The following is a 72,089-nucleotide window of genomic DNA, read 5'->3' as shown; positions in this document are numbered from 1 at the left end:
GTTTCCAAGGTTCAACTAACAGACAAACTCTCATCTCAGGATGTAGGCATAGACTTTCCTGGTGGAGACTGAGGAGTGTGATCCCCTCTAGTTTGAGCACACCCTCTGATCCCCCTTCTTGAAGATGAAAAGCACCACCCTTGTCTGCCAGTTGAAAGTTTCCCCTCCTTAATTTTTTCCTTGTTTTTTGTCAGGAAAAAGTGAAGAAATAAGGGAACACATAAAATGAGCATCTTGCTGCATTTCATTGGTATTAGAGACTGCACAGCTAAATGCAGAATTTATAAAATTAGGAACTGGCTAAAGTGATACTTGTTTTGATTTCCTGCAATTGTGAAGAACAAAAAGTTATAATTAGAATTTATAGTTAGGATTTATAAATCTTAACTCATTTGATCTGCTCCTACAAACAAGCACAAGCAGAAATTCTGGACTTTTAACTGTAAGTTACTTCAAGTTTTGCAGCTTTTCCTATCAATAAAAACACCCATTATGGTCATTCGTGCTACACAAAGCAAATGGGCAATAAACTGTTAGTCTCTTTAATCCCAATGCTCCCGGTGGCTGGGTTGAAATGGAAAACATCTGGGTTAAAGAGATGTGCTGCCAGATCTGTTATTTAAATATAGAGACAGAAATGTCAAAATCTCAACTAAGCTCACAAAACCATTTAAACATCCACCAAACAGCTGAAACAGCAAATGATTAAAGAGCAGGTAAACAGATTCTGCAAAAAGATGTAACACAAAGTGTGGATAGTTCACCCGAGGACACGTATACTGACATGCCATTGGGTGCTGTCTGGCAGACATCTCACAGATCCTGAAACTGTGGGTATCATCACTCACCATCCAACATTCATTGAACCAGCAGCAAAAGAAGACCATACCTCTGCTTCACGTTTGAAAAACATTGTAATTAATTCTCTCTTTGGCTGTTTCGCTTTCACCAGAAAACTGGGCACCAGTTTTGGACAATGTTGTTGGCCGCTGTTCAATACCGCACAAATCTCAACTTTCACCAAATATTCCAACCTTCTGTAAATTACTTTCTTATCATTGTGGAGGGGTTTGTATGTTCTGTGGGGTTTCTGTGTTTCAGGGGACTTTGTTGGTGGGGTCTCCCATGGAAAATTGTTCTTGGGTGAGGAACCAGACAAAGACAAGCGGACGACCACAAAGCTGCCATTTCTTTTAAATTAGAACTGACAAACTTCCCCACAGATCACAAAGCACACATGATCACATGGCATGAACACTTTTATTAGCCTGAGTAGAAAACACTGTGGTAAGAAGTGTCACCTGCTTCAGATTAGGTGGAGTGAACAACAGGAAGGAGCTGCTGTGGTTTCACATGCAGAACTTCAGAAGAGTCAGAATGATATTTGATACTAGAAGACATTTGCTTTTTTTAGTCTGTCTCATATCAACAAATAAATCTCAATCATCCTGCTGATAACTTGTGTGGGGAGATGAGCCACATTTGGACATTGAGCTGGTTTATTGTTCTGAAATTGCACCTGACAACTCCTTCAACACCGCAAGAATGAACACTATGTTTTTGACCACATGACAGGGTTAGTCATTAGTCGTCCAATAACTATTAATTATGTTTCAGTAAAAAATATTTTTCATAATTTTTTCTTTTCAGTTAGAGGCAAGTTTAGAAATAAACACCATCTAATACATCTAAGTCTTTGCAAGCTCCTTTGACCATCTAATACACAGTGTTTTTAAACCATGAATTTGAAGCAGTGATAATTATCATGAATTATCTTTTTATGTTCACTGAAACAAAGGAATTTACAGTAATGTTGCCTTTATTAAATTCATGAAAACAACTGAGGACAGATTCCACAACTGTGACTGTATTTTGTAGTGATGAATCATTGATGTTATTAAAAAAAGGACAGAGGTTCCCAACACATTTAAATGACATTCAACAGTCATTTTGTGCGAGATTTGCTAACATGAGTAATAGTGAGGAAGTCTCATGTGAGAACAAGCTGAACTACATCAATATCAAACTGACTCTGAACTGCTCTCCGTTTAAAGTCTTGATACACGCTCAGTCCTCCAGGTGGGGAAAGTTTCTGTGATCTCAATTTTAACCTCCTAGGACCTGGCGTCCACATATGTGGACATCACATTTTGGGTTATTTAGACCAAAATACTCAATTTTGCTCTACAAGGGTCTGATATCCACTTACAAGGACATTATACTACTACTGTTCTATCGAAATTTTAAACTAATATCCTCATATGTGCCTCTCATTTTTCTTAGAAACAAAAATTAGGTAAAAAAAAAAATCTGGTAATTCTTTGTTTTTACATTCACCAGGTCCCAATATTCCCAAATATCAAATATAAATTAAAATGCATGCCATGGAAGAGTTCGGGTCTTAGGAGGTTAAGGTTGCTAGTCTTTATCCAGCAACCCTGTAATACACTGAGCTCCTCCAGTGGATTGCCATGGGTACACTGTTTGTGAGATCAGTTTTTGCAGACACACACTGAAGCCATACTTCCTTGGACCAACACAAACTATTCTGCTAACAAAGAAATGAAAAATATCGCCGTCTTTACATCCCTAGCTGCAAAAACATTTCTCACCCTCAGGTACTCGGTTGTGACACGTGTTACAACCAAACCCAGGACAATTGACATAAACACCCCCAACTGACCTCTTGATAAATATTATAATGTAGCTACATAAGAGCTGCTATGTAATCTAGCTCTATGTCTTTAGCTTGCTAGTGAGAAACTGATTCAAGTGCCCATTCAAGTTTATCTGTAACAATGTGACAACCCACCGTGGTCCACCCAAATCAATAATCACTATAAAATAAATTGGACAAATCATAGTGAGAAACCCTCCTATCATCCTCAGGGTCAGTTTGACCCTGCTGAATTAGAACTGATATTTCATATGTGGTGGGAATGAATGAATGAATTTCCTGCAAGGACGTTGACAGCTTGTACAAAATTAGGGAGTAGCAAACTTATAAAAGCATAAAAGCTTCCATGACATCCCTCTATCTAAATTACTACTCTACTACTACTGAAACAAAAGGCTTGACATCAAAGTTTATGTGGAAGTTTTACAAACATGTAAAACAGCTTTAAGTGAAGCTGAAATGTTCAACCTTTCAATGTGTGTAAATGTTAACATTTCCATAGAAACCAAACACAATTTAAAATGAATGAATGAATTTTAAAATCCAGAAGTCTGAGTCTCACCTTCAGGTTTCCTGTGAACACATCGTCTCACCAGCAGAACCAGTAACACCAGTGAAACCACAAAACAGACTGATCCAACAGATGACAACACAGGAATGAGAGGGGAACCAGGAGGAGGTGTGGATGTAGGTGGAGGTGTGAATGTAGGTGGAGGTGTGGTGGTGTGTTCCCCTAAAATAAAGCAAACACAGTCATTAAGTTGTCGTCACATTGTGATGTTGAAAGCTGCAGAAACACAGACAGGTGAGTGTGTCACCTGTGACAGTGATCCAGCTGGATGGAGACTCTCCATGACCGCTGATGTCACACTTGTAGAGGCCTTCATCAGACCTGGATACATGCTGGATGGTCATGTGACCTGTAGGCTGCTTCCTGATGAGGGAGCCATCTTTATAGAAAGCAGCCGGGAGGTTGGAGGGAGTGGTCTTTGTTTTACAGAGCAGAGTGACGTCATCTCCCTCCATCACAGGGAGGACAGGACTCTGCAGGATCACTGATCCACCTCAACACAGAGACAAACTACAGCATTTCATCCATTTACACACAGCTTCATCAACACTAACTCCACACACTCAGCTTACCAGTGACTGTCAGGTTAACCATGTTACTGATGGGACCCTCTCTGGACTCACACCAGTAAACTCCAGTGTCCAATGGGTACATGTACCTGATTTTACAGGAAGAACCAGCTGGTTTTCCCCACCCATCTCCACACTGGGTGATGTTTGGTTTGCTTGTGTTTCTCCTCAGAGTCCATCCAGCAGAGCTGTCGTCCTCCTCACAGCTCAGAGACATAAAGTCTCCTTGAAAGAACTGAGAGCTGCTGGGACTCACAGTCAGACGAGCTGTGAGGGTTAAAATGAAAAACTGATGATCTGTTAGACTTTACATTGTGAAACATGAACCCAATCAGGTCATATCATTGAGCATTTCTCAGGTTTAAACTGTGACAGAAGAAGGTTACTGACCTTGGTTTGTTGTGCAGCTCAGCAGTGAGATCAGAACTAAAGAGAAATGACACTCAGGTTGATTTGAGGTCAGTGTTGGGGAGTAACAGAGTACATGTACCAACGTTATGTATTTAAAATTTTAAATATGAGTAACTGTATTCTGTTACAGTTACTGTTCAAAAAGATGGTGTTCAGAATACAGTTACTTTGATGAAATAAAGGGATTACACAACTTTCATGTTTCATATATAAGGCTATGCCCTCTCTATTTTTTACACTGGTGGAAACCCAAACAAAACACGCATTAAGAGGCTCTAAAGGTATGAGATCGTACCTAATGTCCACCCTACTGTTACTCATTTTATATTAAGATTTAAAAATCTAGTTGATATGGTATGGCGAGTAACCTTCAGTAACAGTAATAAATCACACAACAATAGTACATTCATGTAGTTGTAAAAACCATGATAATATGTTAAGTAATCCAAAGTATTCAGAATACGTTACAAATACATTTTGGGGCATGTAATCTGTAATCTGTAGTGGAATACATTTTAAAAGTAACTTTCCCAACACGGTTTGAGGTGAACATAAAGAACAACTCCACACAAACAGCTGACAAACACACAAACTCGTCTCTCTCTGATGAATCTGCTGATTTTCTATTTAACACCAGCAACATGTTTAAAATATATATAAGTAACAGATTAATAATTAAATCAAAGAAATGTTCCCACTGTTCACTGCCTACTAAAGAAAAACAAAAAAATGTCATCAATCAACAAAAGTCTTATATCAGTACAGAACAGTGTGGGCAGTGAGTTGAATCTGAGCTTCTATAATTTTACACATTTGTTGTGTAGAAAACTGAGATTTGCTCATTTTCAGTTGGAAAAAAAAAACTGGTAGAAGAGTGAGAGTAAGTCTCCAAACACGTTTTATCCTAAAAGCAGCACTTAATGTGCACTAACTACACTGTGATCATGTATAAAATATACACTACATTTAAATAACCCAGTACAGTCATGTGTCCACTGTGCAGCTGTGTTGATATACTGAGTGAATGATTTGATCTTTTCACTGCCTGCTGTGTTTCCTCGACTCCTGAGCAAAGATAAAGAGTCAGTTCAGACCTGCAGTTGGTCCTCGTGGTGTTTTGAACTTGAATTCAGCCTGATTTGTTTTTCATGTCTTCTCCTCCATCATCAGTTATCAGGAGAGCAGACAGTCAAAGTACAAGAATTCAAACAAACACAGAGATTCTACTTACAGAGCAGACACAGCACAGATGTTTCCTTCATCGTCCTTCTCACTCATTTCAGCTTTTTTTCATTTCTCTCACTGACACCAAGTAAAGCCCGCCCTCTTCCTCTGAAGATGTCCTCTTCCTTTGTTAGTACAGAGACAGTCGGTACAACTACGCTACCAGAGATGGTGATGCATGAATCTCATTAACAAAACTATTCTGAAATATACAGACAGTCACATTGCAATGCCCGTGTATTTAAAAAACATTAAATGTTTTATGTGAGGATAAATAAATCACATCATACTCAGTGAAACTTCTGAGTTTATTCACAAACTTTAAAGAGAATAAAGTCTCCTCTGTTCTCAGTGATCTGTAGTTTGGTTGATGAACAAATCCATGTCCATGTAGTTACGTCCCCCTCAGTGAGAGAGGCAGATATGAGCTGAAACACAGGAATCAAACCAGGGACGCTGCTGTTATGGACCTGAACTGAGGGATCTGGTATTCACACCCACATCCTGGGAGAGGTCGTACCTTCTCTTATTGTTTCATGATAGGATAAACGTGTCTATATCTGTTTTAGTCTAAGTGCCTTTTGTTTAGATGAACTTATGGACTTCCAGACCAGCAGGTTTAGGGAAGTCGTTTATGGGGTCACCCTCTGACCCCCCCCCCCCCACACACACACACACACACACACACACACACACACACAGGCAAGGTACACTTTATTTGTATGTAGACCTCATATGTTAATGAACCTATGTATATTCATGTGACCTTAATAAAAGAGCAGTGTTACGGGGGAGCGGACGAGAGCAACTGGGGTCAAGTGAAGGAACGGCGTTGGCCCAGATGACAGAATTCAGTTGAATACAATCTGTTGACTTTAAGCATTGTGTAAAGATAAGTAGGAAGACCACGCTATAATGGACAGTTTAAGGAAAAGGTCAAATTTACAAGAAACCTTTTTTTTTGTTTTCTAACAGAAAGATGAGTATTTTGATGTCTTTGAAGTCTGAGCTCTGGGTTTGAGTCATGATGTGATTTGATTAGCTTAGCTTAGCATGATGTCTGTAAACAGGGTGAGCAGCTAGCTTGTCTCTGTCCACAGTCACAGATAAAGAGCAGCTGTACCTGGGCCTCCTTGTTCTGATGGTTGTTTGTCCATAACTGACGTCTTCAGTTCTCACTGCTGAGTAGACCACAGCTGAATCAGTTTCTGTGCAATAAACACAGTAAAATTATTGCAACAGTGCTGTGATATTATTACACTACAGTCATGGAGACATTTCATTCTGTTCTTTTAAGCTTATTAAAAGTATTAAATGGTGTCTTTTTATAAACAGCAGCAACTTTTCACAGTTTTTAATCTTAACATCTCTGCTGTGAAACAGACTGAGCACAAAGAATTCAGGATGTTACTGAGAAAAGGAAGAAGGGCGGCCACAAAGCTGATGCACTTTTACCACAGAGCAAACATGCATGACCACTGTTATCAGCCAAACCCAAACACACTGCAGCAAGAAGCTCCATCAGTGTCAGACTAACTCGAGTCAAAAAGAAGCTGCTGTGTTTTACATGCAGATCAAGTTTAAAAGAATAAAAAGTCACTGATGGATATAAAGGACATTTTATCTGTTCAGTCTCTTCATGTGTCTCATGTTCACATGTTCCATATCTTAACTGTGTGTGTACAGACAAACACGCATGTGTGGGCCTCATCTGAGCTCTGACATTTATGGCTCAGTCACAGCACTGCTGAATGTGATGTCATCCAACAACAAACACCTGCTGTAGAGCTGCAACAAAGTCCTTCTAGAAGCAAATCCACCCACTCTGTCTACACGGCTGTGGACACAATTTAAACACTGAGGCTTCAAAATGCAGCATCTACAATACTGTCACTCTGATTGCATACCTCTTATTTAGATTTGATGCAACAGTCTCCATGGTGACGAGTACAATTTACTGCATCTTTACTGTGATAAGAAGCTGAAACTGTTTCAGAGCTGCTAATTGAGCCAATTGGCCCAAAGAGCCAATTGGCTCTTTGGGCCATTTACCTTCAGGTCATGGGCGAATCACTAAAGTTGCTCAGTGAGAGAAATGAGCACTGATCAAGCAAACAAACTGAAACATTTCAAAAGGAAGAAACTGAACTGTTTCCTAATTCATGTGACTCTGACCTTTGACCTGTATATTTATTATCTTTAGCCAAATAATTGGAGCAGGGCTTGAAATCTTTGGCTTCCATAAGCTGTAAAAACTTTAGATTTGAAGATGTAAACTCTTCAACTCGATGTCGTTTCTTGAATCATTTTTAAGGTCAGCTTTGTTCTTGGTGCTAACAGTGAAGCTGAAGGTCAGATGCTTCGAGAACACTGATTTCCTCCAAGGCTTTAATGTTGTTGCAAAAGTTTAGGATGATCCATAAAAAACAGGTAATATAATGGTTTTGACTGATTTTCACATTTGGTGTGACCTTCTCATGATTTTGTTCTTGGTATCTTCCATCACACTCAACATGAAGATGATATGTTAAAGCCTGCGTGTCAGACTGCAGACAGACAAACTGAACCGATTACTCTTAAACACAGGAAAAGGAAAAAATACAAACCTCCATCTCTGATTGTTGGACTGGAGGTTGTTGATGCTTTCACAACAATGTGTGTGATGCTACTGATGATATCATCTTCTCCATCTACTGAAATGAGTTAAAGTAAACACTTTTATGACTTAAGAATCTAAATGGACCAAATTATGACCACAGAAAGTAAACAAAATACCACAATGAATAAAAATGAATATGTACAAACCTTCAAGTTTCCTGTAAACACATCGTCTCACCAGCAGAACCAGTAACACCAGTAGAACCAAAACATAGACTGATCCAACAGGCAACAGCACAGAGAGAGGAGGAGTAGAGAGTGATGGAGGAAGAGTGATGGAGGTGGAACCAGGAGGAGGTGTGGATGTAGGTGGAGGTGTGGTTGTGTGTTTGTCTAAAATAAAGCAAACACAGTCATTAAGTTGTCGTCACATTGTGATGTTGAAACCTGCAGAAACACAGACAGGTGAGTGTGTCACCTGTGACAGTGATCCAGCTGTTAGTGAGGGGAGGGGCTGTGTGTCTGTGAGGGTGTGTCTCAGCTGGAGCACCCACAAAGACAACAGCTGGAGAAACATCTGTCTACCTCTGACATCCACCAGCTCATCCATACAACAAACAAACATCAACAACCAGGAAGCAGCTTCACCTCTGATCACACACACACTCAACTCTACTCACTCACCTGGAGGATCAACAACACTAAGATAGATGATGCTGAGATCCCATAAGCGTGTTTCTCTCACATCAACTCGACACTCGTATGTTCCTTCATCATTAATCTTCACATGCTTCAGAATCAAAGACACGTCTCCATCCTTCATCTGTCTGTTGTGCAGATCCACCCGGTTCTTAAAAGATGGATGCTGGTCGTCTGGAACAAAATGACCATCAAGGTACAAAAGAACATATTCTGGTAACAGGTCAGCTCTGATCCACTCTACAGCTGTGATGATGATGTTGTTTGGAGCTCGACATGTCAGAGTGACATCCTGTCCAGACTCAGCTGTGATGAATTTATGGTCTGAAAGAGGAAACAACACAGAGCAGAGAGGTTAAAGGTCAAAGTACAATTATGATCAGAATGATTGACTTTAAATATTTTTGTTTATTTCCTTTGACATTTGAGTTTTTAGTCATGTTGGATTTAATGAACCTCTGAACATCCAGCAGGTCACCAGTGACCCACTGAGGGGGAATTTTAGCCTCATGCTAAACATGCAAAGTGTCAGAAACTACAAGATGTTAGCTTCCACACAACAGCATGTGCTGACAATAAGTGAACATAATGTGAGAGAAAGCAAGTGTTCACCCAGCCTCGTGTCTCCTTCACACACACAGACAAACTGAATCCAGATGAAAATAATCCTCCTGAACTTCTTATTATCTCAGAGAGAAACTCAGTTTAGTTCAATCTCACCTGCAGAGACGAAGACAAGGACAAACAGCAAAGTGCAGCAGAGCAGCGCAGTGCCAGCAGCCATCTCTGTGTCAGTATTTGTGCTGATCCGACTCTTAGTTTGTTCTAAATGTCTGAGTCTGTCGCTGTTTTCAGCCAATAACAGAGCCTGACTTTAAATACTGACTACATCAGATTACATTTAAGTTTGAAATAAAGCTGAAAGTCTGCTTTGAAGAACAGATCTTACTTTCAGGGGCACACTCGGACTCTGCGGGTTTTTGGTGCATTCAAGAACCTCGGAAGTCCGACCAGCGGCTGACGTCATACCCGGGTTCAGCGCGATCCAGCAGCAAAGCTCAAAACAGGAGATTATGTTCACTGTTACCAGGGTAACTGATTTTTCGGTTAACTACTTGGATCTGGTTACACGTCCTGCAGAACGACTCCTCATATTTCAGCTTTCATTGTAATTTCAATTATCAATCGACAATGTTTTTTTCACTTTGTTCTCACTGTTTGCCTTTTTAGATGATGTCACATCGTCTATGTGACTGTCGTTACGACAGTGCAGTTCAGTTTCCAAATAAGGAACAGAACATGTACCTGATATCAATACTCAATTGAGTATGTTCAGAGATTTGACTGACATTATTACTAATCATATTGTAGCGGCAATCTTCGGCCCCTTTTTGTCGCGTCTTCTCAATCTTCAGCCAGGCGGCTGAAGATGTGTTTGAAGACACAGCAGAAGAGGTTCGGCTGCTTCGACGTCCCTTACTGTGTCCGGATGACATCACTGAGGCACTGTCTGCAGGTTCAACTTCAGCATCAATTATTCTTGCCTCATCTATTTGTCTTTCCCCTCTTTTCAACCATCTCTCGACTTTCTCCACAAAACTCCTCAAATAGCCTTTGGCTCACACCACTGTGTCTGATCATGAAGAAGTTCTGACTCAGTCATGAAATTTTTAACTGCATCGTTGTTTTCACAAAACTCGATATACACTTTGAGAAGTCAGTGGCCAATTTAACAGACACTTCCTCAAAATTGCCATAATCTTCCATAAGCTCCTCAATCTCTTTAATCTTTCTAGTAAGATAACCCCACTTAGTTTTCCTTCTCACTTTAAGCTGCTGAAGCTTTTCCTCTTGTGCTTTAAATGTTGGAATTCGCTTTTCCAGCTGCTCCATATTAATTGCGCTGCCAGAAACCTTTCAATGCAATTAATCCTTTACGCAAGTCACGTACCTCTTAACCAGGGCTGGACTGGGACAAAAAATCGGCCCGGGCATTTTGACTGGAGACCGGCCCACCAGGATAGAGCTAGAAAATGTGACGTCATTCAGGGGTAAAACCGCAAAGGATTCTGGGAACTTGAGGCAAGAGGTACTAGCGCACGCAGGCTTTCAATTGAACTCAGTTACACAGCGATAAAAAGAAACACTGTGGAGGTAAGCATCAACGACACAGTGCTCTCAGTTCTCACTCCTTCTTTATTCGTCTCCAACATCAACTGAACATATCGCGCCACAAAACAGAGGAACACACTTCCTCAACACTGGGTGTGAGTGGAGCCCTCTAGTGGTCCACCACACATGCCCCCCCCAACACCCAGCAGAACTAGTCCAGGACCCGGGGCTTAAGCAAACGGCCGGAACGGCTGAACCGGGGGGGTGGGGAACTGACTGAGGGCAACCCAGCCCGGAAGCGAGGCTGGCACTGGCGGTCAGAAAAAGCTGCAGGCGACTCGGACTCCGTTGATTGCGCGTCGCTCCTGGGGGAAAAAACAGAATCCATCAGCCCGGTGGCAGGTGGGCGGCCGCGGCGAGGGGCCTGGGCCGGGACCACCTGATCCTCTTGCATAACATGTGCAGGCTTAAGTCTGTCAACAGAGACAACCTCCTGCCGACCGCCAAAGTCCAAAATGAAATGTTTGCTGCCTGGTTTAAGAACCCTGTATGGCCCGTCATATGGTGGACGCAGCGGAGTCCTATGGGCATCGTGCCTGACGAAAACGAAACGAGCAGAGTCCAACGAACTCGGAACAAAAGTGTCAGGCAGGCAGTGGTGCACAGGACCGGGAACAGGAAATGAGTCTCTCGGGGGGCGAAAAGGCAACAAAGAGGCATCAAAACATGGGGGAGGGCTCTCAGGCAAGAATTCCCCGGGGACCCGGAGGGGCTGGCCGAGGACCAGTTCAGCCGGGGAAACCCCGAGGTCTTCTTTAACCGTGCTACGCAATCCCAGCAAAACCCACGGAAGACGGTCGACCCAGTCGCCACCTGTTAAGGAAGCCCGGAGCGTGGCCTTAAGAGACCGGTGAAACCGTTCGCACATCCCGTTAGCTTGCGGGTGGTATGCTGTGGTGCGGTGGACCTTGACCCCCAGGCCGTCAGCCATAGCAGACCAAAGCTCAGAAACAAACTGGGGGCCCCTGTCTGAGGTAATGTCAGCAGGGGGACCGAAACGGGAAACCCACGTCGACAAAAATGCTCTGGCCACCGTCGCCGCTGTCGTGGACGCCAGGGGTACCGCCTCCGGCCACCTGGTCGTGCGGTCCACCACAGTCAAAAGGTGCGTGAAACCCTGTGACTGCGGCAAGGGACCAACCAGGTCCACATGAATGTGATCGAAACGCCTACCGGGGATACGGAAAGGTTCGAGGGGTGCCTGCGTGTGCCGGTGGATTTTCGAGCGTTGGCATGGGATACAAACCGCCGCCCATTCTTTCACAGTCTTGCGAAGGCCCGGCCAAACGAACCTGGCGCTGACCAGCTTGACCGAGGCCCGGACGCCGGGATGAGAGAGGGCATGCACCGAGTCAAAAACACGACGACGCCACGAAAGGGGAACCACCGGGCGGGGGCGGCCGGTGGAAACGTCGCAAAGAAGGCGCGGACCGCCGTCCCACACCGGGGTGTCCTCCAGCACGAGGCCCGTTTTCGTTGACTGAAGGGCCAGGATGTCCGGGTCAGCACGTTGCTCGGCGGCCATAGCAGCGTAGTCGACGCCGACATACACCGGAGAAACCAACACCCGTGACAGACAGTCAGCGACGTGATTGGACTTACCAGCCACGTGCTGAATGTCTGTGGTAAACTCCGAAATGGCCGCCAACTGGCGCTGCTGGCGTGCGCTCCATGGGTCAGAGACCTTGGACATCGCAAACGTTAAAGGTTTGTGGTCAACATATGCAGTAAAGTCAAATCAAATCAAATCAAATCAAATCACTTTTATTGTCACATCACATGTGCAGGTACACTGGTACAGTACATGTGAGTGAAATTCTTGTGTGCGAGCTTCACAAGCAACAGAGTTGTGCAAAATACAATAATGTAAAACAAGCAAAATATAAAAATGGCTAATCTAAAAAGTAATAAATATATGTACAATATGTAAAGGTATATACATTACTGAATGTGTATACTAAATATGTTTTTCTACGTGTGTGTGTTTGAGTGTGTATATAGTATGTATATACATGTTTTACAAATGAAATAAAGTAAACAATAAAATAAGATATATAAAATATACAGAGTTGCGACCCTTGAGGAAAAAACGAAAATGTCGTGTCGCGAGGTGCAGGGCCAGCAACTCCCTGTCAAAAACACTGTACTTGCGTTCGGCATCCCGTAGCGTACGACTGAAAAAGGCGAGCGGTTGCCAGAGACCTGAAACCCGCTGTTCCAACACCCCACCCACTGCCACGTCGGACGCGTCGGTGGTCAACGCGATCTCCGCCGACGGAAGCGGGTGTGCCAGCAGGGCGGCGTCAGCCAGCACAGACTTGGCTGCGGAAAACGCATGGAGGCGTTCTGGCAGCCAGTCAACCGGATCTTTGGCTGTCTTACCTTTTAAGGCAGCATAGAGTGGCTGTAACAGGTGGGCAGCTCTGGGGAGAAAGCGGTTCTAAAAATTTATCATCCCCAAGAACTCCTGCAACGCTTTAACCGACGTGGGGCGCGGAAAAGCTGAAACGGCCTGGACCCTGTCGGGCAACGGAACCACACCTTCAGCGGAAATGCGGTGCCCGAGGAAATCCAGAACAGGCAACCCAAACTGGCACTTGGAAGGGTTGATGATCAGGCCGTGCGCTGCCAAACGCTGGAAAACCTGGCGCAGATGGGACTCGTGCTGGCTCGCCGAGCAGCTGGCCACCAATATATCGTCCAGATAAACAAAAACGAACGGCAGCCCACGCAAAACTGAGTCCATCAGCCGCTGAAAGGTCTGGGCGGCACCTTTCAGGCCAAACGGCATGCGCAAAAACTCGAACAAGCCAAACGGGGTAATGACAGCGGTCTTAGGAACGTCTTCGGCGCGCACGGGAACTTGGTGATACCCCCGCACCAAGTCAATTTTAGAAAAAATCGACGTTCCGGCGAGATTGGCAGAAAAATCCTGAATGTGGGGGATGGGGTAACGGTCATTCTCCGTGGCATTATTTAAACGGCGGAAATCTCCGCACGGCCGCCACCGACCGTCCGATTTGGGCACCATGTGAAGCGGAGAGGCCCATGCACTGTTCGAACGCTGTACAATGCCAAGGCGCTCCATGGCAGCAAACTCTTCCCGAGCGACGGACAGTTTCGCAGGGTCGAGGCGACGCGCGCGCGCGAACACCGGGGGCCCGACCGTGGGAATATAATGCTCAACCCCATGCTTCGTTACCGTGCCAGAGAAATCAGGGACAGACAGCGATGGAAACTCTGAAAGCAAACGCTGAAAAGCATCCCCGGAGGTCACTACATTAGCCCGAATTACGGGTTCGGCGGCCCGAGTAAAACACAGTAGGGAAGAAAACGAGAGAGCATCAATTAAACATCTGTTAGCAACATCGACAAGCAGTCCATGAGCGCACAGAAAATCAGCACCTAAAATAGGTACAGAGCTAGCGGCAACAACAAAGTTCCACTGGAAATCCCGGCCGTGAAAACAAACAGTCACCAACCTTTCCCCAAACGTTTTGATGGGAGAGCCATTAGCTGCCATGAGCTGCGGCCCACAGTTCGCTGCTAGTCCGTCGGCAGCGGTAGGGGGAAGGAGGCTCTTCTGGGAGCCGGAGTCCACGAGAAAACGTCTCCCGGAGCGCGAGTCCTCTATGAAGAGCAGCCTTTCTGTGTCGCCAGCGGTCGCGGCTGCTACGGCGCGCTGGCGGGTCCGTTTCCCTGGGCCGTGAAAGCGCAAGGCGGCAGGCAGCGACGCGCTCTGTTGCCAAAACGCTGATGGTAGAAACAGATGTTCTTTCCGCGGTGCCGGCGTGTAGCAATCCCTGCCGTCAGCAAGGGGGCGGATGCTCCGGGGGAGGCAGGTGGAGCAGTGGAAGGCGCCGCCGGCGAGTCCGTAGCCAGGGTGTGAACGTTGAAAGTGCGGCTAGCCAGGAGAATGCGATCCGCTTCTTCAGCCAGGGAGCGATAATCCTTTGCAGGCAGAAGCGGGGAGTTTGCGAGGACAGCTCTCACGGCGGCCGGTAGCTGGCGGAGGAAGAGGTGGGCGAAGAGGAATCCCCCGTCATCCGGCCCGAGCAACGATAGCATGTTCTCCATGAGCTCGAGCGCGGTACTGCCACCCAAGCCTGACAAGTTGAGGAGCTTTTCGGCTCGTTCAGCGTCGGAGAGGGCATAGCGCCGAAGAAGCAGCTCTTTAAGGGCGGCGTATTTCCCTTGGGCGGGTGGGTCCCGGAGGAGCGCCATCGCGCGACGGGTGGCCAGCGGGTCGAGCGAGGCCACCACATGGTGATACTTCGTGTCGTCAGCCGAGATGCCGCGAAGGGCGAACTGAGCCTCCACGTGTACGAACCATGACGGGGGGTCATGGAGCCAAAAGTCCGGCAGTTTCAGCGCCACAGCGAACGTAGCTGCAACAGGAGGCGGAGGTCCGGCGGCCGCTGATGCCTCCATAGCGGAGTCTGCGTTATCTGCGGCCCGTTGCATGCTCGAGTCAGGGGTCACCAATGTGGAGGTAAGCATCAACGACACAGTGCTCTCAGTTCTCACTCCTTCTTTATTCGTCTCCAACATCAACTGAACATATTGCGCCACAAAACAGAGGAACACACTTCCTCAACACTGGGTGTGAGTGGAGCCCTCTAGTGGTCCACCACAACACAAAAAATGGCAAGAAGCTGTTGTATTATTAACTGCAATAGCCGGTCGTATGACAGCCACGGGAAGCAGACGGGTAAAGAGATCGTTTTTTTTTTATCGGATTACATCATTGAAGAGAAAAATTTTTAAGCCATGTTTCCGAAGTAAGAGCCGATGGATAGTCTGGATATACCAAATATAATGTCTCAGAACACTCCAGCTCACATGTTAGTCTGCTCCAAGCATTCCCACAAAGGTCAGTGTTTTGTAGTAGTTAATACGTCATTTTTCATAACATAATTGGTGATATAGGTTACAAGCAAGTCTGGCGCTGAACAGAAATTGTGGCGCTATGCTCCTTTATTTATTGTGCATAAATAGTGAATTGTCCTGACAGAATACTGCGTTTCGCTTCTGATATTACCACGGTACATTGACAAAAACATATACTTTTATTCACAGGATAAAACAGTTGTTTTGTATCACTAATTGCCCAGTGCGATTACAACATACAATATTATTGTCACTGCTACATTTCTGTAATGGTACCAGAAATTATTTCCACTACTAGTTAATTACCGTTGAGCTCAAAGGTTATATTAATAAACGGTTAACGAATGTGCATTTATGATGACGATTTGTGAGGTAAACTTACTGTTAGCAGAGCTGCTCTGTGCAGTGTTATGGCATAATACTTTTGAGGGAGAATAAAAAGTCAACACACATATCTTATTTCTGACGGAGGACTCTTCCACTACACTTCTCCAGTCCATTCACAAAGTCGTTGCATGGTGAGACATGGATAGAAAGTGGGCGGAGCCTTTTACCGTCATTTTATTGTGACGCAAAGTACAAACACCTGTGGACACACAATCCAACACCCCTACTTGTACACAGGTTGGGGAAAAACAGTCCTCCGAAAAAACATCTTACATTCCAAACACAAATACAGAGAATTTGTCTAACTTAGACTTTGAAACTGGTTTCGTCATCATATCTGCTACCATTGACTCAGTTGGACAGTAATCAATGAGCACTTTCCTTTCATGTACAGCTGACCTTATAAAATGATATTTCACATCAATGTGTTTACATCTTTGTCTGTTCACTGGATTTTTTGACAAAGCGATTGTTCCCTGATTGTCCTCCAATATCATAGGTATTTCATACTCAAACTCATCAAGATCTTGAATCAAATAAGTCAAATACATACATTCCTGAATTGTTGCTGCTAATGCCATGTATTCGGCTTCACAAGTTGATAGTGCTGTAGTTGTCTGCTTTTTGGTTTTCCATGATATCAAAGGACCATTTTCATTTAGGCTTACACAATAACCTGTCATACTGCGTCTATCAGAAACATCGGATGCCCAGTCTGCATCACTGTATGCTTGTAGACCTAGTTTTCCACTTGAACATTTCCTAAAGCACAGTTCTTTTCCTTGACTACCTTTTAGATACCTCAGAACATGTTTCACTGCTGTCCAATCATCAACAGTTGGCGCATTGAAGTGTTGTGACAGTTTGCTGACAACATAGCTTAAATCAGGTCGCGTACAATAGCTCAGATAAATAAGACATCCTACCGCTTCACGATATCTCCTCACATCTGGTAATGTCTCGAATTTATCAGAATGAGTCCATTTCTGTTCACAGGGTGTTAACCTTGGCTTACAGTTTTGCATGTTAAATCTTTTTAAAATGTTCTCAATATATATTTTCTGTGACATTTTGACACATTCTTTTTCTTGAAGAAAATCTATTCCTAGAAAATGGTTAAGTTTCCCCAGATCTTTCATTTGGAATTTAGAAGAGAGCATTTCTTTCACGCCTGAAAGCACATTTTCATTGTTAGCTGCAATGAGTAAATCATCCACCCACACTATGATGATTACTTTTTCACTTTCAGTTTCTTTTGAATACACACAATGATCAGCAACATTTTGTCTAAAGCCACAACTGCTTAAATAGTCATGTAAGGTTTGGTTCCAGTTACGACCCGATTGCTTCAGCCCATAAAGTGATTTCTTTAGTCTGTACACCAGTTTATTAGTCTCACTTGATTCTTTCTCAAAACCTTCTGGTTGTTGTATATATATTTCTTCATTTATTGGTGCGTGTAGATAGGCGGTTTTCACATCCATCTGGTGAACCAACATATCATCCTGAACCACTTTCTGCATCAAAACTCTCACACTCGATAAATTATAAGTCGGTGAAAAAGTCTCCTCATAATCAACTCCTTTTGTTTGACTAAAACCTTTAGCCACAAATCGAGCTTTATATCTGTCTGATCCGTCAGAGTTCTTTTTAACGGCATAAACCCATTTACCCCCCACTGCTTTCTTACCCTCTGGTAAGATGGTTAAAGTAAATGTGTCATTCTCCTTAAGGGATTGAATTTCTTCATTCATCGCTTTTTCCCATTCTTTTGACTCACTTGACACAATAGCTAAATGATGTGGGTATTTCACACAACAATCTATAGCAATAATCAACACTGGTTTGCATCTGTTCATTTTCACACTCTTTCACATCAGTGATATAATCACTCAAATAATCAGGTCTCTTTCTGATTCTGGATGGATAACGTGTAGCTCCAGCATCTACTTTATCCTCAGTTTTAACCTCGGACTCAGTTTGACTGCTTTCACTACCATCTGGAGTGTCCTCATCCTTCGACTGTTTGGGTTCACCATCTTTTCTGGATTCATAAACTTCATCTTCATACATCTGATCACTCTGTGTTTGTTGATCCATTGTCGCGGGATTTAGTATTTTTATCAATCTGTGCTTTTCAACCTTCCCGGTTTTTGGGAAATAGATCAAATATGCTGGACTATTTTTGTCATATCCCAAGAAAACACCTTTGTCGCATCTTGGATCCAGCTTTCCCCTATTTTGTTTATAAGCATAGCACAATGATCCGAATTTTTTCATTCTAGAAAGATCAGGTCTTTTTCCAGTTAACATCTTATACGCTGTCTGACCTGTGCGTTTGTTAAAACATCGGTTCCTAATCACTCCCGCGGTTTGTACTGCATATGGCCATAAAGACTTTGGCAATTCGCTCTCAACTAACATGCATCTCGCCATGTCAAAAAGTGTACGCCAGTTCCTCTCTGCTGTTCCGTTTTGATGAGGCGAATATGGCGCCGAAGTTTCCTGCCTAATGCCGTGTCTACTTAATAAATCTCTGAACTGTCTGCTTGTAAATTCAGTTCCATTATCAGAACGAATGCACTTGATTTTCCCATATGACGCCACATCTGCAATAAATCTTTCAGTTGCTTGAGTTGTATCACTTTTGTGTTTCAGATTATATACAAATGTTGCACCTGAATAATCATCAACAAACGACAAAACAAACTTAAACCCTTCTTTAGAGTTTGGCGTAATCGGACCAGCTAAATCCGTATGTACCAACTCTAATGCTGCCCTGGCCTTTTCATCTGGTTCTCGGTTCCTAGTTTGAGTAAACTTCCCTTGTATACAGGCTTCACATTGCATATTTTTGTTGATTTTACCCTTAATTTCCATTCCATCAACGACATTTTGCAGATTTTGAACATCCTCATAATTACAGTGTCCTAGAATTTCATGCCACGTTTGCATATCAAAACATCCATTACATTTATCTTCAAACTCTTGCACAGTGTTTATAAAGAACAGTCTCTCGTGTTCATATATAGGGAATTTTGTTCCATCAACATGTTTAAGAAAACTGTCCCCGTGTTTGAAAACCACAGTGGCTCCGTTACTAGTAGCTGCTTTTACTGACAAAATGTCCTGTGGGAACGATGGAATGTAGAGTGCTTGTTTCAATGTTACCTTGTGGCTGCGTCCTTTACTGTCGATCATACTTATCTCAGCATCTCCTCGCCGCTTTGCAGCTCCTCTGCTCCTCTGCTCCGCCTTCCGTCAGCCAACTCCAAACAATGAGCCTCGGGTCGAAATGTGTCATCAAAAGTCTTAAAACTCTCGATCTTCGTGAAGATATGTGACGTCGCTCCCGTATCCACCAGTAGCTGGTTATTCAGCATCCCTTGGCCGCCGTCCGGGACCCTCTGGGGTTTGGAGCCCGTCTTGAACGCGTAGTCCTTCTCCACGACCCCTCTCGCTTCATCCCGTCTTAGCTTCCTTCTACAGGTCGCATCTTTGTGTGTACTACTCCGGCAAAAACTGCACCATGCTCTGGATCGGCACATTCTTGCAGTGTGTCCCTTTAGTCCACATTTAAAACACACAATCTCATTATTCTTTGATCTTCGGTCATCTGCTCGCCATGAAGTAGAATCCTGGTCTGATTGCACTTTTGTCCTCATTACGTTGTCATCAGTTACAGCCGCACGCATTCTCTCGGTTTCTTCATAACTTCTGAGTTTTACTTTAAACTCTGAAAATGTGATTTTTGCTTCACTCTGTGTAACGTGCACAATCAGGGGTTTAAACGTCTCTGGTAGACCTTTCATTATCATTGCGATCAGAAGTCCATCAGTTAGTGACTCACCCGCATTTTTTAACGCTGTGATAATTGCTTCTGCTCGGATAATATAGTCCGTCACACTTTCATTCATATATACACTTTCATGTATATAGCACTTGTATTCTATTTTTATCTTATTGCATATTTTATTCTATTTTATTCTACTGTATATAGTATTTTATTTTATTCTATTCTGTACAGTTGTGTACTGTATTTATTCTTATTTTATTTTATTCTAATTTTTGCTTCATAACTTTTGCACTGTCCACTTCCTGCTGTGACAAAACAAATTTCCCACGTGTGGGACTAATAAAGGTTATCTTATCTTATCTTATCTTATCTTATTCTTTTCATTTGTGAGAGAAGTGAGTTCGGTGTACAGACTTATGATCCTTGGCTTGCCCACTCCTGCATAATGACCTCTCAAAATTTTTAGGGCTTTCCGTCCGTCATCAACTGCATCTCTCATAACTAACGATAAACTTTTGTCATCCAGAAATTGTATCAACTCTGCATATGCTTCTGCATTTTTGTCATCATCTTCACCATCGGCTTCTTCATCACCCTCAGCCTTTAAGATGACATCTTTCAAACCTTGTAGTCTGAGATGACCAAGGAACTTCGTTTCCCATATCTCATATTTCCTTTCATCTCCATCAAATTGCAAATGGGAATATCGACTGCCCGACTCTGCCGTGCGTCTGCTCATGATGCACAAAAACGCTTACTCACTCAATCGTGCCAAACTTTTAACACCTGCCGGTAACTTGCGGTTTCAGGAAACGCTGCCCTTCCTTTGGCAGTTACAGGATCTCTTTGCTGCTGCTCTGGGCCCATAACCTGTTAGCAGAGCTGCTCTGTGCAGTGTTATGGCATAATACTTTTGAGGGAGAATAAAAAGTCAACACACATATCTTATTTCTGACGGAGGACTCTTCCACTACACTTCTCCAGTCCATTCACAAAGTCGTTGCATGGTGAGACATGGATAGAAAGTGGGCGGAGCCTTTTACCGTCATTTTATTGTGACGCAAAGTACAAACACCTGTGGACACACAATCCAACACTTACCTTTGTTCGTACGACAGTCTTTCGTTCTACACGGTGCATTTCAAGGTCCTGTACCCATCCATCGGTAAACTGTACCTGGGCTTGTTGCAGTGACCTGAAGTTACTAAAACCTTCATGAGTGTATGCACTCACTCCAAGAACCGTATAATTATAAATCTGAGCGTGGTGAAAGTTGGGCAGCACGCTGACGTCTTTTGTCCACTCTGTGTGCTCGTAAGGGTCTAACCCTTTCACTCCTTTGATTTTTTCCTCGTACCTTTTCTTTGCCTTTTCGTCGAGTCTGTCTTTGTACGGACCGGCATTGTTCTCCTTAGTTTTGTACATTCCTTTTTTGTGCGGCAAAGAAAAACCAAGAAGGTATTGGAACCGGAGAATGAACGTTTTGCGGTGCTGCAAATGGTTGCATTTGATGCGGTACTTGGATTGTTTTGCCTCGAGTTCCCAGCATGCAATGCGCGAAAGTCACGTGATCTGTCAATCGCTATAGGAAAAACCTTAAATTAAGACCAAGAACACTAGAGGTGAGACATGATCATTAATTAATATTAAAATTAATAAATGACAGATTTAGTGATATTTTCATAAACACCTCCTTTCTTTTTTTGTTCTCCATTTTCTTTAGTTCATCTATAAGATTGCTAAACAAGGGGGAGGGTGCATCCGGCCTCCTCGGCTGTAATTGGTCCAGCCCAGAGTCGATCATGACCAATTGGCCAATCCAACACCTTTCCTTATATATACCCTTCCTAAAAAAAAAATAAAAAAAAATCCATCGGCCCATAAAAACAAAAAGTCGCCAGCGGCCCACCGGGCAAATGCCCGGTATGCCCGATGGCCAGTCCAGCTATGCTCTTAACCTTACAGGAATTTTCACACACCATAACGTAGACACAGCATCTTAATTTTCTGATGTTTTCTTACTGCCGAAAGGATCTGGGTAACACGAGAAGATCGGAGGAGGATCCTCTTTAACGGCCGCGGTAATGCAATTTTTCCCGTTTTCCCTTGTTGGGCCGCGGGCCGATTAACTCCGTGCGCTGGTGACGTTTGCATCCTCCTTCTTTCGCCGGTCTGTTGTGGTGAACTACATGGTGTGGTCGCTACCATGACTCGCTCGAACAATCTGCCTTCTCAGGCAATAGTTTCTCAGCATAGCCTGCCACCTCCAGCTTATGCACTTCTTGACAGTAGGTTTCAACCTGCTCTGGGTCTCTCGCTATCCGACGTTCAGTACTCCGTACCTGTGGTAGCAAGGCCAGCCTGGGTGCCCAAAGGCGAGGACTGTCTTTGCGACGGAGGAGGGGCATTGCATATCTTGTCACTCCCTACACCTGCACTCTGGTAGTGCACCGTTCAAGAGCTTCAAGTGCTTTCTCATCTTCCTTAGAACATGTTGCAGTCTTCATATTTGTGTATGGGAGTACACCAGCCTTCTGCAATTGTTCTTCATGTTGAAGGAGATCACTGCTTGGGGACTCAGTCAATTGGTTTTCTCTACTGTGAGAAAACTGTGAGAAGACATTAAAAAAGTATAGCCCAGAAACAGAGATGCACATTGCCAATATAGAGATTTTAAAATTATAAAAAGATATATTTTATTTTCAAAATAATCTTAAAATGTTAGTCTACAAAATGTGCAGCAATTTAATTTATTTATTCCCTTTAGCTGATAGTTTGTGGGGCCCAGGTAGACTGTATAACTGCATCTCTACCAGTTTCTCTGCTCTCCAGCCTCTTCTGTGTCATGTGAAGGGGTTTTCCTTAAGGCAGGAGAAATTATCTCCACGAAAAGGAACAGGTTTGGCCATCGCACCGTGGAACAAATTCTCTTCTTAAATAAAAATAAAAAAGGGCTACTTTAAATGCATCATGTTTTTAATTTGCAATTTCATAAGCATTTTCCCTTTCCATTTCACAATCAGTTCTACCCCCAGGTCAAAAATATGTCTGGGAAAATGTCCCTAATATAATATTATTCATAAATATACCCATCTAGTGGTTAATTGCATAAGTGCATGGAAGCAGGACCTCATTTAAACGTTTACTCTTCGGCCACCACGCTTTGTTTTTTCAAAAAAAAAATTGACACAGTCAAAGCTGCGCTATGAATTCTGGGATATGTTGGGCCACGAATGATACACCCGACTCATCCTTCAAGTCCGGGGAAATGAAGGGCGCATTTGGAACTGGGACAGTTTCATCACGTCGCTGTGGTGTAATCAGCCTTCAAATGGGGTCTCAAAATTGTACCAAAAAACTCTGTACCTCCCTCCATCCAACCACACACTTCTTCACGTTTGCCATCAGCCCTGCCTGCCTCAGGGAATCCGGGACCGTGACCAACCACTGCACATGCTCCACCGAGGTATCACTATGAATGACGACATCATCCAGGTAGGAAACAGCATATGCAGTGTGAGGACGCAGCTACAGGAGGTGCTGAAAAATGGCCGGGGCTTCAAACAAGCCAAACGGAAGTGTGACGAATTGGTACGAACCATACAGAGTGGAGAAGGCCGTTTTTGTCTTTGGACTCTGCAGACAAGGGAATCTGCCAATCAGCTGCGTTTCAAAGTGGTGCTCCATGAGAGTCGTGCACACGGGCAGGGGGGAGAACACATCTGCAAAGCGCGGTTGCAATGGAGGAACATCTGCTTTATTGGAATGTGTGAGATGTTAATCACAATGTATCTTAAACACACTCTCTAAAAACGTCATGCCCACAGCACGTTTTTGAGAAAAATCTAATATTTTTGTCCTTGAAGATCATTTCAGAGTTTTTAATGAGCTGCAGGAACCCTGTTCTGTGTGAGTGGAGAACAGCCCAGTCGCCTCCTCTGATAAACCTCCACATGTACCACTGAAAACAGTTAAATTAGTTTGAATCTGAAATCAGGGCTCAAACTACTTGTTCTGAGACCAGTTCTTCATTTTTCACACCAAACTGTTTAATAAGACAAACGTTACACAGAATTCATCAAATATAACTAACGGTTTAACATTATCAGGATTTCATAATACAAACTTCAAATCAACAGGAAAACAGCTGCAGAACATGTGGATCAAAATGAATTCATTAAAAAACAACACGTGGACTTCAAGGATACAGTAAATACACTAAAGTGAAAGGAGGAGCCAAAATTTGAAGGAATTTGAATTAAGTAAAAGTCACCTGTGATCTTTAAAATGGTCCTGATGTGTGCTGCTGTTTTTACCTTTCAACATTTCTTTGCTGCCACTGTGAATACGAATGTGTTCTTTGCCTAATTAAATAAAGGTTACACTGACTCACTGCTTCATCTTCTGGTACAAACTGGCATTATATGGAAGTACAGCCCAAAACCAGTTTAGCTTGAGTTTCTTTTTTCTGGACATAAAGTCACAGCAGGTGTTGTTTCAAAGCTGGTGGACAGATGTAGTTCATTTGGGAAGTTTTAAGAGCAACTGCTGTGAAAATATTTGCAGTTTTGGGAGAAAATGATTTAAGAGAAGGGATTACCACAGCAAAAGTTTAAATATGAATGAAGGATTGAAATTTAACTTAGGTAACACATAACACGAATACAACTACTAAACACTACTGTGTCCTAAGGGAACAAAGAATAAAATGTAACAGGGATAACATTTTAGAGAATTCAAATCCCTCAAAGGAAAAAACATAAACTTGATATGCATATCTATACATGCAGCTTCCTAAATGTAACATTCAGGATTATTCACTGCAGCTCCAGAAATCAGAGCTACCTCATCAGATCCAAGTGTGACATCAGCTGACACTCTTTACAGGAGATTCCATTTGAACCCTGTGGAGCCTGATCTCAAGGTTTTTAAGTCTGACCTGAAACCAGAAGAGGATCTTTCTCTCTCTTCAGATTCATTGTGATCCAGTGATTTCAGTCCTGCATGATCAGGCTGATGTTTGCACAGAGCAGATAATGAAGTGAATGTTTTTGCACATTGGTAACAGTGAAACAGTTTATTTACAGTGTGGGATCGTTTGTGTTCGGAGTATGAACTGAGATTCCTGAAGCTCTTGTCACACTGGTCACAGGTGAAGTTCACTTCCATGTGTGTACGTTCATGTTTGTTACGATGACCTGATTGTGAGCTTTTGTCACAGTGTCTGCACTTGTATGGTGTCTATTCTGTGTGGATTCGCTTATGCTTTTTCATTGAGCTCATGTCCAGTGGTGAAGGATGACCCACACTGGTCACAGATGTGCTTTTTGACCCCACTGTAGAAGAGTTCGTGTATTTTTAATGTACTTGGCGTGTGGAAGCCTCTCCCACATTCTTTGCAGTAGTTCATTTTGTCTCCAGTGTGGCTACGTTGATGTGTTTTTTTGGTCCCGTTGATGAATGAAGTTTTTCCACAAAGGTCACAGAGAAACTCTTTCCCACCACCACAGTGACGACAGGGTTGAGAACTGGATCCATGTGCTTTGCTCCACTTCTAAACAAAGACAGTGTAAGTCAGGGAATTCCTTCAACGTTTTTATCCTGAACGTCACCTGAAATAAAAAGCATCTCTGCCAACGTCCAATTACATTTTACCGTTTACATTACAACACTCAGCTTCCTGAGAGAAAATGAGTCTTCATTTTTCCAAACAGTTCATTCAGTATAACTCCATAAGTTTACTGATCAGACTTGTTCCAAACAATCAGGTTACAATTACAGGATAAAAATAAATACATACCTCACAGTAACTGCACTAGTAGAGTTACTTTCTGGTGTGGATGAGTTGGTGTTTTTTTAACTGTGCAGCCTGGTTAAAAGACTTTCCACACAACCCACAGCTGTAAGGTTTAACTCCACTGTGGATGACTTGGTGAGTTTTTAGGTTTTGAGCCAGGGTAAAAGACTTTCCACACAGGTCACAGCTGTAGGCTTTAACTCCACTGTGGATGACTTGGTGTGTTTTTAGGCTTTGAGCCCGGGCAAAAGACTTTCCACACAACCCACAGCTGTAAGGTTTAACTCCACTGTGGATGACTTGGTGAGTTTTTAGGTTTTGAGCCACAGTAAAAGACTTTCCACACAACTCACAGCTGTAGGCTTTAACTCCACTGTGGATGACTTGGTGTGTTTTTAGGCTTTGAGCCCAGGCAAAAGACTTTCCACACAAGTCACAGGTGTAAGCTTTAACTCCACTGTGGATGACTTGGTGTGTTTTTAGGTTTTGAGCCAGGGTAAAAGACTTTCCACACAGGTCACATGTGTAAGCTTTAACTCCACTGTGGATGAGTTGGTGTATTTTTAGGCTTTGAGCATGGGTAAAAGACTTTCCACACAAGTCACAACTGTACGCTTTAACTCCACTGTGGATGAGTTGGTGTTTTTTTAAGTCTCCAGCCAGGGTAAAAGACTTTCCACACAAGTCACAGCTATAAGCTTTAACTCCACTGTGGATGAGTTGGTGTGTTTTTAGGCTTTGAGCCAGGGTAAAAGACTTTCCACACAAGTCACAACTGTACGCTTTAATTCCACTGTGGATGACTTGGTGTGTTTTTAAGCTTTCAGCCCGGTTAAAAGACTTTCCACACAAGTCACAGCTGTAAGGTTTAACTCCACTGTGGATGACTTGGTGTGTTTTTAGGCTTTGAGCCAGGGTAAAAGACTTTCCACACAAGTCACAACTGTACGCTTTAACTCCACTGTGGATGACTTGGTGTGTTTTTAAGTTTTCAGCCTGGGTAAAAGACTTTCCACACAAGTAACAGCTGTAAGGTTTAACTCCACTGTGGATGACTTGGTGTGTTTTTAGGCTTTGAGCCAGGGTAAAAGACTTTCCACACAAGTCACAACTGTACGCTTTAACTCCACTGTGGATGACTTGGTGTGTTTTTAAGTTTTCAGCCCGGTTAAAAGACTTTCCACACAAGTAACAGCTGTAAGGTTTAACTCCACTGTGGATGACTTGGTGTTTTTTTAGGCTTTGAGCCCGGGTAAAATCCTTCCCACATAAGTCACAGTTGTAAGGTTTAACTCCACTGTGGATGACTTGGTGAGCTTTTAGGCTGTCATTCCGGGTAAAATCCTTCCCACACTCATCACAGCTGTAGGTTTTCTCTCCCTTTCTTCTGTGAGGTTTGTCGGCCTCCTGAGAGCGCTGACTTCTTGCTCCATGTTGGTCCTGCAGTGACAGAGATACAAACAGAGGCAGTGAGTGAAATGCAGTCGTGGAACAAACTGAAACTCCCTCCATTGGTGGAATCAAACATGTCAACAAAAACACATTGTAGGTGTGTTACCACCACCTTCTGGTGATAGTATCACATTACAATGATGTGCTACAATGAAAGTTGTTATGAAAATGACATTACTGAAGAAATATTGATCTCAGTAGAGAAACTCTTTTACTTCAGAAAAAAAATCAGAGTTCAACTGATGATATTGTTGTTTCAATGTGTGTAGAGAAAATATGATCTTTGTATTTTCTTGTAACTTCTGTGGTTTTTGGTTGTGAATGTAGATTCTGTATATATGGAGGAGCCCAGGATGGAAAAGATAAAGCTGCTGTTAACATGTTGTTAAAAACCAACCAGCTGTGCACACAGTTTGAATAACAGTGTAACTGTGATGTTTTTCTCACCTTTTGTGTTGAAGTCATTCTTTCCTCTGTAGTGGCTGAGCTGAGTCCAAATGGCTGAAATTGTTCCTCTGCTGCACCACCAGACTCTTCTCCTCCTGTTACTCAGCTGGGACACAAAAAGTATATATATATATATTGTTGAAATACATGAACGGATGAATGGTAAAACTGTAAAGAAACACAAAATATCCCGTGTGAGCTGACATCAGCAAACATTCTTACAATTAGAAGATGTTATGACCTGTTACTATGCAAAGCAAAGCAGAACGAAAAAAGCTAACGTTAGCGGTTAGCTAGCGCTAATTAGCGTCAAGGCTAATGACTAATAAAACACATCATTGAGTGAATTTACCTTCTCAAAATATCACAAACAACTCACGACAGTTAGTGCTAAACATTCACTAGTAAAACATAGTGATGGGACGTTCTGTATCGAGGCTTCAAAGCTTGTGTCGAGTAATGGAGGGGGCGTTTCCACGAAGCGCGTATCGAGGCTTGCTTCATTTATGGGAGGAGCTGAAAATGATGACGTCCGAAGCCTCGCTGCCTGGCTGTACCACGTGACTGGTTCATGAAGCGGTTCGAACTTTGCCGCGAGCTATGACAGCGATATAAACCCCTCAGACTTCACTCAAAATGTGGGTGTTTGATGGAGAGTTGCGGTTAGTGAGAGTTTGGAGACAGTTTGGAGGTTTATGAGAGTGAGGAGAGAAAGTCAGGAGAGGATGGAGCCAGCTAAGAAGAGGAGGATGTCCTCCCCTGTGTGGGAACATTTTGATTTTATTCCTCCCAACAAGGTATGTACATTTCTACAGATGATGTATTTTTATAGTACTGATGGTGCAATACAATTTATGTTAAGCTGTCTTTACTTTTGTACAAGGTGAAGTGTTTGCTATGTGCCAGGGAGCTGGGATATAACAACAACACCTCACCCATGCTTAGGCACTACAGAGCTTTGCATGAGAATAAGGGGAACACGGATTGTGGAGCAAGACCAGGTGAGCCATCAAATGCCATGATAATATAGCATGCAGTCATGTTACTAAATGATAGAACAATATTATACAACTGTAATAAGTTACGCGTGTGATATTTATATTTGTCCTTTGTTTTTATTGTCTTTCCTCAGGAGAACAATCTCAAATAGATGGAGACCTGGTTAGCATGGTGATTGAGGACTCCCAGCCATTTAGCATTGTGGAGGACAAAGGATTTAAAAGATTTGTTAAATCATTAAATCCTAGCTATGTTCTCCCCACTAAAAAGCTCATAAAAGCAGTGACAATGTAGTTTTTACAGAATAAAATGTGAAGAGGCAGGACTGAGACTCAAAGCCTCAGTGTGTAGCTGTCCATACCTCAACGTTACAAAAGCACAACCACTTTCCACACCCCAACCACACCTCACCTCACAGTAAATGATCATTTCCATTTTAAGCATTTCCAAATAATCATTTTCCAAACTGCCAGTATAAATATACACAGTATACTGCCATCACTACAATATACATGTTTTACACACTCCTTATGTTGTTGACATTTACAGGCTGTGTGCAAAAATGGCACACTCTTCAAATTCATGCCAACTAATATTTTCACGTCCAATAGACCTACTAGAGCAAATGAAGCTTCACGAAGCTTTGCGCTGAGGTGAACCAATTGGATGAAAAGCTTCAGTGCTTCATGAAGCTTCATCTGCCCATCACTAGTAAAACACAACATTACTGCCAACTTACAGACTGTGCTGGCTTAAGAGGCAGCATAGGCAGGCACAGGAGTAGCAAACCGTCCTTCTCCCGTTAGACAGGAAGTAATGAGAAGTAGCACTTCCGGGAGGATGTCAAAATAAAATGAACAGTGTGCCAAAAAACAAATAAACACTGCGTGAACCCATACAACACCACATAACATGAGGGGCGACTCTTAACCTCCTAGGACCTGGCGTCCACATATGTGGACATCACATTTTTGGTTATTTAGACCAAAATACTCAATTTTGCTCTACAAGGGCCTGATATCCACTTACGAGGACATTATACTGCTACTGTTCTATCAAAATTTTAAACGAATATCCTCATATGTGGCTCTAATTTTTCTTAAAAACAAAAATAAGGTAAAAAAAAAAATCTGGTAATTCTTTGTTTTTACATTCATCGGGGCCCAATTAGCCCAAATATCAAAGAGAAATTAAAAATGCATGCCGTGGAAGAGTTCAGGTCTTAGGAGGTTAAGGAGCCAGAACAAACTGCTTTGTATCACATTAGACTGCTGATTTATGGTGAATGAATGATATTGTTTTATGATGCATTATACTGCTGTATAAGAAACAAGAAATACTGTTTTCAGAGAGTCATCACCTTATTTGCCGGATTAGAAAAGAACATAACAGACTGCACAGGGAGCCGAGGTCATAACTTAGGTGCCGTGTGAGAGAAAGAATGTGAATGTTTAGGCTTTTACGACTAGGTGGGGGCCACTAAGGCTGTAAGAGTTTGAGTAACCCTCCACCGGTTTGAGATTTGCTGTGACCCTCTGCATGCATGTCTCCCCATCATGATGGTTTGTGCTCAAAAGTGTTGAATTGTGTGTAATAAAGTAATTGTTGATTGAGCATTTATACACCAAGTATTGTCCTTCCTTCAGCCCAAAGATTGAAAGAACAGGGAGATTCTAACAAACCCCAGAAGCAACTACAAAAAGAAAGTCATCAGTTACCTACAAGAACTTGAAAGGGAAAACCCCCTGACCCCCCCGCAGATCACCGCCTTTACCCAGGGGATGCTACACCCTGTATATATGGACTTCCATAGATCCACAAAGATGGAGTTGCGTCTCAATGGTAGCAGTATAAACTCAGCCACCTACAACATTTCAAGCACCTCATTACCATCCTAGCTCCCCTAGGATGGTAATGAGGTTTTTAAAAAACATTTTCGAAACTCTCTTTGTTAATGTGGATTTCTAAAATTATTCTACAAATGGAGAATTTATTCTACAATTCATCATCTAAGCATCTAAGAATTGTGTATTTCGATGTGTGTGGCTATTGTGGTTCTACATATGGTGGTACAAATAGAGGACATAGAGGAAGTGGCACACGAGGGGGTACATGTTGAAGGTGTTAACAACACACAGTGTGGTTGGCTAGGTTAACTCACAAACAGAATTTAGCTGTGCCTGACTACAATAGAGACTTTCTTCTTTAGATGTTTCTGAAACAAGAAGGTGTAGTAAACAGAGATTTGTTTCAGAAAAAGGGGAAAGTAATTAAAACGACATACATAAGCACAGAATGTTTTAATCCTACTAACACATACACACACATGCAATGAAGCTCATGAATACCAGATGGTATTTTAAGCCTGTGTTTCTGATTTTATCATCTTGTTCGATTCACTTAGTGAGATGAGAAGCGATATATGAACTAGTGGACTAATATTATATTAGGAAAGATGATTGAATGATAGCAAGGGTGAACAGAATGCAGCAGAGGGTTTAAATGAGTGAGACTAACAGATTGGACAAGCATGTAAGGAAGATTGCTAAGACGGTCAAGGCTAATCTGAATTGTTTTAAGTTAATTCAGCACTATATACCTGCTTGAGCAGCTCAGTTATTTATGCATTTGTCACGTTCCTGGGTCTTTTGACCCAGTGTTTTGAGTTCTAGTTCATTTTTGATGTTTATAGTTTATGTTTAAGTTCTTTAGGTCAGCGAAGTTCATTTGGTTTTTAGATTCCTCTTGTATTTTCTTCCCCTGTATTTAAGTTTCCCTCACCCTTTGTGTTTCATGCTGCGTGTCTTATGTGATCAAGTTTGTATTGTCATGTCTGAATCTCATGTTTCCTGTTTTATTTTGAAGGTCTGTGTCCTATGTCTAATCTGTTCGATGGCATCATTTAGGGCTGCACAATTAAATGCTAGAAAACCGCGATCTCAATTCATACTTATGTGCGATCTCATTTCCAAATGACAACGATGTGGAAAAAAAAAAAAGAAAAAAAGATGACAATTGTACCGCATTTTGATCCGGGACATAATCTGCATGAAAACAAGCGCTCACTCTTCATGCTCAACAAATGACAAGGGCAGAGCCTAATACCACGTGATACAGAAGCCAGCTGGCAGGGAAAAAACAATGGAGAGCACGTGAGAGAAACTGCCGGAGGGGAGAAACCACAATGAGTGCAGAGGAAAAGCTCGCTGATGGCGGTGAGAATGACAACCCCACTGTAACATTAATTCCAAGAAAAGGTTCTCGTTCCTCCGTGTGGAAGATTTTTGGTTTCAAAAAAAATGATGAGAGTCAAAAAGATATCATTTGCAAGCTGTGTTTTGCCATAGTAGCAGCACCGCAAGCCAACACTATGAATTTGTAACCAACTTAAACGTCACCATAAAGTGCAATATGACGAAGCTGTAAAGTCCAAGAAAGTGACAGGAGAAAATCCGTCCCGGTCAACCACCCAAACATCAATAATGGGAACCTTATACAGCGCTTCCCCATACCCGTCAAATTCCCCCAGGCACAAAGACATTACGGAGGATTAACACTGTGCAAAACGAGGGATTTAGGAAAATGATCAACACCCTAGACAAATGCTACACAGTGCCGTCCTGCAACTATTTTTCAAATGTTGCACTACCTGCTCTATACACGCAGTGTCAGGCAAGGGTGGAGACGGAATTACAAGCAGTACAACATTTCACGGCAACGACAGACTTATGGTCCAGCCGAACTAAGCGTTATATTTTGTTAATAATTGTGGTTTACATTTTAAGAAACATAGCTTTTACCTATCTCTCTCATCACCTTACACACGGAAAGAATACTGTTCAAAATGTTATTGTTAGAAGTATTTTAAGGTTTTGTACGTAAGAGTAGACAAGTGAGACATTTAATGTTTTTATGTTTAGTCTCAGCTGTTAGGAAGTTGATGTGCAGTTAATAAGTTCAATAAATATTTATATTGGAAAAGAAAATCGTGAGAGAATCGTGATCTCAATTCTAAGCAAAAAAATCGTGATTCTCATTTTATGCAAAATCGTGCAGCCCTGGCATCAATGTCACATTTTAGAGAAATATAATCTACTTAGTTTTAAGAGTTTTAATCATTTGTGTTTTCTTAAATTAGTCTTTAAATGTATAAATAGGATGGCCCCAGAGTGTCTTAATAGATACATCCAGAGACAAGATAGTAATCGTATTACTAGAAGCATGGTGAACGGAAACTGCAAGATATCATATCGCAGATCTAAATTTGGTCAGTCGGCATTTTCCATAAAGGCTTGCAATCTGTGGAACACACTTCCAACCAAAATCAAATTGATTACAGACATCAGATCCTTTCCATTGAAGGTTAAAGTTTGATTAAAGGGAAATCGGAGATGTAGTCATTTTAACTAATGATTTTATTTTTATTTATTGTCTATTAATTGTAGTTGTATTAACGATGTATTTTGGTTTTATGAAAATGTAAAATGTATTTATTTTGATTGTAAGCCCAACAAGGGACAATTGTTGAAAATTAGCAACAGCTATAAACTTATGTGCGTTACATCAGTTTCATGTTTTGTACTTGGACTATGTCAAACTGCACTGTCCCTTTTAAATAAATAAATTCAAATTCAAATGTGTGGGGGAGGCTTTACCATGACATACACCTGGTTACATCGGAAGAAAGTTATTATCTAATAGGACATTAGGGTTGTGTGAAATGTGTGTGGCTGGTGGATGAATGTTTTGGGGATTTATTTGGCGGCTACATTTTTTTTTTTTTACAAAGTGGAACCTGTCAATAAGTTTTGGTTTGATTTATCAGTTTAAGGAGACGAGTATGCTTTGGCAAGTCCTAAAACTAGACTTTCGTATTTTTATATTTTGTAGTATTTTCTTTTCTTTTTTCTTTTCACGTTTGAGGAGTGCACTGAGAGTTTTGTTTGAGAATCTGCTGTCCGTTAAGCAGGCCTGCATGATTTGAACTAAAAGTGCTATACAACAGTGTTGCTGGAAAATGATCTTAAAGTGAGCTTCTCCACATTACAATGGGGACTGACTGGACTGATAATGGGGACAAATGGTTCACTGACTTGACACTGACACGCAGATTGCACCTACTCCAAGCAGACAAGGAAAGGGTGGATGTATGTATGTTTTTCCAGGAGCAGGAAGATGACAGCGACATCCTAGGGTCGCATGAGCTTGTGGGCCATGCAGACTTAATCTTGTAGTTGTTCATTTCTGTGTGTATTTACCAGCGCTGTTATTCATGTTGTAGTGCCACATTTCTTTTCTTATAAATCATATCACATTAGTAATAGTAATATTATTTCCTCACTTTAGTATTCACCAGTTGTATGCATGCATGTAGAATGTTATCACAAGTGGGCCCCATGTTATTGCACCTTCACAGTGGACCCATCGTAGACTGGAAGATCTCCAGACATCCGGTTTTAAAGGAGGTGACGGGTGGTCATAATGTTTCTTAGTGTTGTGTATTTTGGGTTATAGCAGGACCCATAGTGGTCATGCACCTGGTGCATGATGGGAAATGTGTACTGTTGTTGTTGTTCGAACTAGCCCTGTGCTGGAAGTTATGCCGCTATAATAAATACTCAAAGTTACGTCTTGGTCCGAGGATCATTGTTATACTAGTAACACGCAGTGAAGATATAACAAAAAGTGGCGACGAGGACGACTGGACCGGCGCTGCAGTCCGCGACAATACGGAGTTTTGCACTGTTTTTTCCTGCCGATGCCTCGAGCTGGCCCGGTGTTAGACGGCGCCGATGTGAGGGCGAGCCACCCGGTGTGCGGCGGTGGATGCCGATTTTTTCAGCGAAACAGGGAGGAGTGAACAGCGGAAAAGACGACGAAGGGAAAACTCTGTGAGTACGCGGGGTAAAAAAGACGTTACGAAAAGGAACAGTTGTGAGGGGAAGAGTGCCATTCAACCAGGAGCCGAGTAATGGCTGGAGTTATTGGCTCTATCGGTCCCTTCGACGAAAGTACGGAGCAATGGAGCTCATATACGGAGCGTTTTGGATATTTCGTTGCGGCTAATGACATACAGGATGATAAATTGGTGCCCATTTTTTTGAGTGTGATAGGCCCAAAGACTTTTAATCTGCTAAGGAGCCTGCTGCAGCCAGCAAAGCCGGGCAATAAAAGTTTCACAGAGATTGTGGACACACTGACCAAACATTTTTCGCCCAAGCCCCTCGTGATCGCTGAACGGTTCAGGTTTCACAAGCGAAACCAAGAAGAGGGTGAGTCTGTCACAATGTTCGTTGCATCGTTACGCAAATTAGCTGAACACTGTGAGTTTAAAGATGTTTTAAATGACACATTAAGAGACAGACTCGTGTGTGGATTAAGAAATGAAGCTGCACAGAAGAAATTACTCACGGAAGGTGACTTGACTCTTGAGAAGGCAATTAATATCAGTGTGACCATGGAAATGGCGTCAAAAGAAGCCCATGCTCTGCATGCTACAGACAGAGTACACAAACTTGACAGTGGTAAAGCAAATGCACAAGGACCATGTTTCCGCTGTGGCAAGTTAGGCCACCTTGCTAGTGATTGCTGGTGCAAGGAAATGGATTGCAACAACTGTGGAAAAAAAGGCCATGTAGCACGGGCATGTAGGAACAAAAAGAGCAAGGATAAGGGCTCAAAGATTGGAAATAAAAGAGGCACTGCAAAATTCAAAAAGGAAAGACATGTTCGCACAGTTAAGCTTCATGAGGACAGAGCAAGTGATTCCTCCGATGAAGAAGTGTTGTCTGCAATAAATACTTTGCGAATACTGAATGTGGATGAAACCTCAGACGGCTTTTGGGTCAAGCCCAAACTGGAAGGACATGTTGTAAAAATGCAGATTGACACAGGTTCAAAAGCATCATTAGTGTCATATAATGTCTAATCAAATCAAATCACTTTTATTGTCACATCACATGTGCAGGTACACTGGTACAGTACATGTGAGTGAAATTCTTGTGTGCAAGCTTCACAAGCAACAGAGTTGTGCAAAATACAATAATGTAAAACAAGCAAAATATAAAAATGGCTAATCTAAAAAGTAATAAATATATGTACAATATGTAAAGGTATATACATTACTGAATGTGTATACTAAATATGTTTTTCTACGTGTGTGTGTTTGAGTGTGTATATAGTATGTATATACATGTTTTACAAATGAAATAAAGTAAACAATAAAATAAGATATATAAAATATACAGAGGTTGGTATGTGCAAAACAGTGGTATTTATATACAGTATGGAGTGAAGTGTCTGAAGCACCTTCCACTCAAACCCTCCGACACAGTATTTAAAGGATATACTGGACATCGAGTGCCAATGAAAGGAATGACAGAGGTGACTGTTCAATGCAATGACCAAACTGCTAAGCTGCCTGTGTATGTTACGCAGAAGGACTGCCCTGCTATAATGGGACGTGTGTGGCTCAAAGCAATCAGACTCAACTGGCAAGAAGTGAGAAAGCTGTCGCATGGTTCCTCTCAGCTGCAGGCCATACTGGGAAAGCACAAAGAGGTTTTCCGTGAGGAACTGGGCAGCATGAAAAAAATTACAGTGAAGCTGCATCTCAAACCTGACAGCAAGCCAGTCTTTATGAAGGCTAGACCTGTGCCGTACGCCATTCGGCCCAAGGTGGAGTCTAACTTAGACGCATTGGTCAAGAATGGTGTTCTGGAGCCGGTTACAACCAGCGAGTGGGCCACACCCATCGTTCCAGTTCCTAAAAAGGACGGAGGAATCCGGATCTGCGGAGACTTCAAGGTATCCGTGAATCCTGTATTAACAGCAGAGCAGTATCCCCTCCCTCTGATTGATGACTTATTTGCTGGTCTGAGTGGGGGACAAAAGTTCAGCAAAATAGATCTCAACCAGGCTTACCTGCAAATGCACGTTGAAGAGCAGTCACGTGACATGTTGACTATCAACACACATAAGGGACTTTTCAGATACTGCAGGTTGCCTTTTGGCATCACATCAGCTCCAGCATTGTTTCAGCGAGCGATTGATCAAATCCTGAGCGGATTACCTGGTGTGCAGTGTTACTTGGATGATATCCTGTGTACAGGAGCAGATGATGAAGAACATCTGCGCAACCTTGATGCGACCCTTCAGAGACTGAAGGAATACGGATTGAGAGTCCGTAAGGAGAAATGTGACTTTTTCCAGTCTTCTGTGGAATATCTAGGGCACGTGATTGATGCAAATGGACTACACACTGCGCCTTCGAAGATCACAGCAATTGTGGATGCACCCCCACCACAAAATGTCAGCCAGTTAAAGTCTTTCTTAGGACTGTTGAACTACTATGGACGGTTCATACCCAACTTGGCATCACTCCTGAAACCACTGCATAACCTGCTACGCAAGGAGGAAGCATGGAAGTGGACAGCAAGCTGTCAAGAGGCCTTTCAAAAGGCAAAGGATTCACTGACTGCATCTGAGGTGCTAACCCACTTCAATCCTAAGTTTCCAATTCAGCTTGCCTGTGATGCTTCACCCTATGGGGTGGGGGCAGTGATTTCCCACATTCTCCCAAACGGCGAAGAAAGGCCAATTGCATTCGCATCAAGGACATTAAACACGGCAGAGACCAACTATGCTCAGCTGGAACGAGAGGCTCTGAGCATTGTATTTGGTGTTCGGAAATTTCACCAGTACTTGTACAGTAGGAAGTTTACACTGTTAACTGACCATAGACCTCTCACAACCATCCTGGGACCCTACACAGGGATTCCATCTCTTGCTGCTTCTCGTCTCCAGAGGTGGGCGTTGATATTGTCAGGACATTCTTATGACATCAAGTATCGCAAATCGGAGTCTCATTGCAATGCAGATGGGTTGTCCAGGTTACCTCTCCCTGTTAGAAAACCCGTCTCTGACACTGTTGAGATCCTTTACTTCAGGGAGGTAGAGACAGCACCTGTTTCGGCTGTGCAGGTGAAAAAGGCGTCCAGAAATGACCCTGTGTTGTCAGCAGTGATGGACTAGATCGTTAAGGGTCTTCCTGCAGGTGAGGATGTAGACCTGAAGGCCTTCCTTGGGAAGCGGGCGGAGCTTTCTGTTCAGGCAGGATGTTTGCTGTGGGGGAGGAGAGTCATTATTCCCCTGTCACTTCAAACAAAACTGTTGAAGCAACTTCATGCAGGACACAGTGGAATAGTGAGGATGAAGGAAATAGCGAGAAGCTATTTTTGGTGGCCAAATATGGACAAACAGATTGAGGAGATCGCTAAAAACTGTTCATTGTGTCATAAGGTCCGGAACAACCCACCACTTGCTCCTCTCCATCCCTGGGAGTTCCCACAGGAGCCATGGCATCGTGTGCACATTGACTTTGCAGGTCCATACGAGGACAAAATGTTTCTTGTAGCTGTTGATGCACACAGTAAATGGCCTGAAGTGACCATCATGAAATCAACCACCACTGAGAAGACCATAGAAGCACTAGGAGAAATGTTCAGTAGGTTTGGATCTCCTACACAGATAGTCTCTGACAATGGACCGCAACTGGTTTCACAGGAAATGGAGGCTTTCCTGCAGGCTAATGGAGTGCAGCACATTACATCAGCTCCATACCATCCTGCAACGAATGGCCTTGCAGAAAGGTTTGTTCAGACAATGAAACATGCACTGAAAACATCACAAGGCCAAGGAACACTGCATCAGAGACTGCACAAGTTTCTGCTTAACTACCGGAACAGTCCACATGCAACCACAAGGACATCTCCTGCCAACGCAATGTTCAAGAGAGATCTGCGCACTACCTTTGATCTTTTGAAACCCTCAACTGTGAAGGACACTGTGCAAAAACAACAAGAGAAACAAATTATGTACAGGGGCCAACAGGTCAAGAACAGAGTCTTCAGCCCCGGTGAGTCAGTGCTGGCCAGGAACTACCGAGGAGCACACAAGTGGGTTCCTGCAACTGTCATCGCACAAACTGGACCAGTTTCATATACAGTACAGGTTGCCGATGGAGTGTGGAGAAGGCACGTGGATCAGCTACTTCAGACCGCACCAGTGTCTGCAGAAAGGTCTTTCGAAGATCTTAAAAATGCACTCATCGACTCGCCAGTCCCTCCACACATGCAAGTAGAGAACTCCACCGCATCAGGAAAAGTGGTTCCCACTGTAAATAAGACTGCAAGAGAGACTGAGACATCTTCAGTGTCAGAAACAAAGGCTCCACAAGAGAGCACACAGACTGATGTTACCACAGACCGCCGAGACCCCAACAGAGAGCGGCGGCCTCCTGTTCGTCTGAGTTATTAGATAGCACCTGACCCGAGTGAATGGGGCAGAATAATCCCCATGGGTCATGGGGAGGTCGAGGTAGTCTACCCTCACTCCCAAGTTAGCAATTAAAAGAGTTGTTGTTCTAACCATACAGTTAATAAAAGGAAAGGTGAAATGTTTGTGATGCTATTACTGTCATGTTCCAGTGGAGACAGAAGTTTTGAGTAGATCACCTGTTTATTCTGTAGTACATCCTTTGTAAGAGGGGAGGAGATGTTGTGTATTTTGGGTTATAGCAGGACCCGTAGTGGTCATGCACCTGGTGCATGATGGGAAATGTGTACTGTTGTTGTTGTTTGAACTAGCCCTGTGCTGGAAGTTATGCCGCTATAATAAATACTCAAAGTTACGTCTTGGTCCGAGGATCATTGTTATACTAGTAACACGCAGTGAAGATATAACACTTAGCATGGGAGAAGGTCAAGGATGAGCTGGACTGAAGCTTTAGGTATGCACGATGTGCTGTGGAATGTTCTTTGTTTGAGAGTGTCTGTGATGGTGTATATAAGATATAAGGGTGGCGGCCGAATTTCCGAGATGATCCTTGTGTTGGCTGGCATGTTTCCATTCAAATTGTAATGTGTTTATTAAACCCACTTCAAATCCAGCTCACAGGGTGTGTTGCAGCTAATTTTTTTTTAATCATTTTTTTTTTACTTTTCCCTTTATACAAAATAGAACAAAAAAAAGACAAAAACAACTACCACAACAACAGAGAAAATAAAAAACAAACAAACAAACAAACAAACAAAAAACCCACAATAAGCAGTCTGAGACATGTAAATGGAAAACTAATACAGTATATATAATTCAGTCTACCAGTCATTTACACATTTCTCCTGACAAATTCAACCTGCCATTGGAGTTGGGCTTCCCCTCTCACTATGGTTTGCTTCAGATCATCAGGTAAGTAATCCAATAGCGGGCGCCATATATCCAAAAAAATATCATCATTGCCACTTAATTTTGCACTCAGTCTTTCCATTGGTAATACTCTAAAATTTTCTTTATACCACTGAGTTATTGTTGGTGGTTTTTCATTAATCCAATTAAAAAGAATACATTTTTTTTGCCAAAAAACAATAATTTACATAGTAGTATATGTTTGTTTTTATCTGGAATGTTTTTCGGAATTAGCAGCCCCAATAGATACTGAGCTGGATCTTTTTGTATTCTGGTTTTAAATATACCTTTTAATTCTTTTGTTACACAGAGCCAGAATTTTGAGTTTTTGAGCAAGTCCAAAGACAGTGCAAGTAGGACCCCGGCGCAGATTTACATTTAATACATTGTGCAGACCTGCTCGGATCAATTTTATTCAGAAAAATAGATGTTCTTTACTGTCTGTGTAAGATTTTATATTGTGTTTCTTTAAATCTATTACTAAGAAATAAAGAATGCACAGATTGTATGCACTCACTCCAGGCATGATCATCACAATGACACTGGAGGTCACCCTCCCAACTCCTAATCAGTTTTCCAATATTATGTTTGTTATAATCTTGTAGTGTATTGTAAAACTGTCTTATAGTACTATTATCTACATTTAAGTGTAAAAAGAAAATTTCCATGGGTCCTAGTTGGATTGTATTGTGCAAAGTATCAAAACTTGAAGAAATTAGGTGACGAGCCTGTAAAAATGCAAAAAAATCTATTTGATGTATTCCATATTTCTTTTGGACCTGCTCAAAAGACATACAAACATTCCCATCAAACAGATCACCCACCACACATATTCCTGCACCAAACCATCTCTGAAATACTGCACATTCCCAGTGTAAAGTGCTGATTATTTATAAAAGGTGTTAGATAACTCAGTATAGGATTACTTTCAGTGTATTTATTCATATCACGCCATGTTTTTAAGCAAGTATCAATCATTACTTTGTTATGTTTCTTAATATATTTACTCACTAGTTCGCTTAGAAGATTAAATGGCGAACATGTCCAGGCTTCAAGGGGATTATCTGTCTCTTTTAGATATGCGTGGATCCATTCATGTATAACTCTACTATGACATGACCAATTATACAGCAACATGTTAGGAAAGGCAAGACCCCCTTTATCTTTGGGCAGCTGTAACGTTTTCATACTTAATCTGGGTTTCCTACCCCTCCAAATAAACCTTGACAGATCTTTTTCAATTTCTTTTACAATTTTTTTGGTGAGAGTTATGGGAGCATTTGTAAGGGATATAAAAGCCGGGGCAACACATTCATTTTAATTAAATTTATTCTTCCAATCCAGGAGACCGGGAGATCCATCCATCTAGAAAGATCTTTTTTGACGCTTTTATGAACTATGTCTATGTTCTGTTTCACTATACTTCTTATATTAGGTGAAATGTGTATCCCCAGGTACTTAAATCCCGATTCCGACAAGGTACATGGAATATTGCATGTCATAGGCAGATTTCCCAGTGGCATAGCAATAGTTTTATTCATATTAGGGATGCAACGATACCAATTTTTTCAAACCGATCCGATACCGATACTTGGATCTGAGTACTTGCCGATACTGAGTACAAAAACCGATACTTCTACCACACACAAGTTAAACTTAACCAGTAGTAAAGAAACGACCCCTAACAACTCTTTAACACAAACGAAACGTTTACTGAACGTAAGGGCAGAGACAAATACTGTACAATACATCCCTTTTTTAAACTCAAATGATATTCCAATTCCTTAACCAAATGAAATACACTGTATAAATGAAATAATTCCCTTTCAAATTATATTAAACAACCCAACTTATGTTATCACCTTTTGGTAAGTGACTCACTAATATACACTCCAAAACACGTTATATAAATCCACTAAACAATCGCCTCTGTCAGTGCGCCCCAGGGCAGCTGTGGCTACAATGTAGCTTGCCATTGCCAGTGTGTGAATGTGTGTGTGAATGGGTGAATGTAGTGTAAAGCGCTTTGTGGTCCTTAGGGACTAAGTAAAGCGCTATACAAATGCAGGCCATTTATATATATTTACCATTAAACACACAATATTCACACATGGGCCCCACACACACTCACATTCACACTTGTTGCAGGCCTGTTTGCTGCTCACGCCGGATGATGGAGAAAAATCCTCTTCTCCCCAGTAAGAGCACAAAAGTCTGACTTACAGTTCCGTTGCTCGGTAGGTCGCCGTTCACCAGTCCCACACTAAATCCACTCTCTGCGGACCCGATGCTGTCTCTGGTACAGCGCGTTAGCCAGTCACTGTCCAGCTCTCTGACAGTCCATAGCGGCTGCCTCCGTGGCGCAGCCAAGCAGTCCGGGCTAGCCTTTAGCCTCGGCGGTCGTAGCTGGAAACACAGTTTTCCACGGTGGTGCGACAAAAAGTGAAACAAAAAGTCACTTCACCCACACTCTGTTGTGAAGCTCTCACACGGTTAGCTTTCTAGTCACACACTCTTTTGTGCTAGTTAACCTCAGTAAAACTAGCCGAGACTCTCACTTTGGTTCAGCTAACCTCCATGCCGTTCTCTTCTGTGAACTGTGAACACCTTATGTTACCGTGGCGTTCAAGTCCATGGGAATTATGAGTATCTACTCCCAGTATCGGTTAACTTTTACGAGTACGAGTACGCACACATTTTACAGTATCGGCCCCGATACCCGATACCAGTATCGTATCGGTGCATCCCTAATTCATATTAACCTTATACCCGGACAAATATTAAAAAGTTTCTATAATAGATAATACAGAGGGTATAGAATCCTGGAGATTGGTGATAAACAGCAGAACATCGTCTGCGTATAGTAAAATTTTAAATTCAAATCCTTGAATTTGGTATCCAGATATACTTTGATTTTTTTTTATTTTTTATTTTTTTATTGAGCATCAACAATGTAGTACAAAGACATACATATAGCAAGGCCACAATGCTCCTTTTTATATATTTACCCCACCCCAAGAACATATTGGACACCAATACAGAGGGGAAAAAGTAAATAAGTAAATCAATAAAATGAATTAATGAATAAAATGAATTTAAATGAAGTACAAGGAAATTCACCGTATTTGAAGATGTGCACTTAAAAGGGGAATAGTTTGCACAAAATTAATCCCAATCACACACAAAAACAAGGATTTACGGCAGCTGTCAAGCTTCTTTCAGGTGGGTATAGTTTTAATTTTCTCTAAATGTTTTAGCAATGTATCACAAACAACAAAAAATCTCTCCTTCGACCCCTTGAGAGCGTGCTTTATCTTTTCCAGCTGTATAAATTGTGTCAGGTCACTAAACCACAAAGCCGCTTTGGGTGGCTTTTTTGACTTCCAGTGCAACAATATCCTTCTGCGTGCAAGCAATGTAGTAAAAGCGATTATGTTTTTATGACTTGTTAGAGTGAATTGTTAAATGTTTGTAATTTTTATGCTTACCATCCATTTCTACATTGTTTAACTGTGAGGCTGAAGTGTTTTATCACAGGCAACATCCTATCTGAAAGATCTGTTTGTTGTTTGGTAGAACTTCCTGCCCTTTGTATGGTTTCACTGTGTTACCATTGGTAAACCATACATTGGGTGTGGGGGAGACTACCCTCTTTATGAGCAAGGATGTTCCTCCTGCTTTTATGTTTTATGACCCTTTGATCAGCAGGAGGACACACACACACACACACACACACACACACACACACATTCTTACCTACATACAGAAGTTCACACATATAATGCCTTAGAACCATGTGGGCGTTGCTTTGCTGTGTTTTGTGTGAACTGTCTCTCAATAAAAGGCAGCGAGAGGAGGCCGGATTTGGGGTCATTTTCGTGGTGGACACAGACGAGGCCTCCCTTGCGCAAGTAATCAATCGATCGACTGTCTTGTTTCTTTCATGATGAATAAGTCTCTAGAACTAACATAACACAAAACATGTGTTAGATCTGCAGAGGGATTTCTACATCTTTCACAGCTTGCATCTATATTTGGAAACATTCTGGCCAATCTTGCCTTGGAGTAGTGAATGCGGTGTAGAATCTTGAACTGTATGATGTTTAATTTAGCACAAAAAGTGCTGTTGTTTATTCTCAAAAGAGCGCTCTCCCAAATCTCCTCCTCTAAGTCCACCCCCAGCTCATTCTCCCAGTCCGCTTTAATCTTTGGCATTGTTATATTCTTAAAGGAGGCTATACAATTATTAATTCTTGAGATAAGGCCTTTATGCTTAAATGTCAGTTTCAACAGATCATCTACAGCAGTAGATGGAGTTATATTTGGAAAGTCGGGGTTATGATGCTGAAGGAAATGGCGAACTTGAAAGTATCTAAATAAGCTGGACCGAGGGAGGTCAAATTTGTGTGACAAATCCTGAAAACTTGCCAAGACACCGTCTATATACATGTCAGAAAAGTTATGGAGGCCTCGTCTCTGCCACAGAGCAAATTCAGAGTCTAATCTGGCGGGAAGGAAAAGGTGATTATTGTGTATAGGGGTTAAATGGAGAAGATTTTCAAACCCAAAGTTCTTTCGAAATTGAGCCCATATTTTGAGGGTGTTATTAACTATAAGACTGGTGGTGTGCTGCCCTGAGGAAATTGGAAGGCTGGAGGTGACCAAGGCTCTAAGAGAAGTGGAGATGCAAGACGCTGCTTCAATTTGGCACCAGTCTTCATCAGGGGTATTGAGCCAGTATATGATTTTTTGAGGCCCAATAGTAATGGCGAAAATTTGGAAGTGCTAAGCCGCCTAGGTTTTTAGGCCTCTGTAACAGATCCAGGCATATTCTAGGTTTTTTCCCATCCCATATAAATGAGATCAGAGCTTTATCAACAGATTTAAAAAATGATTTTGGAAGGTAAAGTGGGATACATTGAAAAAGATAAAGAAACTTGGGGAGTATATTCATTTTTATACAATTTACCTTCCCTGCCAACGATAAATGAAGTGGCTTCCATTTCTTTAAGTCTGACTTGACCTTTTCAAGTAACGGACAGAAATTTTCTTCATAGAGATTATGCAAATCTCTTGTTATATTTATGCCTAGATATTTAAAGCCATTTTTAGCTGTTTTGAAAGGTGTAGCACTGTTCTGTATTTGAAGAGCCAAATCATTAACAGGATAGCATTCGCTTTTACTGAAGTTCAGTTTATACCCAGAGAAGGAGCCAAAACTGCTTAGGGTGTGGATGATATGGGGGACACATGAAACAGGATCAGATACATATATTAACAGATCATCTGCATAAAGGGACACTCTATGCTCTTTATCCATCCTATGGATACCTGCAATTGATGACAAAGTTTTGAGTGTAATACAGAGGGGCTCTATGGCCAGGGCAAATAACAATGGACTGATTGGACAGCCCTGACGGGTACCCCTTGTCAACTTAAAATAACGTGAACATTTACCATTTATGATTATAGAGGCTTTGGGTGATGTATATAAAAGTCTTATCCATGAAATGAAATTGGGGCCGTAACCGAATTTTTTTAAACAAGCGAATAAATAACCCCATTCCACCCTATCAAATGCTTTCTCTGCATCCAGCGCAATAACCACCTCAGGCACCACTCTGGATGCAGGAGAGTGGATGACATTTAGGAGCCAGCAGACATTCGTAAATGAGTGACGGCCTGGGATAAAGCCAGTTTGGTCAGTAGATATTACGTCATGGATTGTAGTTTCTAGGCGTAGGGCAAGAGCCTTTGCCACGATTTTTACATCACAGTTTAGGAGTGAAATGGGACGGTATGAACCAGGCTCTGTGCTGTCTTTACCTGATTTCAGCAAGAGAGAAATAGATGCTTCAGTCATTGTCTGTGGAAGTGACCCACGAGGCAAGGAATCATTAAAGACATCAAGTAAAATTGTTGTTAGCTTGTCAGAAATTTTTTTATAAAACTCAATGGGATACCCATCAGGGCCCGGTGCCTTGCCATTCTGCATCGCCTTTATTGCAGTACCCATTTCTACATGACTGAGTGGAAGTTCAGCTTCAGTCCTATGGGCTGCTGTTATAAGAGGAACCTGAAGATTGTTAAAGAAATGCTCCATATCAGAGCAATCACTTGTAGTCTCAGATGTATATAGATTTGAATAAAATGTAGTGAAAGTTGCTTTAATTTCTTCAGGGTCAATTGTTAACTCACCATCATCTTTTCGTATTTGTGTGATTTGTTGTGCGGCTAAGCGGCATTTAAGTTGGTGTGCTAATAAACGTCCAGCTTTGTCGCCATGCTCATATACATAACCTCGTGATTTTAACAGAAGACGTTCAGTTTTTTCAGTTGACAGCAAATTGTATTGTATTTGGAGATCTAGCTTCCTTTTATAAAGCTCAGGAGAAGGAGAAGCAGAGTACTGAGCATCTAACATAGAAATGGTTTTAATTAGTTCCTCTTGCCTAATTTGATTCATTTTATTTTTTCTAGACGAATATGAAATGATTTCTCCCCTGATTACAGCCTTTAATGCTTCCCACAAGAGGGAAGGTGAAACATTATCTTTCTGATTGAAAAATAGAAAATCATCTATTTTTTTTTATATCGTTTTACAGAAACCCTTATCTGCCAGGAGAGTCCTGTCTAATTTCCAGGGTGGGTATTCTGATTGGTAAAAAGGAAAAGCAAGATCTAAAAGTACAGGGGCATGATCTGACTCTACAATGGTTAAATATTCCGTTTTCTTGACTAAGGGGAGAAGATTCTGGTCAATGAAGAAATAGTCTATTCTACTATATGAATGATGTACATTAGAGAAAAAAGAAAATGATTTAGTTTGTGGCAATAAAAACCGCCAGGGGTCAACACATCCTATTTGGGCCAAAAAAAGGATAATAACTTGGCTTTTTTGGAGAGATTTGTAGGTTTACAACTGGAACGGTCAAGTGCTACGTTCATCACACAGTTCAATTAATGACACTATTTTGCTAATTGGTTTCGCTTGTTTAGACATGCTCAGTATTTTCAAAGTTAGTTAAATTGACTTAAACATACAGATGTGTTGCAGTGTACGCAACAAGTTCGTTATAAAAATATAGTTTTAAAATGTGAACCGGGAGCCCTCGCACATACGTCCTCCCTCTACATACCGTAAGTCAGCCTACTTTGATTATTTCTAATGGCCTCTGCCAGTGGTTCAATAACAAAGCAAAGATTAATTGGGAAATCGGGTCCCCCTGTCTTGTTGATCTCTGTAAACAGAATTCTCATGATTTAATACCATTTACTAAAACACATGCTCTTGGGGTGACATATAAAAGTCTGATCATGTCTATAAACCCCCTGCCCAAGCCAAATTTCTCCATCACAGCAAACATATAAGTCCACTCAACGCAGTCAAGAGCTTTTTCTGCATCAAGTGATACAACAAGTCCTTGTGTTTTGGTTACCTTGGAGTGTTCTATAATGTTCAGTAATTTTCTCATGTTTGTAATTGATTCTCTATTCTTAATAAAGCCCGTCTGATACGCGTATATAAAGTATACGCGTGCCAATATCACAAATACTAACTCTGTTGAGGACCTCCCTTGAGACAAGGAAATAATCAATACGGGAATAACTCTTATGTGGAGAATAAAAAGTATAATCTTTTTCACCTGGATGAAGAGTTCTCCAAACGTCTATCTATTGGTAGTGGTGTGCGATACTGCATATTTTGGTATCGATCCAATACCAAGTAAATTCAGGCCAGTATCGCCGATACCAATACCGATAAGATACTTTTCAATAAATAAGGTGGATGCCTCATTGAATTGCTAAATCACAATCAATTTTCATGACCTTAAGTGTTTTTTTGTGATGTTTCCTTTGGTATTATTAATTAGTTAAAACCCAGGACATAATTAGGAGAAATAATTTATATATAATTAAATAAAAATTGTTTTATTATTGTGGCGGGTCGTGGCCTGCGATGCCGCTGCAGGTGAGATGGACTCACCTTCACTGCTGGCTTAAAACCTGTGCGCTGCTTGTGCTGTTGTTGTTTTTGGTGTTGATGTGCACAGCTGGCAGCAGGAGGGCTGCAGCCGTTACTGTTACAGCAACCATGTGATCACTGTAAGGGTGGACAGCGCGAGGCTTGGGGTGAGCCACGGAGGTCAAGGTGCACGGGGGTCCTGCCACGTCTGAAGGCGGCATGCTGTCCGCTTCGGCACGCAGGCTGCATGGTCCTGCGTGCTGGCCGTCTGCCCAGCTGTCTGTGAGCCCCAGCTCACTTCCATGCCTGCTGCGCCACCGCTCCTTGCCATATGGGTGGCCATCAGGCCAGCTCCGGGGCTTCCGCTGGAGGCGCGGCCAACCGCGAGAGTGGACACTTCCCCGTCGCTGGGCTGGTGCATGGGGCGCCGATGGTCCGGGCCGATTCCCTCGCCTGCTCGCGGGGTGAGGTGAAGCGGGCGAGGGGGGTATGTGGCAGGGCGGGAGAGCTGCAGCTGTTGAATGTACTGTTACAGCAACCGTGTGATTATTGTAAGAATAAATGATGCTGCAAAGAATGAAAATGCTATCGGGTCTGCCGTGGTGGCGATCTTTTTTTTAATCTTAAGTGCACTCAAACCAGTAAACAAATTAAAACAAATACTGTTGATAAACTATAATACAAAAATTACAATTAAAATTCTCCACAACAAAAACAAAAAAATATATAATTAATATGTAAACAACTTAACAACCCCCAAAGTGTCTAAGTCACGTGAGGTGTCAGCGCAACACCGAAACATAAAAGTGGGGGAGAGGGAGCAAAGTGCTCTCCGCTGACACAGGAGCGGTGAGTCCAGCGACCTGGTTGTTTCGTTTTTGCCGAAAGCACAGCATAGCAAACAAGCAGAAAAGAATCGATCTCACCAGGCTAGTATCGATCTGATACCGATCCCAACTTGGAATTGATACTATCGATATTTGGATCGATCCGCCCACCACTACTTTTTGGATACTGAGTTGTTGGATGGTGGATTTTCATCCATTTCTGGGTCTATGCTACAATTAAAATCTCCTGCCAGAACAGTAAATGTTGTCAAATTGACAGATATTTCTTTTATAAGTTCTGAGTAAAAATTTTCCAGATATACATTCGGAGCATAAATGTCTGTGAAGGTTCTCAGGTAGTCAAAGGAGTTGCAAAGAAAAGCGTCTGGACTTCTTTAAGTTGCTTGAAAATATGGCTAACACTTCCCTTTTATCGGTCGGGTAATGGAGTTTCATTATAACAGCTCTTGGGGAACCTGATGTTGGTTCCCCTAAACTTCTGTGGCAGCGGTCCAGTCGGATCCTCCCGTTCTTTGTCTTCATATTAGGAAGACAGGGAAGCCACTTTTAAAAATATGTAATAGCATTCGCCCCTTCCACGCCTTCCTTGACACCAAATATGCCGAGATTATCTCTTCTACTCCGAGCTTCTTGGTCATCTAGCCGATTCGTGAACGTGCACATCTTACTTTCTACACGAGTCAGCCTAGCTTCCATGTCGGCAATTATATCCTCTGCCTTCGATATGCGTGTCTCGGCTTCATCAAGGCGTCTTGTGTTGCCATCAAGGGTTGCCTAAATAGCGTCAAGTTTATTGTTAATAACATCCATCTTCCCTTCTACAATCGCACCAACCACGGCTGTTATTTTTGCAGTTAACATATCATAGTCGAAGGGAAAGCTTGGATTAGCTTCAGCCATATTTCCGTCATTAGCTTCAAGGTTAGCCTCGGGGCTGACCTGACTTCGGAGTTGCAAATTAGACTTCGGAGGTCTCTTATCGGCATTCTCTGTTTTGTCTTTTTTATTTGGCATAATTTCCATTAGTCAGTCACCTGTTTTGTGCGCAATGGCAACACAATTTATAAGCAAGATATTAAAGTTCTGAAAAGTCTTATCGGGAGCTCACAAGCCTCTGATCCTCTCAGTGTGACGTCATCCCGGAAGTCCTTGCAGCTAATTTTGAAAATTTCCATAAAAATGTGGCGTTGTCAAGCAGGATTCCTCAGGTGAGTTTTGCTAAATCACCGGCACGCGATGCCTGGCCATCCTGAGGAAAAATTGACTCAGTTCCATCATTCTTTTGTTTTCAAAAACGGGGAACCGCGACATATGCTTCAGCAACTCACACATACAGGACATTTTAACCCTTTAAGACCTACCATAGAACCAAGTCCGCCAGAGCTTATATTATATTTTTACATGTTGTAGTGCCATTTTTGTGAGCATTTCAAGTTGATATACATCAATACAACCATTATAGCCCAAATTTTTAATAATATTTATGCATTAAGTGCATAGTAATTACATAAATTGTAAAAAAAAAAAAAAAAGCAATAAACTACAAAAAAATAGAAAATCGTTTTTGTTTTTTTAACATATATTTCTAGTTAGAGAAATTTAAGAGGTTTATCCCTCGAAACTGTAAATGCAAAAAAGTTGCACAAAATAGTTTCCCACCACAGGAAATTTATTTTAAGTGTCTTCATAGTTTTATTTTTGAAATACACCAATTTTCATATACTGCAGGAAAAACGAAAATAAATATTATAATGCAAATTTGCAAAATAACAGCATATGCATCAAAATAGTCCTGAGCATCCCAGAAACGACACAGAAAGTCATAAAGTGAAACATAACTTTTAAAAACACCAGTATAGGCTCATGATGCCCTGATGGTAAAAAAAACCTACATTTCCACAAAATGACATCACTTCCGGTTTCGGCCAGGTCATGGCGGACATGCGATAGTTCACGCTGATGGACGTAGGAAGTGTTATGAACAGCTGATCAGATCGGCAAAGCGTGTTTCTGGAATATTATGTTTTTGTTGCTGCAAGTGCTTTTTATGCAGTTTTTGCAAAGCTATATGTGGAAGGAAACTGTGAACTAGGACAAGCTGATGGCATAAGATGTAAGTACAACTCCTCCGGTTTCATATGCAAAAAAAATTATTGCGCTAGCTTACGTGGTTGCAGTGCTACCGGGATTTAAAAATAGTTACGCAAAATGGAGCGTGTCCGCTCCAACCGGCTTTAAAGGGTTAACAAACCAAGAGAGAGACTGCAAAGAATTTGCAATGGTGAGCTGTTTTTGATTCGGGAGGATTTTCAACCAGACCAATGGGGAAAGCCTTGCTTCCTTATTGCTGCAATTATTGGGTGCAGGTTCCTAGAAACTCAGTGAGTTTGGGTATTCTAATGGGTAGTCTTGTTGCAGTGGTAAGTGGAGGATCTTAGAAGCTCAACAAGTTGGGTGTTCTAGTGTATGGTTTGTTGGACTGGTTTGAGGTGGTGGAGAGGATGTCTCACCTCACTGGAGCCAGTGCGCAGCAGTTGAGGAGCCTGGAAGAAGCATTGCGGAGATCTACAAGAATCTGACCTAGCAGAGTCCAAAATCCTGACTCGACTGAGACAGAAAAATCCCAGATCTCAACTAGAGATCGCACGATACCACTTTTTTTTTTTTATGTTCAATACTGATCTCATAAATTTGGATATCTGCCAAAAACTGTTTTTTTTAAATATCTTTCTGAATTTTGTATAAGTTCATACTCAAGTTTAAAAACAAAATAAAACACCAAAGCTATTGTGTTATAGCTGTATGCACTACACCCAAAATACTTCATTGTTCAATCTAATTTACTTAAACCTACACCTACACCATCCTCCCTATTCTGGTATTCTAAACAGTACTTAGCAGAAATATTAAACAACCTAACTAATATGGTTGCAAACTCACCCCCCACCCTCTGCTTTATAATGTTTAATTGACATAGTCTACCGTATTTTTCGCACTAAAAGGCACACTTGAAATCCTTCAATTTTCTCAAAAATCATTAGTGCGCCTTATAATCTGGTGCACCTTATGTATGAATTCTGGCTGTGTTTACTGACCTCGAACCAATTTTATGTGGTACACGGTTGTTATGTTTATATTGCCATTTATGCTTAGAAACATATACTCATATATGCTTAAAAGTATACGATCGTTTGTAGATTGGAAGAATGTCTCATCCTAGGAGGTCTGCAGTGAGATTAAAATTAATGATAAATTTTATGTGGTTCAGCCACAACTCTATTAAAACCTCAGCCAGTAATACGTAGGCCAACTTTTGGACCATCTAGTTGTCTGTATGACTGCTGCAGTACATACATCACATTTGCACACTATGAGAAAGTGGTAAACGGAGCCCTGGTGGAGTGAGGAGCTGTAAAGATAAGCAGAGCGCTCTGTTTATATTCTAAAAGTGTTTTAAGCTTGTTCCAAAGATTCTGTACTGCAGCTTAAAATGTTTTCCAAAAGCACACATACACTTATCAGTGTTTCTCAAACTGTTATGTCAAGCTCTCCTAAGTACCACCATGAAACTCATAAATCTTACAACACAAAATTATTATTATTATTAAATTAGTAAAATTAGTATCTGCAGTAAAGATTTTTTCATACATTGTATACATTCTACCACATGAAAAGTTGCCTCCATTTTTATCGTTTTTATTAATATTTTGTAATAATTTATTCTGTTTGGGGAGTGTTTTTTAATGTTTCTGTATTATACATTATACACATTAAAAGTGAATCTCTGTCCAAAAAATGCACTCAGTTTACTTTTTACTCACTATGAGCATCATTCATTATTCTCCCCCAGGAATTAAGGTTAGGATATTTTTTTTTATTCCATTCTTCTTTTGCAGCAACAACATTTAAGGATGCAGGGACTGACAGAGACATGTTTACCGTGCCTGGCTGGGCAGCTCTCTGGGTGCTCAGCACCCCCAAAGATCTGATCCTAGAATCGCCCCTGGCTGGGAGTAAATAAAATACAGATGCATCTGGAGATCATCCTATGAAGTCCTATTCTAAAGGCTGATCTGAGGAGCATTCCTCACACACACCTTTATAGCGTAAGGGGGTACGGGCGGCGGGGGTAGCCCTTTGGCACCCCTGCTCAGTAGGCTTCCACTACTCTCTCACTCTCTATAGATATTGAAAATCTGACGTCATTCGGGGGTAAAACTGCAAAGAGTTCTGGGAAGTCGTGGCAAGAGGTACTAGCGCACCCAGGCTTTCAATTGAAATCAGTTACACAGCGATAAAAAAAAAAACACAAAAAATGGCAAGAAGCTGTTGTATGATTAAATGCAATAGCAGTCGCATGACAGCCACGGGAAGCCGACGGGTAAAGAGATCGGTTGTTATTGGTAATATAGGTTACAAGCAAGTCTGGTGCTGAACAGAAATTGTTGAGCTATGCTCCTTTGTTTATTGTGCTTAAATAGTGAATTGTCCTGACACAATATTGCGTTTCGCTTCTGTTATTACCATGGTACATTGACAAAAACATATACTTTTATTCACAGGATAAAACAGCTTTTTTCTATCACTAATTGGCCAGTACGATTACAACATACAATATTATTGTCACTGCTACATTTCTGTAATGTGTACCAGAAATTATTTCCACTACTTATTAATTACCGTTGAGCTCAACGGTCCTATCAATAAACAGTTAACAAATGTGTATTTATGAAGACGATCCTGTACCCATCCGTCGGTAAACTGTACCTGGGCTTGTTGCAGTGACCTGAAGTTACTAAACTTCATGAGTGTATGCACTCACTCCAAGAACCGTATAATTATAAATATGAGCGTGGTGAAAGTTGGGCAGCACGCTAACGTCTTTTGTGCACTCGGTGTGCTCGTAGGGGTCTGACCCTTTCACTCCTTTGATTTTTTCCTCATATCTTTTCTTTGACTTTTCATCAAGTCTGTCTTTGTACGGACCGGCATTGTTCTCCTTCGTTTTGTACATATCTTTTTTGGGGTGCAAAGAAAAAGCAAGAATTTATTGGAAAGGGAAAATGAACGTTTTTCGTTGCTGCAAATGCTTGCGGCATGCAACGCGCGAAAGTCACGTGGTCTGTCCCCCAGGCTTGTACCTGTATTCTTACTCCCTAGAAACCGCCATAATATCATGTTGCAAGCAATCACAAAGTCTACAGTCTGTCTAACTCCAGTGTATACCAAGCAATCTATTATTCTCAACAGAGATAAACTCACCATAAACTGAACCCACATTAAAGTTAGATCGATGCTTACCTTTAGATGAGCCCACAAACCGAGAGAAACTCCGTGATGAAGCTGGAAGTCTTTCCAAACACAGGAAACAGATCAGGGAGCAGAGACCCACGTGGTTCACGCCGATCTCAGCTACAATCCAGGAGACAAGGGTGTGCAGATCGATGGCAGTGGTATATGTTCCTGTAAGTTCACTACTTTACTCCCGTTTCGTGAAAAAGCAGCTCTCTCTGCGCGACTCCTCTCTTCTTCTTACATTTGTATTGGCGGTTGGCAAACAACTCGCGACTCCTCTCCTGCACACACACACACACTTTCTCCGCCCCCTCTTCCCGGCTCTGCTGTGATTTGTGGCTGTGCGGTCACGTGACTCAGCGTCACAAGGTATCCACGTGGGGTGTTATTTCAAAATTAGCGCGGGGGGGCCAAGATGGCGGCGCTGTGAACGGTCTGTTACAGAACTCGCTCTGTCTTAAAATTCCTTTTAAAGCAGCAAAGCGAACTCTAAGGTGCACACTTCTTGCTGTATGTGATGGCAAAAAACCTGGGCTCAAATAAGAGAACTCTTATCACTCCTACTTCCTCCCCGTCAAAACCTTCTGGTAAGAAAAGAGTGATGGAAACTGACACGGCGGAAAGCATTATTACGACGCTCAAGATGGCTATCGAAGAGCAAGGAGCTAACATCGAGAAAAGTATTAGCGACCTGAAGGTTACTATTAACTTTATCTCAGAAGATCTCAGGGAGCTTAAAGGAAAAGTGTCTCGTACTGAAGTAAGGGTGGATAAAGCAGAAGAGAAAATTCAAACGCTGGAAAACAAAGTGCTGGATTTTTCTCGGTATAAACGAAGATGGAACCTGCGACTTCACGGGCTACCTGAAGAAGAAGGAGAAAACGTATGTAGTAAGGTTATTGAAATCTGCCAAAACATGGATCCTGACCACCGTGATAAGTTCCCGGAGGTACTTGATTCAGTCCACAGGATCGGTCAACGACGTGAGTCCTCTTCTGCGCCACTGCATCGCGCCATAATTTTGCAATTTACCATGAGACACTTTCGAGACATCATCTGGAAGGCGGCGAAGCGGTCTGACTACCTGAAGACAAGGAAGCTCCATTTCAAAGAAGATCTTTCTCCCGAGGACCGAGAGAGACGCAACCAGCTATGGCCACAGGTGGAGAAAGCACGTAAGGAAGGGAAAATTGCCTACTTCGTGGGAGCCCGTGCTTTCGTGAACAGAAAAGAAATTCACTGAATTCTCTTCCAGTCCTGTTGTGGATATACCTCAAGGTCGTGTTTCCCTATTGTTCTGAAGACTTATAGTATGCTGTTGCTGCTAAAATGTTTTGTGAAGCACTTTTTTAGACAGAGTAGTTCTGCTCTCTCTGAAGCTTACACACTCTTCTCAGGGTAAAAAGTTACTTTTTACTTTAATTAATTTAATTAATTTACTTTTCAAAATTTCATCTTTATCTTTTATTTCTTTTAATGCTCGAGGACTAAGAGACAATACTAAAAGGAAAGCTCTGTTTTTATATGCTAAAAGTTTGAATACTGACTTTTGTTTCTTACAAGAATCCCACTCTGAACCTAAGGATGCTAACTTCTGGAAATCCCAATGGGGTGAAGATTTATGGATGTCTCATGGCACAAACCATTCAGCGGGAACTCTGATTTTGAATCATAAATTTAATGGAAAAATTATATCTTCAGAAACTGATCCAAAAGGACATTTTATTTTGCTGGTTGTTGTTTTTAATGATCAGACCCTCCTACTGGGTAACATTTACGGCTATAATAACAAACAGGAGAATATTGACCTAATACTTGTTATGAATGAAAAAATTGAGTCTTTAATAAGTAAATTTGCTAATCTAAAAATTATATTAGGAGGAGACTGGAACTATTCACTCAACAACATGATAGATAGATGGCCAAGTAAAAGTCAGGAAAGTAGTAATTATATGTTGGATTTTATGAATGAAAGAGATCTAATTGATATCTGGAGACTCAAAAATCCAACAATTAAGGAATTTTCGTGGAAAAATAGATCTGGCTCATCACAGTCTCGTATTGATTATTGGCTAATTTCTGATCCTTTATCCGAATATGTTTCTACATCAAAAATGTTGCCAACACCCTTGACAGATCATAAAACAATCTTTTTGGAGATATGTTTGTATGCTAGTAAACCATCTAAAAGAGTGAATTCATATTGGAAATTAAATAATTCTCTTCTACTAATTGATTCTTTGGTAAAGGAAATTAAAACAAAAATAGATGAATATTGGAACATGGCATGTGTTGAAAATGCTTTCTGTAAAAATTGGGAGCTTATGAAATTTGAATTGAGGTCCCTTTTAACGAAAAGGGGAGCTGAAATAGTTAAAAATAGAAAAAAAGAAGAGTCAGAAATAATTTCTGAAATTATCACTTTGTCTAGATCACCTGATAATTTATCTGAAGATAACCGGAACAGACTTCAAATTCTACAATTAAAATTAGATAATATATATATTTACAAGGCAAAAGGTGCCTTTGTGCGGTCAAGAAGGAAATGGCTTGAAGAGGGAGAACAAAACTCTAGCTATTTTTTCAAATTAGAAAAACACCATAATGCTCTTGCCAGCATGACTAAACTTTGTTCAGGTGGGGTCATCACACAAGACCCTCAAGTGATTTCCAAGACTTGTGAACTTTTCTATAAAAATTTATATAAATCTAATTTTTCTACAGAAGCCATAGAAAAATTCTATAATTCCTTAGGTAATATTAAGACAATTAGTGACAATAATAAAACTATGTGTGATGCCCCCATCACAATACTAGACAGGTGCTATTAATAAAATCAAACTTAATAAGAGTCCAGGGAATGACGGTTTGACTTCTGAATTTTACAAATTATTTTCAAAGGACTTATCACGCTTTTTACATAAAGTATATATTGAAAGCATTGCTAATGAAAAGCTCCCTCCTTCTTTGACTCAGGGACTAATTACTTTGATTCCGAAACCTCATAAAGACACCCTTTTGATAGAAAATTGGAGACCTATTTCACTGCTGAATAACGATTATAAAATAATTGCTATGTGTTTGGCTAAAAATTTAAAATGTGCACTTAATGATATCATTGATGAAACACAGTCTGATTTTATGACTGGCAGACACATAACTAACAACATAAGACTGGTAATTGATATTTTGGATCATTCAGATCTAATCACAGATAATAGTTTCATTCTTTTTTTGGATTTCTATAAAGCTTTCGACTCCATTGAACATGAATTCATGTTCAGAGCTCTTGATATTTTTGGTTTTGGAAATATGTTTAAAAAATCAATTCAAACTTTATATGCAGATGCAAATAGCTCAATCAAACTCCCATTTGGTACAACAAAAAGATTTGATATCAACCGTGGGATCCGGCAAGGTTGTCCAATTTCTGCATATCTTTTCCTTCTTCCTATGCAGTTACTCTCTATTCATTTTAAAAACAGCAGTGTAATGGGTCTCTCTATTGCTGGCAGAACATTATCTATTACTCAACTAGCGGATGACACAACACTTTTTTTAAAGGATTAATATCAAGTTGATGAAGCTCTCAAAGTTGTCAATACTTTCTCAATAGCCTCTGGTCTTAAACTCAACATTCCAAAATGTGAACTTCTCCCCGTTAAATTCTGCACAGATATTATTATATCAGGTGTTCCTGTTAAAAATAAGGTTAAATATCTTGGTATTATCATTCAAAAAGACCAAGATGCCAGATTATCTGAAAATTTTGACCCTCTTATAACTGCAATACAACATAGATTTAATCTTTGGCTTCAAAGAGATTTATCCATCACTGGGAGATCCTTGGTAGCCAAAGTTGAAGGCCTCTCCAGACTTATTTATGCAGCTATGGCACTTGATGTTTCAAAAAAATTATGCAGAAAAATTGATAAAATATTATTTAACTTCATTTGGAAAAAGAGAATACATTATATTAAAAAAATGTAATGATAAACAAGTTGTGTTCTGGTGGCCTAAATTCTTTAGATTTCACTTCCTTAAATGCGTCTTTTAAAATCAAATGGATCAAACTCTTTTTAAAAAATCCCAATTCAATTTGGAATTTTATTACCAACCATATCTTTAACTCACTTGGAGGAATGCACTTTCTGCTAAGATGCAACTACAATATCTCTAAATTACCGATTAAACTCTCCAACTTTCATAGTCAACTCTTATCATCTTGGTTAATGATATACTCTCACAACTTTTCTCCCCATAAATATCTCATTTGGAACAATCAGGATATTAAATTTAAGAACAAATCATTATATATTCAGAAATGGGTTGATAGAAATATTTTACTTGTGAGTCAGTTACTGAATGATAATGGTCAATTATTTTCTTACAAGGAATTTTTGTCTGTTTATGATTTTCCTGTCACTCCAAGAGAATATGCTGTAGTTTTTGATGCAATACCAGATGGGGTGAGAAGGTTACTGGTGTCTGCTCCTAAAGGTAGAAATTGTATTATTCCAGAACTAAACCCTGCTAGCATATACATCGGTAACACCTGTCCTTTATTGAGTGATAAAGCCACAAATCAATGTATTAGACAAATTATTAAAAGAGATATTGTTTCCAAACATGCAGCTGTATTTTACTGGAACAATATTTACAATGATATAGACTGGAAAAACACTTGGATTCTATCAAGGAAATTTATTATTACTAATAAGATAAGAGAAGTTACTCTTAAGTTGATCCACAGATGTTATCCGGTAAAGACAAATCTGGTTAAATTTAAAAAAAATATCGATACTCTTTGTACTTTTTGCAGCAATGCAGAGGAAACAATATGTCATTTATTTTGGGAATGCACTTATACACATGTATTTTGGATTGATCTAAATAACTTTATAAACACCGAAATTGATCCCTCATGTAAACTGAAGTTTCAACATATTCTATTTGGCCTCTCACATACCGATAAAATAATTCCAGGGAAAAATATATTATTAATCTTCTGATTATTTTTGCCAAATTTCACATACATTGTACAAAATTTTCTCAACAGCGTCCAAACATAGTTGCTTTTAAAGCCCTGTTTTCCAATTATCTGGAGAATCTTAAGAACAGTACTAACTCCAAAGCATGTAAAACACAAGAGCTGTGTCGAATATATAGTTTCACTTGACTTACATGTTGTTTATTTATACCTTGAGCACAATTTTTTATTTTTTTATTTTTATTTTTATTTATTTTTATTTTTTTTTTATTTTTCTTTCAGTTATCTTGTTTATCTGTTTTCTCCTAAAATATACCTTTTTGTTTACGTACTTGCATTTGTATACATAACTTGTTCAAAATACTACAAGCTATGAAAACTTTCATACCCTTTCTATATTCTACATCACTATGTATGTTCAATTGTCTAAATTAAAAAAAAAAAAAAAAAAAAAAAATCAAAATTAGCGCCTATCTCCTTTCCCTAAACGTCATCGTGAGAAGGAGAATTGCTAAGGTCTTGATGCATTCTCAATCATCCAGGGAAGTAAATCTCCAAAAGTTGAATATGTTCATCTGGACGTAGCGTTTTGTGGGAGAAACGTTTCGTCACTCATCCAAGTGACTTCTTCAGTCTCAGCTGACTGCAGGTTTCCCCAAACCTTATAAACAGTACATTTGCATAATGACTGAAACCAGCCCACTGAAGGAACAATGGGCTGTGAGGTCAGTTCCTTAATCATAATTATGCAAATTCCCATGACCATTGATCAACAATCACTGACCAAAACCCACTGATCAAAGAACACCGATCAAGGTGAAGCTCTCGCCAGCCACCCCGCCTCGGACCGGCCGCCCACCCTCGCCGCCTCGATCGGACTACTCGTCTCCTGCTTCCTATCTGGCACGGATGTGGTCAGAGGACGAGGAGCCGGTCACCATGGAAAATAAAGTTTTGTCCACGGCCGCTTCAAAGAGGAAGCGGCCTTCACGCCGCCGTCGCGCATTGCTACGGCCTGTCTTGCCCTCCACTGAGCAACACGAGGATGCTGTGGGGGGCATGGATTTTGACCCCGAGGAGCGGCAGCGCGCCACAAGCGCGCAACTAGAGGAAGAGCTCTGGTGGGAGCCGTGGCTTGCTCCTGACTATGACGAGAATTTCCACGGTACACGCCTGGCCCTTGGGGGCCTCTGGAGTTGCCAGGAGCTCCTGCCTACCCTCCGCCAACACTCGCCTCCCCAGCCTCTGCGACGCTGCAGGAGGCCCCACCGTCTACTTCAACGGGTCCACAGCCAAGAAAAAGCGGCGTTCGCGTCGCCGTCACACCGCCCAACACTCGGAGGTGAGTGAAACTGTTCTGTCACCCCAAGTTACCTCTGAGTGGAAGGCGTGTGAAGTAAATACAGACTTAGCCAGAGATATGGCTAGTAATGAACTATTAACCAAGCTACAGTCTAGAGACAGTTCTTCTCAGTCAATCACGAATAATTCCCTCAATCCTGCAGGGACCTCAGAATCTACACCAGGGGTCGGCAACCTTAGGCACGCGTGCCACCGTTGGCACGCGAAGGGTTAACTGATGGCACGCACGACCATAGCTGGACTGGCCATCGGGCATTTGCTCGGTGGTCTGATGATTTTTTTTTATTTATTTATTTATTGTTGTAACGATATAATGAAAGGTGGTGGATTGGCCAGATGCTGGCCGGTGTGTAAAAATAACTCAGTTGTTTGGTGGTGGCTGTGGCGGAGCTTCCACAGATTCAGTAAAATTAACAAGTGGTGGAGGCCAGCAGGTGGATGAGGGAGAGGGGAGGCAGGAGGAGGAGAGACCCGAGGCAGCCGCCAGTCCGAGTGTCAGGTGAACTGAACTTCAGGTAAGAAGTTATGACGTGCAGTCTATCTGGGTCAGATATAAACCAAGTTTAGGTGGAGTTTATTTTTGTTGTGCTGACTTTTTACAGTCAGTTACAATAACTCGTACTGCGTACTAGCTAGCATGACGGAGTTTCTATACAGCTGGGTGGGCGCTTTACTGATAGTGAACTTATTTTATTCATAAGGTTAGTTAGTGAAGTTGCCAACCGTCCCGTACAAACGGAATCGTCCCGCATTCAGAGAAATTATTACGCGTTTCGTGTTGAGCTGAGAAGGAACACAGTTTGTCCCGGATTTTAGCTTGAATGAAAAGAAAGCTTCTGTGCAGGGCCGTTGCTAGCCATTTGGGTGCCCTAAGCACAAATGCTTTATGGTGCCCCCCCGCCACTGAAAAAAAAAAAAAAAAAAAAAACATTAATACTTTTGAATTTCTCAGTGGAATTTGTTTAATTAAATAACAACAAACATGACAGTTAAACAAATAAATAAGGTTAAAGGAGGTTAAAAATACTGTTACAAATAAATACTGAAACAAAAATTGAACATTGGAACAAGAACAAAGAGCCTGGCAATAATGTGTAATTTTTTTTATAAAAAAATAATATATATAATATAATAGTATTATTATTAATATATTTACAAATAGTTTCACAATAGAATTTAAATAAGAAACTTAAATAAGAAAAATAAGAATTTGAACACAAAAGCCACATTCCTTAAGTAACTATGTTAAACATTTTTACAATTAGTTGTCAGAGTATGCCCTAGAGAGGCACACGCCTGCATTTTCTGGTTGCAAAATCAGCTATAAGGTCATCATATGATAGCTTCTGAGCCACGTCACCATTGATGCTGATAACAGCCAGACCACTTAAACGTTCCTGCCCCATTGATGAACGCAGGTACGTTTTAATACCTGTGTCACCAGTGTCACTTTCTGATAGTCTCTCAGTGACAGGACTCTCAGTGGTACTTGTGTATGGAACTGTACCTGAACTGGTGGTTGATGGTTCTTGTTCTTCTTGGCTAGGGATTGTTGCAGGGTCTACAATGGCTGGTGGTTGATGTCCAGGGATGGCACTACTACTGGATGGTTCATCCTGTCCTTGAGATCCTCCTTGAACATATTTAAGCATTGACCCTGCATACAAGAGAAAATATTCAGGGATTTTACAGAAATACAATTTTGAATCTACAGTAGGCCTACGAAAAATTGCATTATAAGACTAATAAATTAAGTAAGTCACTGGTACATTTAAAAATTACTAACTATATTTTACATGTATAGATTTTCATAATGGCAAATGGCAATATAAACATGCTGTACATAATTTGATATAAATGCGCAAGTAGGAAATCTATATTACTGGAATTTTCATATCTTATTTATGCCGCATAAATAAGATATGCGTCTTTATAGATATCCTGAAATGCAGCAACATACAAAGTAATCTTGTCTAATCTGATAATAATACTTGACTGCATCACTGACCTATCCCAAAGTTAAGGTTAATCAGTAGCATGCATGACGTTAGCCAGCTAGCAACCTGAGGAGGGAAATGCTAGTCTCACGATTGCTAACGTTATCTGAAAACCGTCAATTGAGTGACCATGATGAGTTGCTTTTAGTAGTCCATTCTATATTCATATCCACAACGTAAACAAACTACCCAACATCAATCATTTGCAACATTTGTTAACACAGTATGAACACTGCTAACGGGAGCTATCACAGAGTTGACGGACATGAGCGTGCAAGCAAGGGCTACAATAATGAACTTTTTTTATTATTATTATTTAAACATTGCCTTACCGGCAAGCGACGCCTGAGTTTCATCACGCTTCCTCTTCTTCTTTCTTTTCTCCGCTCCCGACTCCTGTTGCCGTTTCGAGGCCATGTTCAAACAGGTGTTTACCAATACCGAATTGAGGCATTATAGAACAGACCACTGGGAGTGGGGGGGGGGCGCACCAGGAGGAGACTGGAGACAGGGCACAAAGCAGATTCACCCCTTTTCTCGGGAAAATTGTTTTATGTTGCTTTTGTATTGTTTAACCATATTAATGCATATGATATTTATAGTATTAATATGGTTTACTTTTTTTTTTTTTTACGACCCTGATCTTTTTGGTGCCCTACCGGCCATTTGGTGCCCTACGCAGTGTGCGTTATGTGCGTTTGCGGAGCTACGGAGCTGCTTCTGTGCCAGACATAAATATATTAGGGATCTGTTTACTGCTCACAGGGGGCACTGTGACACTGAACGGTAATATGAACATCTGCCATTTGAACAGGAGAGGGGACAGGAAATGAGAGAAAACATAATGCAAACAAGAATTATTTGTTTTCTTTGTTTGTTTGTTTTTAATTCAAATGTAGCCCAAATAAAAAAGCTGTCTACCAGTGTGGAGCTTATTGTGTGTTTGTTGTTCTCTCATCAGGCAAAACTGGCTTTTTAGTAAGTAAACTGACTTAATTTGAGCTCTGAGTCATGGTGTGGTTTGCTTAGCTTAGCATGATGGCTGTAAACAGTGTGAGCAGCTAGCTTGTCTCTGTCCACAGTCACAGATAAAGAGCAGCTGTACCTGGGCCTCCTTGTTCTGATGGTTGTTTGTCCATAACTGACGTCTTCAGTTCTCACTGCTGAGTAGATCACAGCTGAATCAGTCTCTGTACAATAAACACATTAAAATTACTGCAGGTACAACTGCAACAGTACTGTGATGTTATTAGACTACAGTGAAAGAAATATTTGTTGTTTTTAATGCAGCTTTTGAAGATATTAAGTGTTGCGTTTTTATAAACCACAGTTTTTTTTCCATTCTAACACGTCTGCTGTGAAACTCAGAGTGACCACAAAGAACTGGGTTTAGTTTCTGAGAAAAAGGCAGGTGGACGACCACAAAGCTGCATCTTCTTCCAGTGCACACTGACACTCTTCACCGCAGAGCTCAAAGCAAACATGATTATTAACCAAACCAGAACACACTGCAGTGAGAAGCTCATCAGCTTCACACTAACTCCAGTCTAAAGGAAGCTGTTGTGGTTTTACCTGCAGAAACACTTTAAATTGTCCTTTTTTGTGTCTCATGTTAAAAAAGTTCAACCTCTTAACTCGTGTTTGTACCAAAACCAGATATCAGACACGTCTGTGCTGTTTGTGATGTTTTAGCTCAGTGACAGCACTGCTGAGAGTTCAGTGGGACAGATGTGGTCCAAAAGAGATGAAGACGAGCATCATTTGGGCCAAAAAAACTCTCTAAAACAAATCAGCATGAAAACACAGTGCAGGTAACCGACTCACACAGCATCATGCAAACACTCAGTACAGAAGAAAAACAAAGTCTGTGTTCAATATTTTCTGTCTTAGAAAACTTTGATCAGCTGTTTTACAAAGAGAATAAAATCGTCTGATTATGACTGAGGAATAAAGTTTTCTGTGTTCAGCAGGAGGAACAGAGACAGCAGTAAGTCCTCTTGGTTTAATAAACGTATGAAACCGAGGAGGAAGTGAAAAGATTCCTTTTAAAATGGGAGTTTTTTCTTTTCACTGTCACCAATCACAGAGAGCCATCTGATTGTTGGAAATTACTAAGATTAGTGGCAGGAAACTTGACTAAAGCATGACTGTGATCATTGCTGCCATGACAGGAAAGCATCAGTTAAACAGTTAAAAATCTACCTCTGGTTCGTTTGAATGGATGTTGTTGTTGATTTGATGATGTATCATAACTGTTTGTGGTGTCACTGGTGATGTCATCGTCTCCATCTTCTTTATCTGCTCAGATAAACCAAAGTAAACAAAATGATATTATGTAAGAATCTAAAAGGAGCAAATGATGACATGTCCACAGGATCTAAACAAAATATTACAAATTGTAAAAACCTTCAAGTTTCCTTTGAACACATCCTCTCACCAGCAGAACCAGTAACACCAGTAGAACCACAACACAGGATGATCCAACAAATGACAACACGGAGATAACAGGAGGAGAGGTGGATGTAGGTGGAGGTGTGGATGTAGGTGGAGGTGTGGTGGTGTGTTTGTCTAAAATAAAGCAAACACAGTCATGAAGTTGTCGTCACATTGTGAATGTTGAAAGCTGCAGAAACACAGACAGGTGAGTGTGTCACCTGTGACAGTGATCCAGCTGGATGGAGACCAGGGGCGATTTTAGCCCACTTTTGGGGGTGCTTTGATTCATTTTGGGGGTGCTTCAGCACCCCCAAAATGAATCAAAGCATCCCCAAAGATTTCTTACTTTTTTTGGACAATATTTGCTGTCTGTCTGACACACTGCTAAAAATATAAAAACCATACAGTACTTGGTTGAGACATAACATTTTAACAACAAAAGTATAGATACCCCCCCCCCCTCCCAAAATGGTTTGTTCCAGCTCGGCTCTCCGCTGCTCTGGCTCCGTTGCTGCCAGAGCCATGCTGGCTGAGACGCAGCGGAGCGGAGGTTTAAGTGCCTGGCTTAAAACAGTACATATTAGCTGCATTTAACCTTCAGTTACTCTTTATATAGTTAGGTAGGAGTCATAACATGTTTCTTTTTAGCTGAAAAACATTACACCCAGGTAACCTGCAGTGTTGAAAACATGTTTTCCGACGATGTTTGCTACCCTACAATCCGTCCTGCTCTGTAGTAAAATCAGCGACATTTGACCTTCCCGTTACAACCATTGAAATGTATACAGCCTATTTAAAATCTAAAACTTAAAATTGTCCGTAGCCTGCTGTTGTTACCACTGTCCTGTTTGAAATGGATACTAACTAGCTAACTGACTGGGTGCCCATTAACCTTATAACTCCTGTTGTGTGTGTGTGTGTTTGTGTACAGAGAGACAGCCAGGTTCATAAGGGATATAAGGAAGTTTTTTCAAAAAAAGGAGCCACATTCAGGTAAAAGTGTAAAATCAAATGATCCGTCAATAAAGGATAATGTTGGATCAGTGTTTCAATATTTATATCTTTTATTAGATGTTCATGTGGTTTGGTTATTTGCCTTTTGGTTGAAAGTAGACTGAGAGAGGACTTTTTGTTAGTGATCTTAATAGTATTTTTCATATTAATGTAATTTTTCATATCAGTCCAAAGACGGAGAGAGGAAAGAGGGGAACGTGAGGAGAAAGTACAAGGTCAGGAAGAACCAGGTAAGAAAAAAGACAGGGAACAGTGACAGGCAAAACAGAAACTGTTAAACTGACAAAGAGAAAAAACCTGATTTTACTCATACAATCTGGAAGTTGTGTTCTCCCTATATAAAAGCTGCGATACAGAATCTGCAAAACAAACTGGGTTGAAACATTTTTGACCGTCTTTAACAACATTCCAACATAACATTATAATTGATTGGGGAGATTAAAATTAATGATATATTTTTATGTGGTTCAGCCACAACTCTACTAAAACCTCAGCCAGTAATAGGTAGGCCAACTTTTGGACCGTCCAGTTGTCTGTATGACTGCCGCAGTACAGTATCAGAAAGTGCCAAACGGTGCCCTGGTGGAGTGAGGAGCTGTAAAGAGAAGCAGAGCGCTCTGTTTATATTCTAAAAGTGTTTTAAGCTAGCTTGTTTCAAAGCTTCTGTACTGCAGCTTTAAATGTTTTCCAAACACTTATCAGTGTTTCTCAAACTTTTTACAGTGTGTACCACCTGAGAAAAATGTCAAGCTCTCCCAAGTACCACTATGAAAACATGAAACTCATAAATCTTACAACACAAAATTAGTATTATTAAATTAGTAAAATTAGTATCTGCAGTAAAGATTTTTATTTGTAATAATTTATTCTGTTTTGGGAGTGTTTTTTATGTATCTGTATTATATTATACATACACATTAAAAGTGAATCTCTGTCCAAATGCACTCAGTTTACTTCTTACTCACTATGAGCATTATTCATTATTCTCCCCTAGTAATTAAGATTAGGATATGTATTTTTTTTTTTTATTCCAATCCATTCTTCTTTTGCAGAATTTAAATAACCTTTATCAGATTTGATGGTTTTGTTACAGACTTTTCAAAAAAAGTGTTTTGCCTTTCTTTCTCAAATGTGGGGATTAAATTGTGTTAAAATGTACAAAACAGTGATGTCATGTTTTGAGACGGCGACCCAGGCACAGAGAGACTTGATGAATTTAAGAATCATATGATTTACGAAAGAAATTTGCAGACTTGCACAGAGATTGTGAAATTATGATGACTGATAACGGAGATGAAGACAACAGACGATGAGGACAGGGAGGAACAGGGGTTTAAATGCACCCAGGAGAAAGTCAGAGAGAACTTGGGACAACTGGAGACATTTAAGGATACGTGTAAAGTTTATCTTGCCTGGCTGGGCTGCTCTCTGGGTGCTCAGCACCCCCAAAGCTCTAACCCTAGAATCGCCCCTGATGGAGACTCTCCATGACCGCTGATGTCACACTTGTAGAGGCCTTCATCAGACCTGGAAACATGCTGGATGGTCATGTGACCTGTAGGCTGCTTCCTGATGAGGGAGCCATCTTTATAGAAAGCAGCTGGGAGGTTGGAGGGAGTGGTCTTTGTTTTACAGAGCAGAGTGACGTCATCTCCCTCCATCACAGGGAGGACAGGACTCTGCAGGATCACTGATCCACCTCAACACAGAGACAAACTACAGCATTTCATCCATTTACACACAGCTTCATCAACACTAACTCCACACACTCAGCTTACCAGTGACTGTCAGGTTAACCATGTGTCATCCAGGGAAGGACTGACTCTATTTGGAAGTTATTTTTTGTATTTTTACTGTGTTTCAGTGTGGAGTGTCTTTATTTATATTTTCTGTATTGCATGTTTTGGTTATATTTCTGTGGAGTGTTTTATTTATGTTGCATGTTTTATTGAACATATTAACTTCCCCTGGAGAGACTCCGCCCACTTCCAATCACAAATCCGATACACCTGGAAGGGCACAGAGGTGAATAAGAGGGCCTACAGACTACTGACAGGCAGTGAGGCAGAGACAGAGCGGCAGAGATGGCGCAGTGAATAGTGTCAGGCAGCGGCGCCTGCAAGCCCGTGGAGAGGCTGGGAGAGCTTGGCAGGAAGCGAGCCAGGAGGATAGAGTGCGGACAAGCAAGGACGCAGAGCAGTCCGACTGCTCTAGCAACGGAAGGCCCAGCTTGTGTCTGAAAGGAATTGGAGGCGGCGAAGCGGGCCGGTGTCGATTGGTCGGTCATAAGGAAGCAGCGGGCAGAGTTGAGAGCTCTGCCCACCCGGGGTAAGTCTTTTGACTTATCCCCTCTACTGAATAGCAACTCCCTAAAAGAATAGTGACTGTGCTGCCTTTCTTTCCTTAGCGCACCGGGGCTCAGACGTGGAGAGAAAGGCGAAGACGCCGCTGGGTTTCCCTCTGTATCGCTTCAGTTGATTTTTAATTAGTGACTTTTTTCCACCTCCTCTCATCACGGCAACAAACACGTTGTAAAGCAGGTGTAGTATAATTTAGCCAGCAATGAGAGTAGGTTCTAGGGCGCTTCATTTTGATGGGAACAACAGAATCAAGAATAGAACAGCAAAAAGATAACAAAATATGAGCATAACCATCAGATGAGCGAACTGAGCAGCATTCAGGAATCATAAATGCCAAATCTAAAAAAGACACAGCAAACTTTGACACAGCTTCAGAGCTGAGTACACATAGCGGACGAGAAAGAGCTCCAGACTGCGGTCCAGCGGCAGATAAACCAATATCAAAGGAAATAGGAAAATGATCTGAAATCCCAGCGTCATTTATATCCTTAATACAGATATCCAGGCCATACGTGAAGACCAAGTCCAAAATATGGCCTTTAACGTGGGTTGGTTCATTTACCTCTGAAGGAGGTTAAAAGAGTCCATTAAATCAAGAAAGTATTTAGCAAGCAGGTCATCCTTACAACAGATGTGTATGTTTAAATCACCAAGAATAAGAACAGAATCATATTTAAAAAGAACGGAACCCAAGAAGTCGGCAAAGTCCGAGATAAAAGACTTATTATATTTGGGCAGCCGATAGACCAACACACACAAAGTGGTCGTGGAAGCAGTCATCTCCAATAACTGAACAACTAGCAAAGTTAGGTGAGGAACGTTGACGAACATTATATACGTTTTTAAAAACCGAGGCTAAACCACCTCCCCTACCAGAGACCCTCTGTGAGCTAAAAAAAGCACAGTCCAAAGGAAGAAGTTCAGAGAAAGGGATGAGCTCACCCGGGCGTATCCAGGTTTCCGTAAGGAATAAAACATCAAGGCTGCTAATAGAGAAGAAGTCATTTAAAACAAAGATCTTGTTTACCAGCGACCTGACAGTAAACAGTGCCACCCGTGAGGGGGTACTAAGTCACCTCTAGAATCACGACATGGAGTGCTTAGATTGCCTCGACAAACTCCCCGCCGGTGCGACGTTATCCAAATCCAAGCAGGAAAGCGTGTCGCAGAGCAGGCAGAGGCTTGATGATCAACTGGGTAAATCCAGCGATAAGTAAGCAGCTTAGCGTCAGAGCAATCCAGGGATGAGGGAAAAAATTATGGAGTGTCCAGATTAACATTTACATGGTCCGTAATTCTGGCTCTGAGAAAGGCCCTGAGACGGACGCGATGGCCATTCCTTCTTCCCCGCTTCCTGTAGCGTTTCTTGAAGGAGATTAGGGAGCGTTAGGTAGGAGAAGCCACAGGACAAATCCAGTTATGGTAAATTAGCGCTGCCCACACTCCAGCAGGGGTCAGCCCGTAACGAATGGAAAGAATGAATATTTAAAAGTGTTTGCCTGTCATATGTAATCAGTCCACAACCAATAGATAAACATACGACAAGAAAGATAATGATAAAAAACACAGTGCCAAGGTCCATAAGGGAAGATAAGGTGAAAATGGAGGGTAAAAAACATCGACAGACACAGACGAGGACGGCAAGCCAAGCACACCGGCGCCATCTTGGAATGTTCTCACGCTGGAGTCAGCGACACTCAAAGACCTTCAGAGTGTCTGATTGAAACATCTTCAGGCTCTGACCTCAGAGGAGGGACCAGAAGGAAACTGTCAGATCATCATTGTGATCATTATTGTCTAAACTTCATTAAGCAAGCCTGAATAAACATGTGTGTGTCCATAAAAGCCTGAAAATGTTGGTGTTTTAGAACTCGACATGCAAAGTGATGTCAAGAAAACAATGATTAACAACTGAATCGAATATCCATGATTATGTATTATCGGAAACTGAGATGAAAATCAGACATTATTGATCTTCTGGAGAAAATTCACAAAAATATTCAAATAGTTTCTTCTTCTCCGACAATGGTTTTTGTTTTATTTTTGTTTTATTTTTTTCTTCAAAACAAAAAAAAAGTGTGTGTGTAACAATGGTTTACTGTGTGAGATGTACTGTGTGTAAAGATCCAAAAGGTGGCAGCAGAGGAGCTTCTGTTTGTCCAAGAACACCTTATGGTTTTTGTCTGACGTTTGACATTTAAGATTACAGGAGGAAAAAAGAAAATATTTAAGTTTATGGAAAATGAATCTGTTTAGAGTCATGCAATGTGAACAGGATGGACTCTGGACGTGTTGTTGGTCCAGAAAGACAGGAGTGTCGTTCAAGTTGATTACGGCTTCTGGGAAAACAGAGGTATACAGTGATGCTGGTCTGGTGTGAGGGGTGGAGGCTGGTTGCTTTCCTTAGATTGTATAGCACCAGGAACAGGACTCTAAGATGCTGCTGCCTCCATTTTCTTTCAGGTCTGAAATGCAGACATACAGAAAGTGTCCTTAAAGGGCTCAAAACATCTGTCATTACCTTCTATGTGACAGCAGGACAGCACTGATCCCTCAAGGCTCACTCACTGGACCGTGTTCACAATCTCATCGCAGTTTTCAGTTCCAGGTGAGAAACAGAGATTTTATCTTAGCCAGTTAAAAATAAATAAATAAAAACCCCATTACAGTCATCAAACATACATCATACAAACACACAAGTCAGTTGTCATCATTTAAATGATTTGCCTAATGCAGGGATGCTGTGAAGTGATCCTGAATGACGCTAAAGCTTTTATCCGGTGTGTATTTGTTATAATCAGTCAGTCATATCCAAAACCAAGACTTATTAAATATGTTTCTGCCACGAATACAGATTATTCCTCATTAATTTATTATAACCTCTTAGTAAAAAATAGGTGCAAATATTTTGGCATCAAATATTTAAAGGCTGGCTGCTCTCCAGTTTTCTTGTATTATGTGTCTTTGGTTTGCAGCCATTGGAGGACTCCGGTCCAGCCCACCAAACCTCTCACTCTCTCTAGTGTGGAGTTACAGACCTGTTCTCTCACTCAGAGACTTTCAGCTTCATCTGAACCGTAAAGGTTAATCTCATATAGTCTCGTCTGAAGCTCAGATTCTGAGTTTAACACTGCTGACATCAGCACATGATCTATAAAACCTGATGATGTCATCAGGCTGGCGTCACCATGATGTCACAAACACATGATAAAACATCAGTTTTAGTAGAGCCTCTTGTTCTCTCCTGTAGTCTGAGTGTACCCATTTTAACAGTGAGACAGCACTGCCACCATGAGGTCAAACTGGAGCATTGCAGATAATAATTCTCAGCCTGAACACTGTTGGAACATCAGATTTTTATCAGAGCTAAAGGCAATAATTAGGCTCCAACCTAGTGCAGAGGCTACACCTGATGTTAATAAAAGCCTTTCTATGCAGCCTTGAATAAATATCTATGTAATATCAGCACTTTATGCTCGAGTTGAAAAGCACTTTATGAAACTGGTCCATTTACCATATTTAATGATTTGGGGATGAGACAAACTCCAGGCTTCATACCTGAACCAGCTAAATGACACTATTTACACTATTTGACTTTTTTATTATCACAGTAGATACCAAACATACATCTGTACCAAAACTGAATTCAGTTAGCTATTAGCTTGTTTTGTGTAATACATACTATTGGTCATTTTTATGTGTCCCATGATTGATAATCAGTCGGGAAAAATACTAAGATGGCAGTCACTGGACATAGTGGATTTATGGGCTAAAGATACGATTTACAGGTTTCATGGTCTGACTGTGTGGATGCTGAGGGTGTAGCTGTCTGATATTCAGATTTTTCTGTTTGTCTGTCACAGTCGACATTTTGTTGGAGATGATGAA

General features: G+C 41.3%; 1 protein-coding gene across 3 annotated transcripts; it reads right to left on the bottom strand.

The window, feature by feature from the left end:
• Window positions 1-24,105: 24,105 nt before the first annotated feature.
• On the bottom strand, window positions 24,106-68,693 carry LOC134624790 (zinc finger protein 665-like). 3 transcript variants are annotated; one of them, XM_065470348.1, is made up of 7 exons: window positions 67,620-68,693; window positions 67,254-67,540; window positions 64,594-64,689; window positions 63,497-63,581; window positions 27,691-27,796; window positions 25,795-27,231; window positions 24,106-25,548 (listed from the first exon to the last, which is right to left on the bottom strand). In XM_065470348.1, exons 5-6 carry the CDS (start codon window positions 27,706-27,708, stop codon window positions 25,819-25,821), a joined length of 1,431 nt encoding a protein of 476 aa, XP_065326420.1. In that variant the 5' UTR covers window positions 27,709-27,796; window positions 63,497-63,581; window positions 64,594-64,689; window positions 67,254-67,540; window positions 67,620-68,693; the 3' UTR covers window positions 24,106-25,548; window positions 25,795-25,818. The 3 variants fall into 3 exon arrangements, with proteins under 3 accessions (XP_065326420.1, XP_063325917.1, XP_063325918.1); XM_063469847.2 differs by having other exon boundaries at window positions 67,254-68,693; XM_063469848.1 differs by lacking the exons at window positions 63,497-63,581; window positions 64,594-64,689; window positions 67,254-67,540; window positions 67,620-68,693 and adding an exon at window positions 54,049-54,274.
• Between the last annotated feature and the right edge of the window lie 3,396 nt (window positions 68,694-72,089).

This window comes from Pelmatolapia mariae, linkage group LG3_W (genome assembly GCF_036321145.2).
Source record: "Pelmatolapia mariae isolate MD_Pm_ZW linkage group LG3_W, Pm_UMD_F_2, whole genome shotgun sequence".
Taxonomy (NCBI): Eukaryota; Metazoa; Chordata; class Actinopteri; order Cichliformes; family Cichlidae; genus Pelmatolapia; species Pelmatolapia mariae.
This window is presented reverse-complemented; position numbering and strand designations above follow the sequence as displayed.